The sequence below is a fragment of the Eubalaena glacialis genome, chromosome 8, assembly GCF_028564815.1.
Source record: "Eubalaena glacialis isolate mEubGla1 chromosome 8, mEubGla1.1.hap2.+ XY, whole genome shotgun sequence".
Classification (NCBI taxonomy): Eukaryota; Metazoa; Chordata; class Mammalia; order Artiodactyla; family Balaenidae; genus Eubalaena; species Eubalaena glacialis.
The window spans coordinates 57502212-57574300 of record NC_083723.1 but is presented as its reverse complement, the minus strand read 5'-3'; the positions used below and the strand labels follow the sequence as shown (position 1 = coordinate 57574300).

At 36.1% G+C, this 72089-nt stretch overlaps 1 protein-coding gene across 1 annotated transcript; it reads left to right on the top strand.

Annotated features, from left to right (window-relative positions):
• The first annotated feature begins 12279 nt into the window (after positions 1-12279).
• On the top strand, positions 12280-59695 carry AHR (aryl hydrocarbon receptor). The gene is made up of 11 exons (XM_061197715.1): positions 12280-12410; positions 22680-22867; positions 38902-39005; positions 46033-46122; positions 48692-48815; positions 49515-49645; positions 51085-51287; positions 52001-52110; positions 52730-52871; positions 55534-56794; positions 59178-59695. Exons 1-11 carry the CDS (start codon positions 12346-12348, stop codon positions 59310-59312), a joined length of 2553 nt encoding a protein of 850 aa, XP_061053698.1. The 5' UTR covers positions 12280-12345; the 3' UTR covers positions 59313-59695.
• The last annotated feature ends 12394 nt before the right edge of the window (positions 59696-72089 follow it).

The window sequence follows — 72089 nt, the reverse complement described above, 5'->3', positions numbered from 1 at the left end:
AAGATTCTTCAATATATGCAAATCAATCAACGTGATACACCATATTAACAAACTGAAGGATAAAAACCATGTGGTAATCTCAATAGATGCAGAAAAGCTTTCGACAAAATTCAACACCCATTTATGATAAAAACCCTCCAGAAAGTAGGCACAGAGGGAACTTACCTCAACATAATAAAGGCCATATATGACAAACCCACAGCCAACATCATTCTCAATGGTGAAACACTGAAACCATTTCCACTAAGATCAGGAACAAGACAAAGTTGCCCACTATCACCACTATTATTCAACATAGTTTTGGAAGTGTTAGCCACAGCAATCAGAGAAGAAAAAGAAATAAAAGGAATCCAAATCGGAAAAGAAGAAGTAAAGCTGTCACTGGTTGCAGATGACATGATGCTATACATAGAGAATCCTAATGATGCTACCAGAAAACTACTAGAGCTAATCAATGAATTTGGTAAAGTAGCAGGATACAAAATTAATGCACAGAAATCTCTTGCATTCCTATACACTAATACTGAAAAATCTGAAAGAGAAATTAAGGAAACACTTCCATTTACCACTGCAACAAAAAGAATAAAATACCTAGGAATAAACCTACCTAAGGAGACAAAAGACCTGTATGCAGAAAACTATAAGACACTGATGAAAGAAATTAAAGATGATATAAACAGATGGAGAGATATACCATGTTTTTGGATTGGAAGAATAAACATTGTGAAAATGACTATACTACCCAAAGCAATCTACAGATTCAGTGCAATCCCTATCAAACTACCAATGGCATTTTTCACAGAACGAGAACAAAAAATTTCACAATTTGTATGGAAACACAAAAGACCCCAAATAGCCAAAGCAATCTTGAGAAAGAAAAACGGAGCTGGAGGAATCAGGCTCCGTGACTGCAGACTATACTACAAAGCTACAGTAATCAAGACAGTATGGTACTGGCACAGAAACAGAAATACAGATCAATGGAACAGGATAGAAAGCCCAGAGATAAACCCACGCACATATGGTCACCTTTTTTTGATAAAGGAGGCAAGAATATAACATGGGGAAAAGGCAGTCTCTTCCATAAGTGGTGCTGTGAAAACTGGACAGCTACACGTAAAAGAATGAAATCAGAACACTCCTTAACACCATACACAAAAATAAACTCAAAATGGATTAAAGACCTAAATGTAAGGCCAGACAGTATAAAACTCTTAGAGGAAAACATAGGCAGAACACTCTATGACATAAATCACAGCAAGATCCTTTTTGACCCACCTCCTAGAGAAATGGAAATAAAAACAAAAATAAACAAATGGGACCTAATGAAACTTAAAAGCTTTTGCACAGCAAAGGAAACCATAAACAAGATGAAAACACAGCCCTCAGAATGGGAGAAAATATTTGCAAATGAAGCAACTGACAAAGGATTCATCTCCAAAATTGACAAGCAGCTCATGCAGCTCAATATCAAACAAACAAACAACCCAATCCAAAAATGGGCAGAAGGCCTAAACAGACATTTCTCCAAAGAAGATATACAGATTGCCAACAAACACATGAAAGAATGCTCAACATCACTAATCATTAGAGAAATGCAAATCAAAACTACAATGAGGTATCACCTCACACCATCATCAAAAAATCTATAAACAATAAATTCTGGAGAGGGTGTGGAGAAAAGGGAACCTTCTTGCACTGTTGGTGGGAATGTAAATTGATACAGCCACTATGGAGAACAGTATGGAGGTTCCTTAAAAAACTACAAATAGAACTACCATATGACCCAGCAATCCCACTACTGGGCATATACCCTGAGAAAACCATAATTCAAAAAGAGTCATGTACCACAATGTCCATTGCAGCTCTATTTACAATAGCCAGGACATGGAAGCAACCTAAGTGTCCATCAACAGATGAATGGATAAAGAAGATGTGGCACATATATAGGATGGAATATTACTCAGCCATAGAAAGAAACAAAATTGAGTTATTTGTAGTGAGGTGGATGGACCTAGAGTCTGTCATACAGAGTGAAGTAAGTCAGAAAGAGAAAAACAAATACCGTATGCTAACACATATATATGGAATCTAAAAAAAAAAAAAAAAAAAAAAAAAAAGTGGTTCTGAAGAACCTAGGGGCAGGACAGGAATAAAGATGAAGACAGAGAGAATGGACTTGAGGACACGGGGAGGGGGAAGGGTAAGCTAGGACAAAGTGAGAGAGTGGCATGGACTTATATACACTACCAAATGTAAAATTGATAGCTAGTGGGAAGCAGCCTCATAGCACAGGGAGACCAGCTTGGTGCTTTGTGACCACCTAGAGGCGTGGGATAGGGAGGGTGGGAGGGAGATGCAAGAGGGAGGCGATATGGGGATATATGTATATGTATAGCTGATTCACTTTGTTATAAAGCAAAAACTAACACACCATTGTAAAGCAATTATACTCCAATAAAGATGTTAAAAAAAAAAAAAAGGTATTACTTTTTTTTGGCTTCTGACTATGACATTGTGTAGCATATCCAAGCAAGGAAAGAGGGCGTTATGCATTTAGAAATAGTTCTTAGATACTTATGTCTGTTATTTTGTGTTAGAGGAAGCAACTCGTAAACTGATTATTTTTCAAGAAATGAATCAAACCAGTTCACAGTGAGATAAATTATATATTTTTGACTGGAATAGAAGTCACAAGACCTGAATTCTAGGCTCTGATTAGCAGGGTACTTTATCTCAGGTTTCTCATCTGTTAATGAAGGGTTTAGCTATGCCAAAGATTCCCAGACTTTCCCAGTTCATGGCTCTCTTATTGTCTCAGAAATGTTTTCATGGTGTGGAGGCTAAAAGAAATACCTAACAATTCCATTTATTAAGTAGCTAGGTCCAAACTTATTATGTATGTCTGTCCTAACAACTTTGTTGCTATTTAAAAAAAAAAATACACATACATTTTTAAAACTTTTTGTTCTTAATGGCATGTGCATGTTTATTGGGTACTTTACAAATTCTGAAACCTTGGAATTGGGCGGGAAACCAGTGTCCTCATTTCCTGTTCCACAGGCATTTTCCCATGGTTCTTGTGTTTTATAACAGCAACTTACAAAACCCTGCCTCAAAAGATGTCATCAAAAGGACTGAGTACAATTTCATGTTGAAGGTCTAATCTAATTGGAGGTGGTGTTTTGCATGGTGTCCAACTGATGTCACTGTGTTGGCCTTGAAAATTTTAAATATCCCGTGAATGTAAGCTCTAAGAGGTGCCCCTTTGAGTTTGTTGTGGTGCCCTTGGGGTGCCCCAGTACACAGTTTGTGAAGGATGAGCTATGCTCTCTAAAATATTTAATGTAAATGTAATATGTGATGTAAAATGTAGAAGCAGAGGATAAGTGAAATAGATCATTCTGAAGGCCTGGGGTAAGAAGCTGCAGGATTGAAAAGAAGGTAAAAATTGTAATAAATGTCTGTCTGCTTGGGGTGCACTTTCCCTCCCCATGTCACCTGCAAAATGCCTACCTGTGTCTCACAATTCGCCTCAGGGCAGCCTCCCTTAACCAAGGCAAATTCACCTATTACACATTCTCAGAGCACTCATCTCATTAGCACTTATCATAGTGGCAATTATATATTTATTTGTATAACTACTTGTATAAAACTTCTCTCTCTCATTAGATTGTAAGCTCTAAGAGGCTAGGAATATGTCTGGTACCAGTACCACATCCCAGGGTCTGGTATATTATAGAAGCTAAAACCTTGCTGGATGAAATGAATAAATGCACATACTCTGACAGTTAGCATTCATTTCAGTTAGCATTTCAGTTTGCAAATGAAATAACTGACAAGGAATTGCCAAAATATACAAACAGCTCGATATCAAAAAACAAACAAACAAAAAAACAAAAAAACCCAAAACAAAGAACCCAATTAGCATTTATTTCAGTTCTTTTTTATTGTAAAACAGCTGCTATTTATAGTACCATTCCTAAAACTTACTTCTTTTTCTCGTAACATTTAGCAGGAAAAAAGAACCCATAGATATAAAGCTGCATCGTAAACCTCAGAAAGTAATCTCACCTAAACTAAATAAAAGGATAATGTTGCTTTGGAAAAGGCAGTCAAATATTCATAAACTCTTAGAGGCAAATTAATTTTATAAGAAAAAGTCATTTTTTGGAAGGTGTGATTTTATTTTTGTCTTATTTTTAAATTAATTTTTATTGGAGTATATTTGATTTACAATGTTGTGTTAGTTTCTGCTGTACAGCAAAGTGAATCAGTTATACATATATCCACTCTTTTTTAGATTCTATTCCCATATAGGTCATTACAGAGTACTGAGTAGAGTTCCCTGTGCTATACAGTAGGTTCTTATTAGTTGTAGTGTGTATATGTCAATCCCAATCTCCCAATTTGTCCCTCCCCCCCCCATGGTAACCATAAGTTTGTTTCCTACATCTGTGACTCTATTTCTGTTTTGTAAATAAGTTCATTTGTACGATTTTTTTTAGATTCCACATATAAGCGATATCACATGATATTTGTCTTTCTCTGACTTACTTCACTCAGTATGACCATCTCTATGTCCATCCATGTTGCTGCAAATGGCATTATTTCACTTTTTTTTATGGCTAAGTAATATTCCATTGTATATATGTACCACATCTTCTTTATCCATTCCTATGTCAGTGGACATTTAGGTTGCTTCCATGCCCTGGCTATTGTAAATAGTGCTGCAATGAATATTGGGGTACATGTATCTGTTCGAATTATGGTTTTCTCCAAATATATGCCCAGGAGTGGGAATGCTGGATCATATGGTAGCTTTATTTTCAGTCTTTTAAGGAACCTCCATACTGTTCTCCATAGAGGCTCTACCAAGTTACATTCCCACCAAGAGTGCAGGAGGGTTCCCTTTTCTCCACACCCTCTCCAGAATTTATTGTTCATAGATTTTTTGATGAAGGCCATTCTGACCGGTGTGACTTAGTATCTCACTGTAGTTTTGATTTGCATTTCTCTAATAATTAGGGATGCTGAGCATATTTTCATGGGCCTTTTGGTCATCTGTATGTCGTCTTTGGAGAAATGTCTATTTAGATCTTCTGCCCATTTTATGATTGGGTTGTTTGTTTTGGGTTTTTTTGTTGTTTGTTTGTTTTTTGATATTGAGCTGCGTGAGCTGTTTGTATATTTTGGCAATTCCTTGTCAGTCATTTCATTTGCAAATATTTCTCCCATTCTGTGGGTTGTCTTTTCATTTTTTTTTAAACATTCCTTTTCATGATTTTTAAAAACTTTTACTTATTTATTTATTTAATTTATTTACTTTTGGCTGCATTGGGTCTTTGTTGCTGCACGCAGGCTTTCTCTAGTTGCAGGGAGCAGGGGCTACTCTTCATTGAGGTGTGCAGGCTTCTCGACGCAGTGGTTTCTCTTGTTGTGGAGCACAGGCTCTAGGTGCGTGGGCTTCAGTAGTTGAGGCTCATGGGCTCTAGAGCACAGGTTCAGTAGTTGTGGCACACAGCCTTAGTTGCTCTGCAGCATGTGGGATCTTCCTGGACCAGGGATCAAACCCGCGTCCCCTGCATTGGCAGGCAGATTCTTAACCACTGCGCCACCAGGGAAGTCCTGTCTTTTCATTTTGCTTATGGTTTCCTTTGCTGTGCAAAAGCTTTTACATTTAATTAGGTCCCATTTATTTATTTTCGTTTATTTTTATTTTTTTTTCACACACACACACACTGTGTTTTATTTTTACAAGAGATAAACTGACACCAAGCACTGTAAATGGATGACCACAACAAAAGCAACAATGATTGCAATTACCAAACATGAAACACACTCATACTATGTCATAATATTGACATTCAGTCCAGTAATCCTCCACTGTAATGTAACAGCTCCTTTACTTTGCAGTGAAAATTGATTTGTATATTTTTTGCCTCTGAGTCCTTGTGGGATTTTTTTTTTTTATTCAAACAGAAAGTCACAAAAATTATAATCATCCTCATCAGTTCACTCAGTCCCATGTAATTAATTTTTTTCATCTTGATCTTTTGTTAGCACTTTTAGGAATTCATCAGTTTTCCGTTAGAGTTCTGAAAATGCTTATTCATTCAGTTCAGCAGTATAGTCAGTTACCAGAAACCTGTACTTGTCAGAGTCTTTTCCATGAATTCCTTGAAGATGAAACCCTTTTATAGGAACATATTTGCAAAAGCATCAGAGTACACCCAGAACTGTCTGTAAATGACAGAAGACTTAAAAAGGACCACGGTTAAAGATTTGATGAAAGTTCATAATAATGCAATTGACAAGGAAATTTAGTTATTTCTAAGATATACATTTTAAAGTAATGACTAGAATTATTACTTATAACATTATACCAGAACATATAAGATTTTTAGAAATTTCATATAATGTCTGAAACATTTATATAACATATTTCCACACAAATAACCCAAAGAAAGTTTAGTATTAGTTGTTTTGTTTGTTTGTTTGTTTGTTTTTTTATACTGCAGGTTCTTATTAGTCATCAATTTTATACACATCAGTGTACACATGTCAAACCCAATCGCCCAATTCAGCACACCACCATCCCCACCCCACTGTGGTTTTCCCTCCTTGGTGTCCATACGTTTGTTCTCTACATCTGTGTCTCAACTTCTGCCCTGCAAACTGGTTCATCTGTACCATTTTTCTAGGTTCCACATACATGCGTTAATATATGATATTTGTTTTTCTCTTTCTGACTTACTTCACTCTGTATGACAGTCTCTAGATCCATCCACGTCTCAACAAATGACTCAATTTCGTTCCTTTTTATAGCTGAGTAATATTCCATTGTGTATATATCACAACTTCTTTATCCATTCGTCTGTTGATGGGCATTTAGGTTGCTTCCATGACCTGACTATTGTAAATAGTGCTGCAATGAACACTGAGGTGCATGTGTCTTTTTGATTCTTTTTTTTTTATAAATTTATTTATTTGTTTTTATTTCTGGCTGTGTTGGGTCTTTGTTACTACGTGCAGGCTTTCTCTAGTTGCGGCGAGTGGGGGCTACTCTGTTGCAGTGCACAGGCTTCTCATTGTCGTGGCTTCTCGTTTCAGAGCACGGGCTCTAGGTGCGTGGGCTTCAGTAGTTGTGGCACGTGGGCTTAGTTGCTCCGTGGCGTGTGGGATCTTCCTGGGCCAGGGCTAGAACCCATGTCCCCTGCGTTGGCAGGTGGATTCTTAACCACTGCGCCACCAGGGAAGACCTCATTTATATTTTCATTACTCTAGCAGGTGGATCAGAAAAGATCTTGCTGTGCTTTATGTCAGAGAGTGCTCTGCCTATGTTTTCCTCTAAGAGTTTTATAGTATCGGATCTTGCATTTAGGTCTTTAATCCATTTTGAGTTTATTTTTGTATATGGTGTTAGAGAACGTTCTAATTTCATTCCTTTACATGTAGCTGTCCAGTTTTCTCAGCACCACTTATTGAAGAGACTGTCTTTTCTCCATTGTATATCCTTGCCTCCTTTGTAATAGATTAGGTGCCCATAGGTGCGTGGGTTTGTCTCTGGACTTTCTATCCTGTTCCATTGATCTATATTTCTGTTTTTGTGCCAGTACCATACTGTTTTGATTACTGTAGTTTGTAGCAGAAAAAGCCATGTTATTACACAAAAATTGCTCATAGAAAATTTTAAAATCTTAGCAAAGGCCACAAACCACACTTTGAGAACCATGTTCTACAGTGGTGATAATAGAAGTAGAAGGTGATAGTTTCTAGAAAGTGGCAACTCATTCTTTTTTTTTTTAATGGCATTCTACTACAAAGGCAGATTTTATTGACACAGTAAGCACAAATTTTAAGGGAAGTGCATGATGTCACTATTAAAATGAAATGAATTCTGAAAATCTTATTGATATTCTATTTTAATCCTGGTATAAAGATCAATTAGTAAAATAAAGTCAAACAGAATCCTAAAGTCAAACAGGAAATAGGGATATGGAAGTAGGACAGAATAAGATAGCAAAGGATTGTACTAAATAACTAACAACCTTAAAAAGGGTGGACTTTTTTTAAAACAGTAGATTAAGATTGATTTATGGGATTTTGTACAGTTAGTATATCCCTTTTCTGAAAAAGCACTTTAAGGTACAGAATCGATAACTTATGTTTTGTTATGCATTTTTCACCCTTAAAGTTCCTATGCAAGGAGGAAATTATTTGTTTACACTTTATACATTTTAGACAGAATGGCTATGGATAAAAATACAGAGATGGGGAAATAAAAGAGAAGGTAAGATAAAGATGGTTGATTCTGTGTCCCTGGAATTGCTAATCCATAAACAGCAAACTGCCCTGCATGCACTGTTTTCTTTGTGAACTCATTCCACCTTTTGCCTTAAACTAAAAGCTAGCTCTCCCCAAGGCTATCAACTCCCAAATGGTGCCTAATTATTTTCTTTCATCACATATACAGGATATAGTGTTGATGTCCACCTAGTTCCCTATTGCCACGTCCTGGATCACTTTTACCTTACAGTCTTGTAAAATTAAAATAAAACAAAAACCACCACCCACAAAACACACCTGTCCCTTTGTAGGTCATGCTACCTCCTCATCACACCTTCTTCATCTTTCTGATCCAAAATTACCAGCCTACTCTATCTCACCCACCACTCTTCTGTCCCCCAGCTTCCGTAGAGTAATGTTCCTCAAACTTTATGTACCTTTGAATCACCTGGGCGATCTTATTAAATTCAGATTCTGAGTCAGTAAGGACACCCAGAGATTCTGCATTTCTCATAATTCTCATGAGAAGCTGTGGACCACTTCGAAGAGTAAAGCACTAAAGGAGCTGTTTCTGTTATTATCTAAACTACAGTTATCCTAACTCCCCCTTTCTGCTTTGGCACTCTTTCCCTCCTGCCTTTACTATTTTTAGTATCAGTTCTTCTTCTTAATGTTCTTTGTCTTTTTTACACAGTCCATTTCAATCTCTCTCTCACCTCTCTCTCATTTGCTTAAGTACCACCCACTTAAAAAAAAAAAAAATATATATATATATAGATCCCAATTTAACCCTTTACTCCCTCTAGCTGCCATCCTAGGTCTCTCACTTTCACAAACTTTTTTAAAAAAGACAATTGTCTGTGTTTGCCGATGTCACCTCCTCATCTCCAATTCAATTCTGTTCCCACTTCCATGTGATTTGTGGGTCCATTAGCCCACCAACGGTGTTCACTAAAGTTACAAATTACCCCATTTTGAGAAGCCAAAAAGGATATTTCCAGTTCTCATCTTATTTGAACCTCTCAACAGCATTCAATACTGTGAACCACTCTGACATTTTTCCACTTTGTCCTCCGTGACAAAAGTCTCCTTATTTTCCTGTTAGCATTCTAGCAACTCTTTTTCAGTTTTACAGCACCATAATCTTCTATCCAGCAATTAGATATTACATACTGAAGTTTTTTGGTGTCCAGTCCTCCTTTTCTAGCATATATTTGCACCCCACAACCTTCATAATCTCGTCTTTGTCACTTAAATGCAAATGATTTCTGAGATGATATTCTCCAGCTCACACATCTTTGAGTTACAAACCTATATATCCTACGGCCTACTTGACACCTTTGATGTCTCAGAGGTACCTCAAACATAAGAGATCCAAGCTAAATTAATAATTTCCCACCAGCACATGCCATTATTACATAGCCTGATACATAGTCCAAAAAGCTATTATTGTGTTTTTGACACATCCTCTTCCGTCACTTTCCATCTTTCAAGACCTCCTCAAATTCTATGGAACCTATTCACTTTTTTTCCATCTACACTATCACCTCCACCCTTGTATCGGTAATTGTCATCCCTTGGCTGGGCTACTGCTAATGGTTTCTTAAGGAGTATCATTTCCATTCCTTTCTGCTCCTCCCTCTTTTATCTGTTCTACACCCTGCAGATATGGTGATATTTTGAAACACAGATTTGATCATTTGTGCCCTTCTCCCCTGCTCATCCTGAACTTGTTTTCGTCCATCATACTACTTACCAGGCTCCTTCCCACTAAGCGATGTTGCTTGTACTATTTCATTGGCTTGGAATGCCCTTCCCCTCTTTTCTCCTAAGACTTTATCCTTCAGACTGCAACTCAACCGTCACGATTTTGGGAAAGCCTATCTTTGTCTCAATGACTGGGTCAAATTTCTCTACTAGGAGACCATACTGAATCGTGTACTTCTCCATTACAGTATTTCCTGAGAGTATGGTACTTTTCTGTTTTTGTTCACCATTGTCTTCTCAGTACTAGAACAATCTTGGCACACAGGCCTTACCCTCAAAATATCTCTTAATTGAATTAATGTGTGGAGGGGATAATTATCCACAATATTTGGGTAGGAATCGCAAATGATATGGCATTTGAGTTGGGCACTCGGTGTTATCATTGAAGAATAAGGTGGAGGAAGATGAATTAGGGATGTTGCTAAGCACAAAATTTAATAGTATTTGCTGGAATATTTAGATGTAAGTGGTAGGGGAGTTGAAGATGTTTCATAGGTTCATTGGAGAATGGTTGAGCCAATGACAAAGCAAGGTTTCAGCTAAAGAAAATGATGTTCAATTTATCAATGTTCTGAATTTGAGGTAACAGACTCACCAGGTGGAAATGGTTTGATGACATTTTGAAATGTAGGAATGGATATGGTGTGAGATTTCATCTAGACATCTTAGTCTGGTTGCCCTTCTGCTCCTGACAAGCAAAACATACTCCACTCGTCATCTATTTCCTTATTAGCTATTCTTTCTTTTTTTTCTCTATCCCACTGTCACTTCCCTGGACTTTTACCTGGACTACTTCAACAACTCCCTAACTACTCTCCCTGCATCCAGTCTTGCTCTCCTGTAATCCAGTTTGCACTTTCATTCCAGAGTGACTTTTCCAAGACATCAGAATGTCATTTTCCTGCTGTGGATCCTTAAAATGTTTCCATTGACTGCAGAATAAAATCTGGACTCTTGATCAAGGCTTTATGATTTGATCCTAGAATTCCTGAATTTCACTTCCAGCTCCTCTCTCCCACCATACCAGACTACTTATCCTCAAATGCCTCCTGCTGCCTTTCTTCCTTCCTTTCTACCTTACTGAAATCTGACTATAGATGAACAAAGTTATTCTGGCTGGGGAAAAAATACTATACTGTCCAGTATGGAGACAAAAACCAAATCCAAACAAAAAGACAAGTAAACGCATAGCCTTCAAGTTCAACTCAGATGTGGCCTCCTGAAGATTTCTTCTCTAGGAAAATTTATAGTTCCACTGGTTATCTGCCAGCTCACTGTAATTCTTAGCCCAAAGTTAGCTGCGTCACTGTCTCTTACATAGGTGAATTTAAGCTCACTATTTGGCATTTCTATCCTTGAGACTGTCTAATTACAAAGCGTTTGGCTACACATAATTTGTTGTCACACGTCTTTCTGGGCTGGAGACGTGTCCACAGATTCCTTCCCTTGACCTCAAGAACATGGATACCGGGGGTGGGGGAGGGGGTCATTACGCCTTGCGTCATCACGTGCTGGGAGGGTGGGGCCCTCAAGGGAACTGTAAGGAAGGGCGGAGTCAAGTAGAATGGGGCGGGGCTACGAGGGGCGGGGCTGCGAGGGCGGGGCCACGAGGGCGGGGCGGGGCCAGAGAAGAGTCGGGGGCGCTTCTGCCATTCAGCCGGTGCAAGCGGCGGTGGGAGGCAGTGCGTGGCGAGTCCCCTCGACGCTAGGTTCCGAGAGCGTCCCTGGGACCACCGGCTCAGACCAGAGGCAGACGCGTACTCGAGCGGAAGCTGGTGGCACCGAAAGCGGCGGCCGGAGTCCGAGCTCCAAAGGCGGGAAGTAGCCGGGATCGGGGAAGCCCCGAGAGCAGCGCGGCGGCGCCTCCCTTACCCAAGGGGCCGCGGCGACGGTCACGGGGCGCGGCGCCAGAGCGCGCGACCCAGGCTGGGATTCCAGACAGGCGGCCGAGGCTCCTCCTCCATTCGGGCCGCCTCACCTGCGGGCAGCGCGGCGCCGCCTCCGCTGGTATAGACGGCACCTGCGTCGCCCGGCTCACCGGTCTCCGCCCCTCGACCGCCGGCGCCAGGCCCGGGCGGCGCACCTGGACTCGGGGCTGCGGGAGCCGAGGCTCTTGGGGTGCGGCGTCTTCGCCACCGCCCGGGGAGGGTGCAGGTGGAGTGGGCGCGGCTGCGTGGAACCCGGCGCCGGCTGCCGCCGCCGCCGCCGCCGCCGCCGTCCCGGTCGCCGCCGGGTCCCGGGGACCGGGCTGTCCGCGCCCGCGCCAGGAGCCGCCGCCAGCCGGGCACCATGAACAGCAGCGGCGCCAACATCACCTACGCCAGTCGCAAGCGGCGGAAGCCGGTGCAGAAAACGTGAGTGTCTGGTGCGCGTCCTCGGCGCGGGGGTGGGCGCGCAGGTGCGGGAGGCCGCCCCACTCGCGCCCACATCCCCGCGGCCTGGGGATTAGGTCCCTTCCCCACGCCGTCCGTGGAATCGCGATTTGGAGGCCGGTCGAGAAACCTAGGCCTTGGGTTTTTCCGTGTTTAAAGATTGCATTTAAAAAATTGTGCCCCCCGTTCCCCAGTCTCCAGAGCACGCGCACCCTCGCACCCCCCCCCCCACCCATTTGTAGCACTGTTCACTGTGCTGTGGTCCTAATTTGTTGACAGCTCTGGTCTGCCCTGTGGGGCTGGTGGATTAGTTAACCTAAGCCCGTCTTGAAATCCCCTTTCACATTTAATAGCCTCCTCGGTTAGGTTAGAGGACGGTCACCATTCTCACTCCTGGTTGGGGGAGATGCTTTTAAGAGCTAAACACGTGCTGTCTGCAAGAAAGGGACTGAGTGCTTCTGAAGGTATTTTTTAGTCCGGTGCAGCTGGCTTTCTGTTGCCCTCTTATTTACTTATTTGGCAGTAATTTTGTAGCGCTCAGCGTGAACGCATCGGTAAAATGTATAGAGATGGTAGCAGTTTTGAGTGAGTGTAGTAGCCAGAATACAGTAGCGGATTTGTATTTTCAGTCACCTTTTGGGGGAGCTTTCTTATCACTTTGGAGGTGGTTTTAGGGTCTGTAAATGATTTGGAGCTGGAATTATTGAAACAGACGTTTTCATTCTTAGCATCTTTCTCTAATTCCCTTTTTCCTCTACTTCCAAGTTTAGTCAGTTCTGATAGATTACAAACTTAGATTTTTTGTTTGTTTGTTTTGGTGGGATATTTGTGTGAGATGGCAAATACTTTTTTTTTTTTTCAGAAAAAAGAAAAATCCGTGCTTGAGACAGATTTACTTTTGTGAATTGGCAGTATTCATGTGTTTATTCCTAATTATTATCCCTGAGTTATTTTACTTCACATTTTTCAAACTTGCATAAACAATTTTCAGAACACATTAAACAGTTACCCAGAACAAATCAGAAGTGTGTATTTGGCTTAAAACTTAATTTAGGTCACTAATCCAAACCAGAAAAATAACAGTTTAAGATTAATATTTAAGACCAGTTTAAAAGTTTCATTATTCTGGAGTTTTAATTTCCTTTTAGAATTTCAGTGATTATAGGTCTTCAGATCTAGACTTGGCATTAACAGAGGATATTCATCTATAAATAGACTGATTAAAATTTGGAAGACTTATCCTGCAGTGTGGCCGACATTAGGAATACTGCCGAGTCAGCAGTTTTTGTCTTGGCAGTTCTGTTGACATTGGTTTACAATACTTGCGTTTTATAGAGTGGGTTCTTATATAAAAATGTATTTGTCTAATTTGACTTTGTCCTTAGTGGTTATTTAAAATTGAGAGACGTCACAAACACTTCTATGTATTTATTAATACAATAGTATACGTGGCACTATATATAATAGAGATATCATAGGTTTTATGTATATGGTCAGATAACCTGAAGACGTCCCTGATGGATTTTTAAGTTACTGCATTTCAGTCAGTGTGTTACAGAAAGACCTAGATGACTTTAATAGAATGTTTTAATTTTTATTCATCATAAAGTTTAACATTTTTGGCTTCTCGTTAATGTTTTATTAAAGATTTTTCCTTTAAACATAGTACTGTACATTTTCTTTTATTTATGTAAGATGTACCTTTTATTATTTTAGCATTTTAATATACTTTCTAAGATGTTAGTATATTTGTATTTAATAATCTTCTCTAATACAATACAACTAAAGCGTTTCCACATTCACCCTTATTTTATTTAGTTAGTATAAATGTTTATCAGATCTTTATTGAGCATCATGCGTTGCTTTTAATCATATAAGTGCCTTAAAATGTCACTGCTCCATAAGAAAAGCCTAGTGCTGGCATTTACAGAATCACATGAAATTGTTTATAAATTGTTTTTACCAGAATGAAAAAATGGTTAACTTAAAATGCAGTTAATCAAAGTCCATTTTAAGAATGGGGCCATAAACCCAATATTAAGTTTAATGTGTTTTTTTAGTTAAATTACTAGTTTGTGGCTAATAGGCTCTATAATATGTTGGCACATTGTCAGAAAAATTCATCTTGTTTGAGCTGAAAATGTTATTGAGATCTATTTCACTTTGACCCCCGAAGTCAACCATTGTATCTTACTTAAAGAGAAATATGTTGTAGCATAATTATAGGACTGTTAATAAGATGGCCATTTAAATATACAATTCCATAAAATTTTGGAATCAAGTGGGTGACATAATTTTAACCTGAAGCTCTTCCAGTCAGTCTTCAATGGAATTTATTAAACGGGATAAACGCCCCCTAGTGGCAAAGTCCAACGTTGAAAATTATCTTAGTACGAAATATATTTTAAACGTGTTAAATTTCGTCCCACTAAAGTATCTTGTACATAGTAGACACTCAGTAAATGTTTCTTTTCTTTTCGGAGTAATGAAAGCTAGAAGATTAAAGGATATGAAGCAACCTTGCATCTGATCCATGTTCCTAAAGAAATTTTCAAAGATACCCTTAGGAATAGGTTCTACTGTTTCCTTACATGTTCCTTAAAATAACCCTGCTCAAAAAAAAAAAGAAAGAGAGAAAGAAAAAACAATTTGTTTTTACTTAAAGCCTTTTCTTGTTTTATTTTCTTTGGAGATGAAAGCCTTTTTGTACATTTCTTTAATTACTTTGCTGCATGAAGATAGGTGAAAAGCACACTATTGAATTAAATAGAGTCTGGGTTTTTTTTCCCCTAATGATAATAACTTTGGATGTATTTTTGTAGTTTTTAAGTTCTATTAATACATAAAAAGTTTTAGTGGTACTTCAATTTACCATATTTTTAGAAAATTAGTGCTGAATATTGGCAAATAATAGGTGTTGAGTAAATGAAATCTACACTTAAAAATGATATCAGCAGTGGTGGTGATCAAGCCAGCCATCATGAAGTGTCAGAGTTAGAAATAACTTCTCAGCCTTAGTTGACCCTTTTTACTTTGTTAACACACTAATAACATTAGTATAAAAGCAGTGTCTTCCTTGCTATGTTTGCTAAATTGCTATTCATTCTATTTAAACCTAATGAGCCTCACTTATACAATACCTACTTAGTTGAATAAAATTATGTTTTACTGAAAACGTTTGATATAAACGTACTATGATAAAATTTCCTAAATAGCTTCTAAAATAAAAATATAGGTATTTTTAGTTACATAATTGTTTCTCCACTGTTGTTTTTCTTTCAAATAAGCTTTGTTCAGATAGTTTATACATAGTGACTATAAAGGCTGTCACATATTGGACCTATGAAATAAGTAAGTGAAAGTGATTAGTTATTGGTAACATTTATAAAAATAAATGGTGTAAAGAGGAAACAGTGAACACTAGTTGAAAAAGCGCTAGTTCTAAACTAAAATTGAAAAAGCACTAGTTCTAAACTAAAAGATGAGGTCTAGTTTTCTCACTTGTGTAGGTCTGGGCAAGTGATTGACCAATAAGGCAGGCAGTCAACACCTACATTGCCACTCTCACAACTAAAATTAGCAGAAGAAGAGTATTTTATAAGCTGTAAAGACTTCTAACAGAAATATAGATTCTATTCTTAAATAATTTCAGCTTACATTATCACAGAGCAATCAATTCTCCTGTGAAACAATAAGAGGCAGTATATGATTGCATTCTCAATTGTGGGTAATGAAATGTGCTACTCCACTGGTGAGAAAACTTACACAGTACATGCTTATTGGTGCATATAATTTAGACACTTACTTAGAAATTAGTACCATGCAAATCTTTAACAACAGTACCTTTCTACTTCCACTCTTCTTTTAAAATTGATATTTTTGCATACTGGTTTTATATAACAAAAAACTACTGTTTGTTAGTACTTATTGTGACATAAGCATGCACAGTGCTTTACAGACATCATTTTATTTCATTTTTATAATAGTAGTATGAAAAGGTATTATTATTTCAGTTTTCCAGATAGGGACCTGAGGTTCAGATTCAAAATTGTTAGGTAGTAAATGAAAGGATGAGTTTCAATATCAGATTCCAGGTCTTTTGGCTCCAAAGCTTACGTTCAGTCCAACTTTGCAATGCTGTTCAGGTGAGTAAGTTCAGTGATGCGTATGGTACACCCATATACTAGGGATTTCCTTAACGCTCACTGTTTCTTCTCAGATAGTGTTCTGAAATAAATTATTTACCTTTGCCCATACATGATTTGTACTTGCTTGACTCCACACTTGCATTCATGCCCTTTCTTCTTAGAGTCTTTTCCTCCTATTTTCATTGATGTGGTAGCTACCTCCCCTCCTTTAAAACATTGTTTTCAGTGGCTGCATGGTACTCCCTTCTGTTAAAGTTCTGTAATTTATTTTGAGGCGGAAATTCTGTTATTTCCAATCTTTAAATATTTCAACTAGTACTTCAGAGAATACCCTTGAGATATGTGAATTTCTATGCAAATTTTTAGTTCATTCCTTAGGAAAAATTCCTGTAAGTGGAAATTTGGGTACAAATATATGATATACTTTTACGGTTGAGCCAAATATTATGCTCTGAAACATGCTGTCAAATTACTCTGCCAAAAATTTCCAATCCTATTGGTAGTCTGTAGGAGTGCCTATATCCTTGCATTTTTGCTTTAAAAATATTAATTGTCAACTTCATAAGCAAAAGAAAAAATGGGGTAGATAATTGAACTTCTATGTTGGGATTGTATGTGTGGAATAATAGTGAGTACGTTTGCAGATTTTTCTACTTGAGATGTCCTTTACATACTGATTTTCTTTGTCTTATGTTTTTTAGTTGTTTTTCAGTTTGCTCTTTTACCTTATTTTTAACGAAATAGTATTTTGAAAAGTATTCGTTTTAAATAACACATGCACATGAAAAAGTCAATAATGTGTATAATGTTATCTTAAGTTTAGCATACTAGGCATTATCTGTTGATGTTTCATTGTGATAGTTATGGTTATTAGTGCTATTTAATCTCTCCTCATCCTCCCAGTATAATTTTATCACAATTCTGGATTCAATTCACATGCAGTGTTTCCTTAACTGTAAGTATTGTTTATTGCTGAGTTAAGTAATATACTATGATTACGTTTTCCTTTCTGTTCTCCATTGTCATTGATTTCACTTTTTACCTAATTTTCATCTTCATATTATTTATATCTGGGTTTAGCTGTGTCTTAGGTTTATCCAAGACAGATTTTGTGTTTCTATCTCTGATTTCCTTGTTTGGCATGATCTTCCAGAGAGAAGGGTAGTTGCAGAAAGCCATGTACTCTGCCATCATGAAACTGGAAGCAATTTACCTATCTTTAAGACCTAATGTAGAAGCCACATTTCCATGAAACCTTCCCCCATTACTCTACCTGTACGTGAGCTCTTACCTTCCTGAACTCTCCAGCATCACTTTTATGGCATCTACATTATTGAGCAATACATTATGTTTGATTTTTGCCTTGTTATAGAATGTATCTCCTCCTAGTAAGAAAGACAAGCTCTGTAAAGATAGGTCTACCTTTTATTTGTCTTTATAGCAACCAGAGCTTCCTAGTACCATACACATAGTAGGTATTAGAGAATATTTACTAATTTAACAACTGGGCACCAGTTAAAATTTTTCATGTTTTAGTGATGTATTCTATGTGGGTTCCAAGGGAAATACAAAGAAAAAAGGTGTATATTTAAAAAAGAAGAGGAAAAAGGGAACATTCTTAATGATTTTTTTCCAGGATTTTGGAAGTAACAGTGATTTCTAGGGCATATTTCATGTTCCAGTTTTCATTGTTAAAGTCTTGTGCTCAAGATTATATGCTGTTTGTACCTCATCACCACTCCTTAAGCATAGCAAAAGAGGGAAAGGGAAGAACCCATCACAATTGTAGAGTGGCTGCAGGAGAGTGACTGAAGAATCCAGACTCCTTACAAGTAACTGCCAGCCAGAATTCTCAGAAGTTTTTGTAGACATTTTTTCCCTCACATAGGGAAGTAAAATATCCAGCTGTATTCAGAGTAACAGTGAAATTTGACTTAATTTGTGTCACAGATCCCCTCTCCAATATCACATTAAGTATATAATTTATGATGATAAACATTTAACATTTATATTCAGAGATAAATAAGTATGCACTGAAGCCATGGGGAGGAAATGAAGAATGAATGGGTTTAAGAGTTGGGCTTAATGGGGTGTACGTGGTATGGTAGAGAGATTTATCGAGAAATACTTCAATTTCCTAGCTGTTGGAATGAGAGTCATACCATAGTAGATGCAGAGAAGCCGGGCCCAACTTCTGAAAAATATGAATGTGAGGACATTCAGGTACAGGGGCTGGAAATAAACAAGTTATTGGTAAGTAGACTGAAGCAGTGAGAGTAGATTAAATCACCCACAGGAAAAAGCCGATAGAGCAAAAAACTCAGTACTGTGATAGGTAATCTTCGTTAGAAAATGCCACCTTAATCTCAGGATTACTGAAACTTTGTCTTTGCCTGTCATTTTGAGGTTTTATGGTAAATGTCATAAAAATATAAACATTTACAATTACAGTAATTTATGATTAAACTGGGTTGTTATGTTTTTCAACTTTGTTTCAAACCCTGAGCACAAGTGATGAGCCTACGAGACATTTTAGCCTGGGATATTAAAAAGGCATTAAAGAGAGCATGCAAGCTGGCACTGGACATGCTATTGGGCTTGTTACCGCCAGTACTTATGGCATGCAGGGCTTCTAAAACAGACGCATGGCATGCAGTCAGCTAAAGTCTTGCTTTCACAACAATTTTGATTTACAGGTTGGGACAAGATTTTTGAGGTTAAGGTTTAAAAAAATAATAAATTGCTCCTTTACCTGATCGACATCTACAGTCTATTTCAGGAGATGTCTGAATTCCAGATATCCCAAATCCAATCTTGCGGGGACACTTATTTACATTTCAGATGTAGCCTTTTATTTAAATAGATGGTTGGCAGTATGTCTTGGCATAGGTTTAAAAACAATACAAAAGTAAAAGTACCAGCATAACTCAAGTGTAATTGATGTAGAATTACTCTCTATTTTTAATTACTTGGTGCACTTTAATAGGTGTGGATAAGTATGAAGTATTCTCACAAAATCTGAATATTTCTCATAAAATCGGTGAAAAGGTGTCTCAAATCTATTACTTCAGCTTTAACAACAGTGGATTCGAAATGCCAAGTCCAGTGGGTACTTCTCAGCCCTGACTTTCCTTAATAACTTGGTGCATTTGACTTTGTTCTGTGACCTCCAAAATACTCTGCCCGGGTTCTTTTCCTATCTGCCTTATCATTCCTCCTCCATCCTCTTCGCCCGCGGCCCTTTCCTCAACATTATACCTAAATGTTGGCATCACTGAGGTCTGTCCTCAAGTCTCTTCTCTCTTCGTTTGGCATACCTTCCATTAGGAAATATAGTTGTGATCCTAAGCTACGAATCCCAGTCATTTGCAACCTTTCCTCACTCACCGTTTTTCTCTCCCTTACTTCCCATACCTAGGAAGTCAGCACGTCAGTTTAGTTGAGTGAACACTTGAGTCTGGCTATGTACCGAGCTTTGTGGTAGGTACAAAGTGCTGTGTTTAAAAATCTCAAGGCAGGGCTTACTTGTTATCATCCCACTATCACTCCCTGTGGTCAGGCTCCAATCATTTCCTTTCTGGACTCTTCTGATCAGCAGCCATTAATTGAGAGTCCACTCTGTGTCAAGTACTCTGCTGAGCACTGGAGATACAAAATGATTAAGTTGATATTGTAATAAGAGAACAAACAAGTATATGCAATATAGGTTGCATAACACTTAGGAAATTCAATCTCAAGCTAAATATTCCGTAATGTGCATAATAATACATTAGAGCTGTGGACAGTTTTGCACTGTGTATAGACATAGTCTCATCTAGTGCAGGGTTGACTACTGCAAAAAGCCAGCACAAGATAGGCAGCAATATCACATGGAGAAACACCTCTAAACCTCTTTATCCTACTGTTATTGTTATTTCTTTCTGTGTCCTAGCAGCGTGTCTTGCTTCAATGTTTGTGTTACTGTCTTCTCCCCAGTGTTCTATAATCGTTACTGGAAAGCTACCAAGAGTGCACGACTAGATTTTATTTTCAATTACGGGAAATGCTATCTGCACAGAATATTCCTTAATGGAATGGTGCTTGAGGCATTTACGTAAGATGCATAAAGTACAGTAGTCACCTGGGAGGAATCCAGTGGGAGTAGGTCAGGGAAGACTCTACAGTAAAGTGATCTAATTGAGCAGCGCTTTGAAGCTGGTTCACTCCTCAGTGTTCTGTGCTTGGCACGTGGTGGGTGGTCACTACTTACTGAAGGAAGGTGGCTCTAACTAGCTTCCCCTTCTCTCTCTTTACCCTGTGCTTCACAGATAGGCCCTCTCACGGTTCACCTTTCCTCAGTTACGCCGCCTCCTGAAATCCTGTTCACCTTTCAAGATGTAGCTCAGATACCACCTTTTCTATAAAAATCTTTTTTCAAGCAGTTGCTCACTGTACTCAGCTCGCGTCACACTTTTTGAGTATATAGGAGAAGAATGTTTTCCTGGACCACCCGGGACCACATAGGTGCAAATAAATATTTGTTTTAACAGGCGATTAGTCAGTAGACAATCATTCAGTGAGGTAGACATGCATTATAGGTAAAAGTTGAGATTCAGTTGATTAATTGGAGAGATGCAGTAATTAGGTGTGACTTGAATTTGATTATACACGTGACTAGGGAAAATAGAGAAATAGTCACCAATTTCTGTTAAGTATGTAGTTACACACATAGTCTAGAGAAAGTATCTACTGACTTATTTTGTATATATGCCACTTTACCAGTTTCTTACTCTTATTTATTGTAGAAATAACATGAACTGTAATAGAAAAAAATAGAAATAGACAAGTTCTGAAGAAATTACTGGGTAGGGACATTGAAAAAAGCCCGTTAAGTTTTCATATTACTTTCTATTATCTTTTTGCATAAACTATTACTTCTTCATGTTCATATAACACTGAAAACATGTTATCTAGAAATGTTTTGATTGAATCAAATTAACAGCATTATACTCAAGCCAATTTCCGCTTTTTCAGATGTAATTAATTTGGATTATCAAAAATGTCTTTGTCTTCTCAGTAAAACTGGAGGAAAAAAGTCTTTGTCGTAAGAATGCTCCGGCTAATTCTTTATTTTTCTGGCAAATGGAGGGGTACAGAGACATGATCTAAAAATTACTTTGTTTGGTTTTTTAATATCTTCTCTTTTCATATTTCAACATTAGGTGTCTGATGATCTGTAAATCCACTTTAATGAATTTCTGTTATGAAATCCTGGCTAAGGCTTTTGTGTGAAGTTCAGTTTCTCATTTCTGAACTCAAGTTATACTCCTAATCATATGTATCTTTTCTCTCAGATGAAAATCATGCTAAATGTTGGGATTTCATTGGATTTTCTAACTGAGACACAAACTATGATGGCTAATAATTAAGAAGGATTACTGACCAGTCATAAAAGCAAAATTTGCTGGCAATTGCTGGTAAACAGTTAACCTCTAATATTTGTCACAATCAACAAATATCAATAACTAAAGTCAAATTTTTTCTTGCCTTAATATTGGAGGACCCCATTAGATGGCTGGAGGACCCTGTGGAGATGCCACAATGGCTTTGAGAAGTTGTCACTGACAGGAAAGTGTTAAATATAGGAAGCTGAGGATGATGAAGAACAGCTTTTTATTTAGGGTCGCTCCTATTTATTTGCAACATAAATGATGCCAAGATGATTTTTGTGGAAGATAGCAAAGGAGGCATAATTTTCACATAACTTACTGCAGATTTCTTTCTTCTCCCTAACAATAGATGTGTCTGAAGGGGAAAAACTCCTAATAGAATTGTTAATTGGGAATCATGCACCACAAATGTATGAGGTATATAAGAGGTACTCAGCATTTTCCTGTGATGGGTTCATAAGTTTTTAATAAAACATTATGAAGGAGTTTACCCATTCCCTTGTTTTTCTTAATTAAGATATGAAGGGAGCATTTTGAAAGGATTTATGTAAACTTGGAAGTAGATTTTAGATGTTTGTTTTGTTAGAAAAATAGTTGAGGAGATGTTATAATGCGATCGAAATTTTTGCTTTATAGATTTTAATGCATTTTATGGAATTTTGTTTGTTTTTTAGTGTCAAGCCAGTCCCAGCTGAAGGAATCAAGTCGAATCCTTCAAAGCGGCATAGAGACCGACTTAATACGGAATTGGACCGTTTGGCCAGCCTGCTGCCTTTTCCACAAGATGTTATTAATAAGCTGGACAAACTTTCAGTTCTTAGGCTCAGTGTCAGTTATCTAAGAGCCAAGAGCTTCTTTGATGGTAAGACAGAAGGGTTTAATTTTTCTACAGTCGCTCACAAAATACTTACGTTGAATATGGCTGTTTCTGCTTCTGTGTTGAAAACTGCAAAAATTAGCCTTACGTGAAAAAGTTCTGTTTATTGCTGGATAGTAAAACTTAGGTAGCAAAGCCAAATTTTTAATATTTCTAAAATCAGTTTTCCAGATTGATTCATCAAACATATGCTGCCACTTAAATGATATGTGGTGTCGTTCTTTGAAAATCGTAACACTCATATTAAGGACACTTTCTGGTTCTTCTCCTTTCTACTCAATTTTTTAAGGTCTTTTTTTTAATGGAAAGAATAAAACACATATTAACTACTATGATATATTTTTGCTGGATTTCCTTCAATATGTTTCACAGATACATCATTTTATTTATCCTTTCAAAGTTATGTATACTTCTACTGCTTTATATTAACTATATGTTTGCTCCAGGAAAATGTAATTAAAAAATTGTTTTCCATTGGAAAGAGCATTTTGTCACTGGAGTCAGTAGAGTTGGATTTCAGTCTCCATTGTGCCACTGACACCTATTTGACTTTAACATGTTAGCATCAGTTTACTCTGCTTTAAGCTAGGGATTTGAACTAGGTGATGTTTGTTACACCTTAATTGCACAGTATATCATAGTCATAAATTATTTTAAATGGAAGTTTTTGTTTGAAAATAATGCTTCAGTGTGTCTTCTCATGTAAAATAATTCCTCGATTTCTCTTTTGGTCTGTTTATATGTCAGAAATAGATTTTTTAGGAACTGTTCCGTCTTTTAAATATACCATGTCATTTTACCCATAGTAGTGAAGAATTAATGATAAAATCTCAGTGACATGTCAGTGCTCTTAAACTTTAACGTGCTCATAAATCACATAGGGACCCTGATAAGATGAACATTCTTATTCAGTAGGTTTTGGTGTAGCCAGAGATTTTGCTTTTCTTACAAACTCTCAGATGCTGCTGATACTGCTGCCTTTGACATATTTACAGATACTTGAATTTGCGATTTGTGTGTAGAATATTGCAGAACAGTTACTTCCCTTTAGGTTTATGTTTAGATGGTTTGCTGTGTTTAGTCTGAGCATCTTTTTTATTTATTGGTTTATTTGCATGCTGTATGTTCTTCATTTTGGATTAAAAATTATATAGTTTTTTGTTTTAGGTGAGAAATTCTTTTATCATATTTAGAATTAAAATATTTGCATTATACAGTAAAAAGGATAGCAAAACACAAGATCATGTACGAGCTTAAGTATTCAAGTTTTTGAAGAGCGAAAAAGGAAAAGGAGAATAATGGACTACCACAAAGCTGTAGTACAGTAATAAACGCCTTCAGTGAGTGCAGACTAAAGCGATAAATGTACTCCTTGGGTTTCTGATTCTTGGTCAAAAACTGCTCGACTAAATGATTAATATAATCCAATTACGAAGTTGCTTGGCTTTTTGTTGCTCCTACCCTGAGAAAACCATAATTCAAAAAGAGTCATGTACCACAATGTTCATTGCAGCTCTATTTACAATAGCCGGGACGTGGAAGCAACCTAAGTGTCCATCGACAGATGAATGGATAAAGAAGATGTGGCACATATATACAATGGAATACTACTCAGCCATAAAAGAAACAAAATTGAGTTATTTGTAGTGGGGTGGATGGACCTAGAGTCTGTCATACAGAGTGGAGTAAGTCAGAAAGAGAACAACAAATACCGTATGCTAACACATATATATGGAATCTAAAAAAAAAAAAAAAAAGTTCTGAAGAACCTAGGGGCAGGACAGGAATAAAGACGCAGACGTAGAGAACGGACTTGACACAGGGAGGGGAAGGGTAAGCTGGGACGAAGTGAGAGAGTGGCATGGACGTATATACACTACCAAATGTAAAATAGATAGCTAGTGGGAAGCAGCCGCATAGCACAGGGAGATCAGCTCGGTGCTTTGTGACCACCTAGAGGGGTGGGATAGGGAAGGTGGGAGGGAGACACAAGAGGGAGGGGATATGGGGATATATGTATATGTATAGCTGATTCACTTTGTTATAAAGCAGAAACTAACACACCATTGTAAAGCAATTATACTCCAATAAAGATGTTAAAAAAGTATAGTTTAACCATTGTGATCTGGGCAGTATACACTGATTTGAGGATAATAATTTCAGGGAAGATTATATATTTAAGTGTTCATAGTAGACACTTATGTTTTCCCTGATCTATGTGAAAAGCCTTTGAATTTTCAGTCTTCATGTATACCAGACCCTTCATCTTCTAGGTGAGTCACGTGATGTTCAGTGGTGTGTGTGTGTGTGTGTGTGTGTGTGTGTGTGTGTGTGTGTGTGTGTGTGTGTGTATATGTATCAGCTGTATATTTATTTTGTGATCGAGCTAGAACTAGGTTTCCACATTCCCTCTGTTGTTTTTGCTGACCATATCTCAGTTACTTCTCTTTTCTGGGAACCATATATATAGCAAAATCCTGAGAACTTTTCCCTAGATCTGTGATTCTCAAAGTATAGACCCTAGAAGTCAGCATTAGTGTCACCTGGGCATTTGTTAGAAATACCAGATCTTGGGCCCTACCCTAGACCAATGGAATCATAAACTCTGGTGGTGTGGCAAGTTTGGGAGCCCCCGTTGTAGATTGTAACCCCGAGGTCAATCCCAGCTTCTTGGGATGCAGTCCTGATCTTCAGCACTTATTCACATGCTGTGCTGACTGTTTGACCTTATGATGGAGGGTTCCATGACACGTAAGATGTGGTCTCTGTCCTTAGAAGGTTTATAGTCGAGAAGCCAGGGAGGCACTATTCCTTGACTCTGGTCAAGATGTATTGACATGATCATTTTGCCTTTTTGTTTCCTGCTCCTCTATAATGAGAAATCAAATTATATGTTAAAAAGAGAAAAAAAATGTATGGGTTGTTCCCTGTTTAGAAGCAGTGGAGCAGAATTGAAGCTGCTTGGAGAATAGCCAGTGTGCCATTTCAGTATTAACATACTTACTGCTTTCTAGGCTGTCTCTATGTGTGTGAGTATGTGTATATGCTTACACACATGCATACACATACATATACATTATTATATGTATATTTAACGTAAAAAGCGGTCTCTCTCTCTCTCTCTCTCTCTATATATATATATATATATATATATAATTCATGATTAGATGTGTATCCTGTTCAATACCTTAAGTAAAAGCGATTCCCAAATCTACCTTATAAAGAATGTCATAGTGTAGCGGGGCTCATTGTGGAACTCTGACTTGTTAAAAAGTATTTTCTTGGCTTTTCATTAATAAGTTCATTTTTTATTCTGGCTCTGTATTCGACAGTAAGATCTTATTACCCTATTTGTGTCATTCCTTCATCAGTTATCTTTTTTTTTTTAAACATCTTTATTGGAGTATAATTGCTTTACAATGTTGTGTTAGTTACTGCTGTATAACAAAGTGAATCAGCTATATGTATACATATATCCCCATATCCCCTCCCTCTTGCGTCTCCCTCCCACCCTCCCTATCCCACCCCTCTAGGGGGACACAAAGCACTGAGCTGATCTCCCTGTGCTATGCAGCTGCTTCCCACTAGCTATCTGTTTTACATTTGGTAGTGTATATATGTCAGTGCTACTCTCTCACTTCGTCCCAGCTTACCCTTCCCCCTCCCCATGTCCTCAAGTCCATTCTCTACGTCTGCGTCCGTATTCCTGTCCTGCCCCTAGGTTCTTCAGAACCATTTTTTTTCTTTTTAGATTCCATATATATGTGTTAGCATATTGTATTTGTTTTTCTCTTTCTGACTTACTTCACTCTGTATGACAGACTCTAGGTCCACCTACCTCACTACAAATAACTCAGTTTCATTTCTTTTTATGGCTGAGTAATATTCCATTGTATATATGTGCCACATCTTCTTTATCCATTCATCTGTCGATGGACACTTAGGTTGCTTCCATGTCCCGGCTATTGTAAATAGGGCTGCAATGAACATTGTGGTACATGACTCTTTTTGAATTACGGTTTTCTCAGGGTATATGCCTAGTCGTGGGATTGCTGGGTCGTATCATCTCCAATTTTAGGTCCTTTGAATTACTGGTTTTTATACTTTCGTTTGCATCAGCATAACCTCGAAAGCCTGTTAAAATGCACATTCTAAGACATGCTCTTTTTATGCTGATTCTTTGTAGGTTTATGTAGAACCCAGGAATCTGTATTTTTTAAGCATTCTAGATAAGTCTGAGGCAGTGATTTAACCTGGTTTTGATTATATCCTGAATTATTAAAAAAATTTTTTTCTTTGCCTTTAGAAAGACAAATCCAAATGTACAAAGTTTTAGAAAGACTCTAAGTGTGATTACAGGGTAGTGTGTATATCTAAGCAGTTTTGTAGGGTTGTTCAGTACAGGAACAGAGTTTGATGGAAGGTGAGGGAAATAATGTGTGAAAAATCTCAAAGTCTTCCCCAGACCACCAGTTATCTAGGAAGACAATGCAATATTTTGAAAAAACACAGAGAATAAAATTTGCAAGTAATTCTTATGACCTGAACAAGTACTAAATGCAAACGAGGAGACTTGGAGCAGGCAGACAGTGATGAGGACTTATGTGTGCGGTTGAAACCACTCTCCCACTATTAGGGAAAGAGTAGAGCGAAGTGAAGGGAAGCTCTAAGTGAATAACAGGATGCAAACAGGGGGTGTGTGAATTCCTGCGGAAAGAACAATATAAACGAGTAATCATACAATCTTGTTAGAAAGGAAACTCAAGTTTTACTGTAACAATAGATATTTTTCCAAGAAAATACATCTATTTATTGTGAGTTTAAATAATCCAGCTTGGATGGGATCTTCTTAAACTTTGGAGCCATGACTATACTTCTAAGACTGTCCGAAAAGCAGCACTTAAGTTTCAAGTGCAACATTAATCTTTATCCATTTCTAATTAATCAAAACATTCTAAAATACAACTTTGAAGTACTTGAACAAGACGCAGTCATCATGGTAAAGTTAGAAGGTGTTTCTTTGACATAATTAAACTGAAATTATTTTTTAATACATTTTGTAATTCAAGATTGTGCTGTATTCTAAATAGTGTGCACTGTGCTGAATTCATGAAGAAGAGAAAGAGGGGAAAAAAGGCTTCTGCCCTCTAATAACTCAAGGTCGAGTATCTCAGAAACTGTGACAAATACTGTATGTGAAATCCTTTAAAAATGTGCACATTAAATATTTATAATGCAACATTTAGGGAGCATTTTCAAGGGAGGGAAAGGGATTAGAAGTTTCATTAGTTGTTAGTTTTGGTTTCAACTGAGGAACAGTGGGAACCTTTGAACGTTTAATCCTTGAAAATTCTTGAACTATATGTATCCTAGACAGTAAAGCTCAGAGAATTGTTTTTCAGTTTGTACACTCTTTATTTTACAGATGATGAAGCAATCATTATAAAATTTTCATTTTCATCATATGCTTTTTTTTTGGTGCACTTAAATATGCCATTTATTGCCTATTTTTCTCACTAGAATGGAGGGTCCTTGAGAATATTATCAATATGTTTACTGTTACACCTTAAACACTTAGGACAATGCCTGCCCCAGAGTGAGCACTCAATAATTATTTATTAACTTAATTGTATTAACATATCTGAAAAACAATGTGGAAATTCTAAATTATATATTTAGAAATATGGCTCTAGGGCTTAGTTTTTGGCATTAATATTTTGCTATTTCCAAATAAGCTTTCTGTTAAAAGCCAATTATAATTATTGGTTCTATCAGTTATATTCTTCTCTATTTCTAAATGTACAAATGCAAGGAATGTTTGTTTTAAGGAATCAGAGCAGTAAGAAACTTTGTACATGGTTTTTAATTAATTGATTGGCTGGATCATACAGTGAAACGTGTAGAAGTATTTAAGGATTCAGTCTTCTTTGAACTAACTGTATCACTGTGCCCTTTCTTGGTGCTTTCAGTACTGCCCCTTACGTTCTTGTGCCATCCTCTTTGCTCCTTTGCCTTCGCTTTGCGTTTATTATCTTGTTCCTGGGCCTATGGTCGTTTTCTTCTTTGCTGCATGTTCCTGTTGTATTAATACTTCCCAGTCGTCTGGCAATCTTGGTGTGTTTTTCAGTTTTGTCAGTGTAGATGGGATGGACAAATAGGTCTCTGGATTTAAAGGAAAAAAAATCACTCCCTTTGTAAATTTGATAGATTAAAAATTCCAGAATAAGGTGATACTTTATTTTTAATTTCTGCACAATGGACACATTTAAACATGTTTAAGGATTAATAACAATGATATATTAATAATAGATTAATTGAAATTGTAGAAGGTGTTTAAGTTCTATTCAGTTTCCTCAGTAACACTGTTCTTCTGTGTTACCTTCTATTCTTCCCTGCTTATGAAGTACTTCTGTAGTGTGTTTTGTATTTTAAGAAACAAATTTTAAAAATCCAAAATTGCTATTTTCTCATGTTGGTAATTAAACATAGTAAAGTGCAAATTTTGCATCTTGATAGATTAAATCAAAGTTGAGGGGAGCCTGAAGACAGAAAATTACCAAGTGGAGCTATGACCTGGCAAGTCAGTGTGGTCTTAGGTACTGGAAATACAGACTGAAAGCCTAAAATCTTTAACATCACGTTCACACTTTTTCATCGAATTTCAAATTGTTAAAATTAAACTATCCCCTTCTAATTTAAAAAGAAAAGTGGAGAATAAAAAGAAGACCCCAGTCATAAAATGAGTTTTAGACTCACATATCATGTTACCTTTGAGATGGAAAATATTTAATAAGTTTAAATTACTTAATGACTATGATCAATCATAGTTTATTAAGAGAGACTTGGATTTGGGTGGTTATACATAACCCAGTCTTTGAAATTGGTTGATGTGAAAGGAAAGGGTTGTTTCCTCCTATATTGTGTCTCTTAATGCCAGGATCAAACAGTAGACATTGTGCTTGTTAACCAGTCTGAATCAGTATGGTAATGTTTTATTCTTGGCAAGAGTAATTTCAACATGTAAAAATTTTGAATTAGATTTCATTATCAGTTTTAAAAATATTCATCATCATGTAAGGATTGTTTAAATTATTCTACTTTTCGACAGCAATCCCCAAAATTGATGAGAATGACTAATCCACGTTCTTTGTTGAGACACAAATACCTAATGAGGTAAAAAAGGCAGAAAAGTTTTCTTTCTTTGAGACAATAGTAAATGTCAAGGGCATGTAGTATTTGTTAATTCTGTAAAATATTCATGGTAGTTATTATACCATTAAAATATAGTCATTAACTGTGAAATCTTTTACATCCTTTATTAATCTCAGTCATGAGTTACTCTTTATGACATCTCTATAATTGAGATGTACAAATTTAATATGTGGGAAGGAAAACTTATAAACAAAAAGTGATTTTTGTGTAGGCTGCATTAAGCCTGACAGAGGTGAGCTTGAGGATCTGAGTTTCTAATTCCAAAGTTCTGCGTTTGAAACTGTCATAGGGAATAGTTTTCTGGTTATTTTTAAAACTAGGCAGTGTAGGGGCAATGAGTCATGAATCATTATAAAATGGTGATTATTTTAAGCATGTATTAAGTGTAAATATTTTACATATTGGAGTATTTTAAATTCACCAAGTCTAAAAATGCTGTGAGAAGAGAGGATGGTGAGAGTTAACTTACATTATGTGTTGATCTAAAATTTATTCAACCTCATTGTTACCATGGATCTTTTTTGACTTTATTTTACATTAAAAATTATATGTGCTGTTTTCTTGGTCTTCCTTTTGTAGATACTTTAACAGTTCATTTCCAGTTCATTAGGTTTTCAAAAAGAGCTATTGTGTTTATTCATCTTCAGCTTGTGTGTTTCTCTGGATTTCAGAACATTATCTTGAAAAACAAATATATATGCATGTATATATATGAAGAATGAGCTTGAAAGAGCAGTAAAAATGAATTAAATAAAAAGCCTTTTTAAGGGTTGATGTTTTAAAAAGTTTAAGGCGTTTGTATGTGCGCTTTTTTTTACATTCACAGGGTTTGGGTACTAACTTTATCTGTTTTTTTTTTTTTTTTTTTTTTTTAAATTACTGTGTGTCCAGTAATTTACAAAACTTTCAGTATCGCAGCAATTGTGATTTCTGAATTCTAGAAATGTCCAAAGTAGGTTTGTTTGCCTAAAAGATCAGCACATTTGAAATCATCAAATAGTGTTGAGTTTCATTAACCCATGGTGTTATCCATTTTAGATGGTAATTTAGCTATGTGTTTTTTTCCAGAATTTACATTCGAAAACATGAAACTCTAACATTCATGATACCTTCCGTAACTAAAACTGTAAGATTTAGAGACTCTTTTAAATTTTAATTTATGGACTTAATATAATCAAATCCATGCAAATTGAAACATGGATGGATGAAAAGAATGGTAGGACATTCTTATTGAGTCAGGGTATCGTGGTATTCAAATCCTGGCTCTTATAGTTAATAATATGGCCTCTTTGGATCAGGAATTTAATGTCTCTTTTCCTCAGATATCCTAACTTACAGCAGAAGAGTCAAATTCTATGAATAAGTAAAATGAAAAAATAATTTTATGATATTTTACATAGGATACTTTTATCTCTGAGTGTTTTCCTTTGCTTTGACAAGTATTTTTTTAAAAACAGTGACAAATATATAACAGAGTTTCAAACTGAACCTACACCCATTATATCCTTTATTATATGTTTTGCTTCTTTCTTGTCTCTCTTAAATTTACTGCTTTAGTAGGTTTTCTCTTTGATCATTTCCTAGTGTTATATGACTCTAGGATCCTTGATCCTTAATTGCTTGGCCATGAACAGTTCCAGTTGGTCATAAATTTATGGGCTTAGCTTTCTTTTTTAAACAGAGATTACCATTGCGGGAATATTAAAGCCAGCCAACTTTCAGCAATTTTCTCTTTTTTTTTTTCCCAGTACAGATTTTAAATGTCTGTAGTTAAATTGTTTGACTTTTTGTGAGTCTTTGCTGATCTGGCTAATGGAAATATACATCTGCCATGTTATAGTGTTTTAGAAACTATTTTCACATGTAATGTAAAATTAATCACTTGAGGGTCTGTAATAAAACACATTTATATTACCACTAATCATTTTTATTTAGTAATTATATTTATGTGTTATTTTTTAATCCCGCTCTTACGGCTTTTTGACTTTTTGATCAGTCATTTTTAATCAGTAGATCAAATTCATTTATTTGTTTGTAGCTGGAGATTTAGATTTTGGAGTCATCATAATGTCATTGGAATAGTATTTTAAACTATGAAAGTGAATAAAATATTCCTGGGGAAAGCATATAGAATAAGAGGGAAAATACCAAAGATGAAATGTTTTAAGGATGGGCAGAGATAGAGGAAAGCACATCTCTGTGTGTGGAATATGAAACTGTGCTATGGTGATAATGAGTTTGCTCAAAGATGACTTCATCTGGTGTTTCAAGTTCTTAAAGGGGCAAAGAGAAAGTTGCACGTGAAAGTGTAAACTAAAGTGAAATTAAAGTCTACAGAAAAATAATAATACTAGAGGAGGTAATTTCTGATTCTTGGTTGTCCATAGAAGACATAAAGCCATTCAGGTGTCAGCAGTGGGAGGTTGAGAGAAGAGACAGTCAAATTGGATCAACTTAATGAACCTAGAATTGTCTGTATTGAATTCTTCTAGCCTTAAATTTGCCCACATGATGTGGGAGTGCCTTTATGGTCAGTTTTACAGAATATTCTGTTGCCTCCTGCATTTTTGATAGTGTCTAGGTTCAAGTGTCTAGTCTCTGTGTTACAGAGGCAGCTTCCCTCTCTTTGTCCTGGCCCAGTAGATGGAGACTGTGTCATGTAAGGGGAGCACCAGCAGGCAGGGGACATGGGGGTAGTTCGGTTACTAACCTTGTGGCTTTAGATTAGACCTTTGTCATCACTGGTCCACAGAGTCTTCATCTTCTCAACATGGACAGTAAGAATGCTTGCCTGCCTGATGTTTTAAGTGTGTAGTGGGTTTATCCTAAAAAGTAAGATCTTTGTGAACCACAGTTATAAAATTAAAATTGTGTACAGTTGACCCTTGAACAACACGAGGGTTAGTCGAAAATTGGCATATAACTTTACAGTCGGCTTTCCATATCCATGGTTCCTCCATCTCCAAAATTCTGCATCTGTGGATTCAACCAATCACGATCGTGTAGTGCTATATTATTTACTGGAAAAAACCCACATGTAAGTGGACCTGCCCAGTTCAAACCCCATGTTTTTCACAGGTCAAGTGTACATACAGAATTTTTTGTTATTGCCCTGTGTTGCAGTAGTAAATTATGTGGTTCTACTTTCATCTTTATAAAATTGGGATTAGAACTACCTCCTGAAGACATATTAATAATGAACTCTTTAAGCAGAGGAAAGGTAATTTTAGAAAGTACGAAGGAATGAGATCCAGAACATTTGTGAGTTATTTCCTAAATCCTGATTTTCTAAGTCACTAGTTCTCAAAATGTGATACCTGCTCCTCAGCATCACTTGGGAACTTGTTAGTAATGCAGACTGTGGGGCCCCATCCTAGACCTCCTGAATCAGAAATTCTAGAGGGTGGAGTCCAGCAATGTGTTTCAATAGCCTTCCAGATGATTCTAATGTCTATGAAAGTTTGAGAATCACTGCTCTGGCTGATTAAATTTTCCTACTTAGAATGCAGTTTTAATTCCACTCTTGTTTATGTGGAAAGCTAAATGCAACTCATTCCCTACTGGAAAGGTAAATTAATTGCTCTAGTTGGTTTCATTAATTCAGAGACCTAACATATCGTTACAGTAGGATTGTATGTAACTAAATGTAAAACTGGAAAAATGTTGAGTAACATCTTTGGAAGTTAGTTTCCACTTAATCGAGAGTGAGAATAGATCTAACTTTTAAGGATTTTTGCAGCTTTAGAATGATGTGTTTTTTTAGATTTGCTAAAAAGACAGTAACCGCCAGTTATGCAACCTACATTCATTCATAAAGATATAAACTAACATGTGCATTTTTAAAAACTGAATTTACTTTTATTCTGCCTTGGTGAGTAGAAACTTCTAGGCAGAAAAAAATCTGTGAATATCATCAGAAAGCACTGAACTGTGTACACCTAATCTTTGTCTCCTGAAAACTTAGAATATAACATAGTTTTTTAAAAAAATTTTCAGTTTCTTCCTTCTTTCCCTCAAAAGGACAATGCTTCATTTACCAAACAAACAAACAAACAAACTTGATGTTACTGAAGTGAAATATCTATCTATTACCTCAAAGGAGCTAGAAGGAACTCTTTTTAGGTACACTTATATATGATTGGAAATTATTTGTAAATACTCATCCATACTAGGGATGTTTTCCTTATATTCAAGAAATACTACATTACTTAACCCTTTCTAATTTATAGATGTAGTTGGTTGAATTTCATAATAGGTGATAGCTTTGCTCTCTTTTATGCTTATATGAATGTGGGAATGGAATTTAACTTTTCCTACCAGAAGTAATAAAGGGGGATGATAAACATTATTGTAAAATAAATTGAATTTATATCAACAATTAGAGATTAAAAAGGCTTATGCTTTTTCCTGGCAAGACATTTACCATGTCATCTTTCTGTTTAAATGCCAACTACAGTAACAAAATACAAAGTATAGTTTACCACATGCCAATATTTGTTCCCCATGAATTTCTCTCTTGAAAAATTCAGAACATGTTTTTTGAAGAGGAAATAGTTGGCTTGTAGGGAGAAATGGAAATCTGAGCTTAGATGTATAAGGAAGGAAAGTGCCATATTAGGAAACATGGATATGATTAAATGCATGTGGGAATAAGACTTGAATATGGGAAAAAGACTTGAATCAGTTGGTAATAATTATATGGATAATATTACAATCTGATAATGCTGTGATATATTTACTCTAAATTCCATTATCAATTAAATTCTTGTTTAATTGCATCATTGATCTCTCAAAAGAGCAAACAGTTGAAATATTTTGATGGTTTATTATCTTAATATTCTGCTGAATGCTGAAAGTCAGAGCCTTACACTTTGGAAGGTGTGCCGTTCCTGCACATGTGGGGAGGATTTTAACAAATGTCTCTTCAGTACGGCCAGCGTTTCCCAAGTAGCAGAATTGGCTCATGACTTATTTTCAGATATTATATTTTGTTTCTATGAACTGCCATGTATTTAATTCCAGGGGTGTAATGATTAAAGTGTCTTCTGCATCTGATGATGCATATAATTTTTATAACAATTTACAAGTTTGAAGTACCTTCAAATTTATGTTGCATAGTCATCATAGCAGTCCTGTTAGACACTCATTAATGCTCCCTGTTTAGAGAGGAGAAAACAATTATCCCTAGTTTGCAACTTTTAGTGTCAGCTTCCATAATGGTTTGAGGGTGTGTAAACTCAGCATATAGCCCATTTTCTCCATCCTTGACTGTCAGTTATAGATTCAGGCATTACCCAGGTACTCTACATGTTATTTTAGCTCTCACAAGAATTTGTCTCCAGAGGTATCACTGTCCTAATTTAAAGATGAGGAAACTAAAGGTCAAAGGTGGTTAGCATGGGAGAGGAGTCTGGTAGGTGGTTAATAATAGCTCACGCACTTAGGATTAGGCTACCTGGGTTCTCATCTAGGCTCTACCACTTAAAGCTAGAACCTTGGGAAAGTTTCCTAACCTCCTTAACTCTCAGTTTCCTAATCTACTGAAAGGACAGTAAGGCCAGTCCCATAAAACTCTTGTGAAGATTAAATAAATAAGACATAATACATGGAGACTGCCTGGCATACAGTGTGGGCTCTAAGTATCACATATTATTATGAAGGAAATTATTTAAGGCCACTCAGATGGTAGGAAGTCATATCCCCACATCATCTTCTTACTCTTCTATTGCTTTCTGATCAAGGCAAGAAATGTATATGTGAAAGTGAGTAGTATTAATTAATACATCTTCCAGTAACTTTAAGAAGGGAGAGGTGGTAGGTATGAGATCAAGAAATAGAGGACAAACTTCATGGAAAGGCAAAAATTACATAGTTTGGGTCAGGTGGCTAGGACATAAAATAAGTTTTCTAAAAAGTCATATTAGTATTTTTTAGATGAGAATGGGAAGGGAGTACACCCTTCCTGGACTCATCTTTGCACAATATTTACTTAAATTCTTAACTGATTAATTATTAGCCTTAAACAAGAGAGCAACAGAAATACTTGTTTGCTTGTTTTTGGAAGAACCCTCCAGTGATCCTTCCCCCAAATGCACTTACCACTTTTCCTACTTAAGCAGTAGTTATACATACGTATTAAATATTGTCCCTCTAACATTTAGAGTTGTAAGCATTGTTGTTTAGAAAGAATTGATTCTTTTTCAAGTTCCTCTAATACTTTAATTAAATTCCATCCTGGTACTTAATATTTTTGACATTCTTTTCTGGTTCTTCATTTCCATAGCTTATATGCCCTACTTAAAGGCAGAGTCTGTCTAATGTCTAATTACATTGGCTAATATCCCCAATACAAGACCAGAAACAAATTGTAAGTTACTGAGATGAATGGCCTCTTTCATTTCTTATTCAGCTTCTCAGTGGTCCAATAACTCTAGTGGGAACTGACATCATTCCACTGATTAAAAGTTAACTTTAAAAGATTCCTAATAAGAAAATTTAGACATTGTAAATTTGACATAATTAATATCTATCCATTTTTAGGATGACTTTGCTTCTTTCATAATGTCAGGGTTTGGGTTTTGTTGTTTTCTTTCTAATAGCAAATCTTATTGATATTTGGTATAACTCTTAAATTGTGCCTCGTACTGGAGCTTTTGGAAAAGTAGGAGAGTGTAGTTAACCCTTACATTGTGAGGTTTTAATGCGTTCAAGCACATGTGAAAAGCACTGGAAAGCAAGGAACAACAAAGCTTACAGGACAGAAAGGGAGGAAAGGCCTCTCTGTCCTTTACCTTTCAACGAGAAAAGATTAAGCCTTTCCTTTGGTCTTGGTTAACGGTTACATCAGTTAATTTACCTCAAACTATATTTTGGCCTAAGGAAATCTGTTCTGTGGCCTTTTAGAGTTGTTATATTCAGAGGCCAGGTTTTTGGCTTCTTCTTTCAAAGAGATATGCTTCAAGTTCTGCAAAGGCAAGGACTTGGCATAAGAGTCCAGTGTGACACATGCACTGATGGTTTACCAGAAAATATGCTTCACACATGAAAATGTTTTATATGTGATGCTTTGCTCAAACTGAGAGAAAAATCTGGTTATTAATATATCTCCAGCTTATCACTGAGCCAGATTATCCTTAGCACATAAAAATCTAATGAAATAAGAAATCTTAAAAGGAACGTCACAGTTGGTTTGGCTTAATGGTTTCTCTTATTTTAAATATCACAGGTTTAAAAAAGATCACAAAAATAGAAAGGTGGTGTAATAGTGTCTAAAAGTATAAACTTTATAACAGGGCAATCTATAAGCTTTGGGAAATACTGCTAATAATTAAAGCTACCAACTAATATTGAGCTGCTCTATGCCAGGAACTTCACATATATTCTAATTATTCTTCACAACGGCCCTGCAGGGTGTTTTGTTGTTGTTGTTTGCTTTTTCAATTACCACTTTACATATTAGGAGACAGGCTCAGAAAGCTCGCACATTTAGGAAATCGCAGAGCTGAGATTTGAACTCAGTTCTGTCAGATACCAATGTCCCTCCACATGTTTTAACTGAGAAAACATTTGAGAGTGCTTGGAAAAATGCTAAATAAGTAAATGGTAGCAATTATTATTTCTATTCAGCTGTGCTGCCTCCCAGACTATAAATGCGTGCACACACACACGATGCGGAGAGAGATGGGAAGGTGGGGAGATGCAGCGTTACAGCATGCTACCCTCTATAGTAAGCATCCCACCATCCCGTCAGACTCCCATTCACATATGCAATCCATAAGCAACTAGAAGATGATAATGAAAGAGAAGCCACATTACAAGGTGTAATACCTAGGAATAGACATAAAAATACTTTTTTGTGGAGAACTTCAAAACATTCTAGTGGGACAAAAAATACAGACTTGAACAAATGGGAAAACAAACATGTACTCAGATTGATTCAACATCATAAAGACATTAATTCTCCATGAACTGATCTATAAATTTAATATGAACTTAATACTACTAACAGTTTTTTTACCTTAAAACTAGACAAGAGGATCCTAACCTCAGTGGACATATATTTCTTAATAAGGCATTTGGTTGATTCTTCTTCTCACCACCCAGTAGTTCACAGATGTTAAGATAAATATGTAGAGACATATTAAAAATATTTTTATAGGTTAGGTTGTGAGGAACCTTATTCTTCTAAATAGATAAGAACCGGAGGAGTGTTTATAGTAATGTCATGGCAATTCTTTGAAACTCCTTAAGTAATATGCCAAAAAGCATATAGTGAACTCATCAAAAATTATCTTTAAGAATCTGTCAGGGACTTCCCTGGTGGCGCAGTGGTTAAGAATCTGCCTGCCAACGCAGGGGACACGGGTTCCATCTCTGGTCCGGGAAGATCCCACATGCCGCAGAGCAGCTAAGCCTGTGCGCCACAACTACTGAGCCTGCGCCATAGAGCCCGCGAGCCACAACTGCTGAAGCCCGCGCTTAGATCCCGTGCTCAGCAACAAGAGAAGCCGCCACGATGAGAAGCCCGCACACCAACGAAGAGTAGCCCCCGCTCGCCGCAACTAGAGAAAGCCAGCGCAGCAATGAAGACCCAGTGCAGCCAAAAAAAAATACCAGCATCTGTCAGCTGACTGGAAACCACCCATTGGCAAAGGATTGTTCACTTAGTTACTGTAGTACCAGTAGATACCAATTTTTCAAATTCTCTCTGTGTTTGGTGTACAGAGGTTTTTTATTATAGCTCTTTGAAACTGCTTATTTTAAAAACCACCTACACTATATCATTGTTTTTCCCCTTTTTTTCATAGTTGCATTACAGTCTACTCCAGCTGACCGAAATGGAGTCCAGGACAACTGTAGAACAAAATTCAGAGAAGGCCTGAACTTGCAGGAAGGAGAATTCTTACTGCAGGTAAATGGTAGTAAATATAGTTCGTTTTCATTAGGACAATTATAAATGGAAAATTAATTACCAGCCTTTTAATTATCCCCAGTTTATTTAGGACTCACCCAGCGTTTCATACCACTTTCATCTGAACTGCAATAGTGGTATAATGTTAGTATTGTACATGAAAAAATGGAATTTTATGAAGCATATGTATTAGAAGTCTAGTTACCACTTTCTGTGTTGCATTTCTTTAAATAGCAAGAACTCCTAGATTATTTTAAAGGTTCTCATTTAAGACATTGGATTTACGTATATGTTTTGAGGACTATAGCTCCATTAAAATAATTTTATTTGTTAAATAGTTTGAAATTGTTCTTAACCTGAACTTTATTTTTTTCAATGTGTTCATATAACTGTATTTTCTTTTAGCAGCTGTGTGTGACTTATCAACTTGCTACAGATTTTTTTCAACAGCCGGCAGCCCTATTGTCATGCGCTAGAACTTGGAGAGTTTCTAGTAGATTTGTCTATAAAAGTATTTTAAATCTTTTCCATTTTTCTTCCTTTTGGATCTGATACGATGCTCGATTCTCAGTTAAAATTCTCAGGTATTTATCTTGCTAAAGAAAGATAGAATGAAGATGTGTGCTATAAAGTATATATATGTATGTATAACTGCATCACTTTGCTGTACACCTGAAACTAACTCAACACTGTAAATTAACTATACTTCAATTAAAAAAATGGTAAAAAAAAAAAAGAAGAAACTAGTTAAATAAAATAAAACAAAACAGAAAAGATGTGTGCTATAATCTGCGTTATTACTATTACATAATTTTCAATTCTACCCAGTGAACTGAGTGGAGAACTTAATTTGCCTTTGTGACAAAAAGTAGCCGTAAGTTTCAGTAACTCCATTTACTCACTAAACGCTTAAGTGTAACCTAACAATTTATAAGATTTTATTATAATTTTGTAATTGTGTTCAAATCCCTGATAGCGGAAATTAACTTTTGCTTCCATTATGTTAGAAAAAATTAAATATATTCAACCGTGAGTCGTCCTCCTCCTGCCTTTAGCTGAGGATTTTTATGTATATTAGCTGAAACGTAAAGACCCCTTATTCAGGTCACGGGAAGCATTCTAATAATTGCTGCTTAATGTGATTAAACACGCATCTTAGTTTATGTAGTAAAGTAATGAGGAAGTTCTTTATCTCAAGTGAAAATAGACAAATGTGGCATGCTTAACACTTGTTGAACTGCTTTAAATTATGGGCCAGTGATTATTTTTTTAACATCTTTATTGGAGTATAATTGCTTTACAATGGTGTGTTAGTTTCCACTGTATAACAAAGTGAATCAGCCATATGTATACATATATCCCCATATCCCCTCCCCCTTGCGTCTCCCTCCCACCCTCCCTATTCCACCCCTCTAGATGGACACAAAGCACCGAGCTGATCTCCCTGTGCTACGCAGCTGCTTCCCACTAGCTATCTATTTGACATTTGGTAGTGTATATATGTCCATGCCACTCTCTCACTTCATCCCAGCTTACCCTTCCCCCTTCCTGTGTCCTCAAGTCCATTCTCTACGTCTCCGTCTTTATTCCTGTCCTGCCCCTGCATTCTTCAGAACCATTTTTTTTTCTTTTTAGATTCCATATATGTGTTGGCATACGATACTTGTTTTTCTCTTTCTGACTTACTTCATTCTGTATGACAGTCTCCAGGTCCATCCACCTCACTGCAAATAACTCAATTTCATTTCTTTTTATGGCTGAGTAATATTCCATGGTACATATATGCCACATGTTCTTTATCCATTCATCTGTTGATGGACACTTCGGTTGCTTCCATGTCCTGGCTATTGAAAGTAGTGCTGCAGTGAACATTGTAGTACATGACTCTTTTTGAATTATGGTTTTCTCAGGGTATATGCCCAGTAGTGGGATGGCTGGGTCGTATGATAGTTCTATTTTTAGTTTTCTAAGGAACCTCCATAGTGTTCTCCATAGTGGCTGTGTCCATTTACATTCCCACCAACAGTGCAAGAGGGTTCCCTTTTCTCCACACCCTCTCCAGCATTTATTATTTGTAGGTTTTTTGATGATGGCCATTCTGACTGGTGTGAGGTGATACCTCATTGTAGTTTTGATTTGCATTTCTCTAATGATTAGTGATGTTGAGCATCCTTTCATGTGTTTGTTGGCAATCTGTATATATTCTTTGGACAAATGTCTATTTAGGTCTTCTGCCCATTTTTGGATTGGGTTGTTTGTTTTTTTTGATATTGAGCTGCATGAGCTGCTTGTAAATTTTGGTGATTAATCCTTTGTCAGTTGCTTTGTTTGCAAGTATTTTCTCCCATTCTGAGGGGTGTCTTTTCGTCTTGTTTATGGTTTCCTTTGCTGTGCAAAAGCTTTAAGTTTCATTAGGTCCCATTTGTTTATTTGTGTTTTTATTTCCATTTCTCTAGCAGGTGGGTCAAAAAGGATCTTGCTGTGATTTATGTCATAGAGTGTTCTGCCTATGTTTTCCTCTAAGAGTTTTATAGTGTCTGGCCTTACACTTAGGCCTTTAATCCATTTTGAGTTTATTTTTGTGTGTGGTGTTAGGGAGTGTTCTAATTTCATTCTTTTACATGTAGCTGTCCAGTTTTCCCAGCACCACTTATTGAAGAGGGTGTCTTTTCTCTATTGTATATTCTTGCCTCCTTTATCAAAAATAAGGTGACCATATGTGCGTGGGTTTATCTCTGGGCTTTCTATCCTGTTCCATTGATCTATATTTCTGTTTTTGTGCCAGTACCATACTGTCTTGATGACTGTAGCTTTGTAGTATAGTCTGAAGTCCGGGAGCCTAATTCCTCCAGCTCCATTTTTCTTTCTCAAGATTGCTTTGGCTATTTGGGGTCTTTTGTGTTTCCATACAAATTGTGAAATTTTTTGTTCTAGTTCTGTGAAAAATGCCAGTGGTAGTTTGATAGGGATTGCATTGAATCTGTAGATTGCTTTGGGTAGTATAGTCATTTTCACAATGTTGATTCTTCCAATCCAAGAACATGGTATATCTCTCCATCTGTTTGTATCATTTTCAATTTCTTTCATCAGTATCTTATAGTTTTCTGCATACAGGTCTTTTGTCTCCTTAGGTAGGTTCATTCCTAGGTATTCTTTTTGTTGCAGTGGTAAATAGGAGTGTTTCCTTAATTTCTCTTTCAGATTTTTCATCATTAGTGTATAGGAATGCAAGAGATTTCTGTGCATTAATTTTGTATCCTGCAACTTTACCAAATTCATTGATTAGCTCTAGTAGTTTTTTGGTAGCATCTTTAGGATTCTCTATGTATAGTATCATGTCATCTGCAAACAGTGACAGTTTTACTTTTTCTTTTCCGATTGGAATTCCTTTTATTTCTTTTTCTTCTCTGATTGCTGTGGCTAAAACTTCCAAAACTATGTTGAATAATATTGGTGAGAGTGGGCAACCTTGTCTTGTTCCTGATCTTAGTGGAAATGGTTTCAGCTTTTCTGCATTGAGAACGATGTTGGCTGTGGGTTTGTCATATATGGCCTTTAGTATGTTGAGGTAAGTTCCTTCTATGCCTACTTTCTGGAGGGTTTTTATCGTAAATGGGTGTTGAATTTTGTCGAAAGCTTTTTTCTGCATCTATTGAGATGATCATATGGTTTTTCTTCTTCAGTTTGTTAATATGGTTTATCACATTGATTGATTTGCATATACTGAAGAATCCTTGCATTCCTGGGATAAATCCCACTTGATCATAGTGTATGACCCTTTTAATGTGCTGTTGGATTCTGTTTGCTAGTATTTTGTTGAGGATTTTCACATCTATGTTCATCAGTGATATCTGGGCCTGTGATTTTTATTTTTCCCCTAGAATGTTTAGACAAATTGTAAACATATCCTATGTCAAGGACCCAGAATAAAAATATACTGTTGCAAAACTAGTGTTAACTTTTTAATTTTCTGAAAATTGGAAACATTTAGGTATTAAAAATAAATGGTCTTGTCATTAATTCTGTTGGATGCCATTTGTATAGTATGTGATGCTTCCTCTCTAGTAGGAAGCATCACACACTATACAATTTGCTTAGGGCCATACCTCTTATCTCTTATGAAGCAGATGAGCACATTGTAGACATGTGAAAATGGCATATTTCATTATACACAGTTGCCATAATGGCATGTTACTTTATATTTCCAACGTGCGGTTATCACCTAGTTACCACTTAGATGCAGAGGATGTTTCCAGAGGTACAGTATATCATTTGGCTTGAAACTTTTGAAACGAAATCTTTTCCTTTGGTTTTAACAAAGGAGGCACATGAAGAAAATGTTACAAGATGTTTAATGAAAGTTTAAAATATTTATTTTCTTGATTAGCTTAAATTTGTTACTGTTTTATGAGGAATAAAAATAAAACAATAAAATAACTTTTTGTATCTTTTCATTATCTGTTATTTGCTTTAGTTGTTTATTTTCATATATTTAAATATGTTCTATCCATTGCTACTTAATACTGTGCTTATTAAAATCTGTAGCTTCATTTTTGAGATAACAGCAGTCGAAATTATAAATAACAGTATTAATTGCAGTTTATTTCTCTTATCAAATAGTAAGTGAAGCTCAACATGATTTTCAGATAGAGAGATAGTTGTGACTTAGACCAAAGAATAATAATCTCTTTTATTAATATATAATTACCAAATTAATTCCTTCTTTTAATTTACTAAGATAATAATTCAGTTCAAGTAATAACCTTGCTCCACATGGTATTTAAGATCATTTAATATCCATATAATTGGTATGTATATATTCTTTTAAGAGGCTTTTTGTTTTATTTCTGACAATTAACATGTGTCTAAAAGTGTTTATCTGTCATACCCTAAATTATCTTTGTGTCACCTGGCATGCACTAATGAGCTTATTGTACAGTACTAAATTCATTCCACTGTTCGAAAAACATGATATTCTACAAATTAATATGCATATGATCAATGGATACTATTTTCTAGAAGGAAGACATTTGCAAGACAAAAAAATGCGGTAATGGATATATACTATTACTGCCAGCTAAAACTTAAGAATACTCAATTTTGGGGGTGTTGATCATTAAACATTTAAGTTCTTGGTGTGTGCCATCGCCATTTTTCATCCTGGGGAAATTGCCAGGTTTTATAAGGCATAATATCTAAAGTCAAGGATCTTAGATCCCAGTTGTGATTACATGAGTTATAGGCATGCAACAGTTGGTGATCAGTAACACATAAAAGCAGTAGATCATGATATAACGTTAAGTGTGCAGGCTTTAGAGTTAGACAAAGTTTACCTTCTAGCTCAGCTTTTTCCTAGCTGTGTGGCCGTGGGCAAGTTACTGTGCAGCTCTTTACCTCAGTTTCCTCGATTTAAAAACTGGAATATGACACCTACTTCAGTGGATTGCTGAGGGAATTAAAGTACTTGAATACATTAAAAAAAGCATTTAGAAAAGTGGCTGTTAAATAGTAGGTGCTGTTTGTTGTCTGCATAATCAAGTTCTCAGAAGTGTAATATAGACCAGGGATCTTGAAGGTGAAAGGACTTTGAGGGAAAAGGAAGACAGTCACCATATTTCTTTTACCTCATCTAACAGTGAGGGTATCTACAAGACTGTGTGAGCATCATAAGCACAGGCGCAGTAGCTTCTTCAGTTTTGAATCTCAGTACTTAGCACGCATCCTCTTTGGCATGCAGTATTTCATTAAGTGTTGAATGAACTACTTGCTCTCGTTTATATATCTCTCTATAGTTCACAAAGCCTGATCATGTAAATCTTTATCTGCTCATTTCCACAACCTCATGTTATAGTAATGGTGCCTCACATGAATTGAGTGCCAGCTCTGTACCAGGCACTGTACAGTGCCTGTTTTTCAAACAATGACACTAAAGCTTGAAGGGGTAAATAACTTAATAAAACCACACAGTTAGTAAGAAACAGAAGAATCCAGTCCAAATTCTGACTCCAAACTATGTGGTTCTTAAACTAAACCATTCCACCTCTCATTTTACATGAAGAAGAGTGTCTCAGGAGGGTTTAACAATGATCACATAGCATAGAGTAAAACAAGTACTGAATTAAACTCAAGCAGGAAATAATGAGGGCTTTAGAATTAAAATATGTGATCACAATTAATGTTTAAGTTGATCTAAATACTTTTATTACCTTAGAGTATAGAGATATTAACATTGGACTTGAACCACCACTGAAAGAATAGGAAAAGAGAGGATAACTTCTAAACTAAAAGAAAGAAGAAGGAGTAATAAAAAATAATTGGCCCAAAGCAGGCAAAATAGAAAGAAAAAGCAGCATAGTATAAGTGGAACAGATAAAAATAACACCTATAAAATGATAGCTTTGAACCTAAATATATTAGTAATTATATTAAATTTAAATGGACTATATTTGCTGTGTACTTATCTTACATGTATTTGTTCTACATGTGTATTTTATGTAGAGTCCATTTGTGTATTCCTTTTCTAATAAAAAGTTTTTATAAGTTTTATAATACTTTGAGAGCATCCACATTTCAAACTGTCTCAGTGCTTAAACTATCTTTGCACAGAGCTTTTCTTCTATCAAATTTTTTTACGGTCCTAATAAACATCTTTACACATTATCTTCCTTTAAAAGCAATGTGACAGATTACAGTAAATGATGTGTATACAGTTACATTTAAAAAACATGTACAGTATATTTAAAACAAAATCTAAAGCATGAGGAAGAAGAAGAAATAAATATTAAAGTTATTGTGATTGAGTATTAAATTAGCTCTAAGCTTTTCTTTGGCAGAATCAAAAGGTGTGAATAGATTCTTCTCACTACTGGGGTGTGTGGTGTTTCTGCATTTGTGGAGTGTAATAATATTAACCATTTTAAAGATTTGTTCATCAATAAAAGTAACAGCCTTAATTGAAGTCAATATTTATGGATGATAATATTTTTATTTAGTCACATTACTAATTTTGTAACTTTTTTCCTTGTAGGCACTGAATGGCTTTGTATTGGTTGTCACTACAGATGCTTTGGTCTTTTATGCTTCTTCTACTATACAAGATTACCTGGGGTTTCAGCAGGTAAATATATTTTTCTTAGGTCATTAAAAAAAATTTTTTGGAAAATTAATTTTCTACTTTTAATTTATCTTATACTTAGGGACACAAGTGATAGTTTGTATATATAAAATGTAATTAAAATACATATGCTATAGAATAAAAAAGTATATGTTTGCAGCTAGTATATTTTTATACTTTTAAAAATCTACTGCATTATAATTTCGTTAAGGGTATATGTGATTCATGGATTTTGTGTTTCTTCTTTCACTTATAAAGAACTCTTACGTATACGAAACTTTAGGGTAAGGGGCAGATAGGGTTTGGACAGGGGCAGACAAGAGAATATTTACCATCAAATTAGTTATGGATACTGGAAGGTATATGACAACTATGAAATGAATGAGGTGATATGTAAAGGTATGAGCAAAATACTATGTCTTCTCCCTTTAATTCCGACTTGTATGGATTATGGAAGCTTTCCTGAAGGAAATGGTATTTAAGCTAACCTAAAGAAAGTGTAGGATCCGGATGGGTGGACAATTGTGGAGGGAACACAGAGAAGAAAAGCTAGACGTACTGTAGACAGTAGGTTGGAAGGCCTTGAAGGAGGCAAGCGTGTTTGGTTTAATGTTACTGAGTGTATAGTGAATAAATGGAGTAATAAGGTGTTCGGCATATTTGAGAGGCAGGAACATCCAATATGATTTGAGAAGTTTGTAAGTACACTTGAATGCTAACTACTCTTATATATCAGTAGTTCTTAAATTCTAATGTGCATAAGAATCACCTGAAGAACTTCATAAGATGTCATAAAATTGATGGGCCTCATTCCCATATAATCTGATTCAGTACGTCAGAGTGGGGCCCATGTATTTTATTTCTAACAAGCTGGCAGGTGATGCCAAGACTGATGGTTGAACGGCACCGTCTGCACCGTTATATAGACTGAAGTTTAAATTATGTCATACACACTATAGAAGCCACTAAATGTTTTTGTTAAAGGGAACGTGTATGCTCCAATCTATATTTCAGAAGATAACTCTGGCATTGTGTAATGGATAGCATAGAGATGACTTCATGCTAGAAGATAAAGTTCGTAGGAAGATTTAAGTCCAGATAGCTAAAGTGGTGGAATCTGGCTACTGACACAAAGCCTAACTTAAGTATTTTTGAATTTTAAAGAAAATGTACTAATGTCCATGGAAAAGCCTGTTTGCAACTTAATTACATAACTAGTTTAATTATTATTTGATGTGATTCATAACAGTTAAGAAATCAGAAAGATTAGCTGTTTCCCAATCTGTTTTTTCCTTCATATATACATATAACCTGGATATTCTTTAAGAAAACATTCATATCTGACATTGGTGGTGGTTTATGGCACCATTTTTAAAACTGCATCTTGTGACTCATTAGTGGGTTATGAAATTGATGTAGTGGATCACCATCAATCATTCCTTTTAGTTGCTTAAAATGAAATAAAATAGAAAACACAATATTGCCACACATATGTGGAATCTAGAAAAATGGTAGAGATGACCTTATTTGCCAAGCAGAAATAGAGACACAGACGTAGAGAACAAATGTATGGACACCAAGGGGGAAAGGGGTCGGGCGGGAGGAATTGGGAGATTGCGATTGACACATATACACTATTGATACTATGTATAAAATAGACAACTGATGGGAACATACTGTATAGCACAGAGAACTCTACTTAATGCACTGTGGTGTCCTAAATGGGAGGGAAATACAAAAGAGAGGGTATACATACATATATATATAGATAGATAGATAGATAGATAGATAGATAGATAGATAGATAGATGGCTGATTCATTTTGCTGTACAGTAGAAGCTAACAGGACATTGTAAAGCAACTATACACCAGTAAAAATTAATTTAAAAAATATTGTCACACATAAAAGAAGTGTTCTGTGAAACTTTTTTCCACGTGTGTATACACACACACACACACACACGATGGATAGGAAATGTATTTCTTGCCATGAGTTGCAATAAAAAAAGTTAGAGCAATTCTGGTGGTGGAAGGGCTAAGGGCTCAGCACTGTAGTAAATGCTGAGAAGCAAGAGGTGAAGGAGGGATTCTGACCTGGTAATGGCATAATCCCTTACTCTTATGGAATCTACTAGAAGTAAAAATTTCGTATAAGGAAAATGATTAGAGAGCAGTGAAGGAAATACGTAATACTATGAAGCTTAGAGAAGTCAAATGCAGCTGGATGTTCAGACAAGGTTTTGTGGAAGAAGGAGGATTTTTAAAGATCAGTAAATAGATGAAAATCAGCAGAACTTAATGTGCTGCAATTAAGGAGTGGGAAGGTGACTTATTTGACTGAAAAGCATTCACACAGGGAAGTGATGGCAAATAACTTTTGACTTGTCAATTACAGTGCTAGTCTCTTTCTAGCTTTTCCTATATTGGATTCCTGGAGAGCTTTGCAATCATTTCATTTGCGTTCATCACCACTAACAAGCACCCACTAATCTAGCAAGGTTTTGAAATTAGTAAGCCACATTTTGAAAAAATCAGTACTTCTTGTTAATTTCCTTGTGCTTTTTTTCTTTAGTCTGATGTCATCCATCAGAGTGTGTATGAACTGATCCATACTGAAGACCGAGCTGAATTTCAGCGCCAGCTACACTGGGCATTAAACCCTTCACAGTGTCCAGACTCTGGACAAAAAATTAATGGTAAGAATGTTTACCAAAAGATAGTGTTGGGGATTTTTTGATATAATTCTGTGAAAGAAGGCAGAGAACCTTTAGGGGCATAGAACTCCATGGTGAAGGTTGGGAAGAAGGGGAAGGACATGAATCTCTGGCTGTGGGCCAGAGCCAGGTCACAGGGAGCCTGGTGACCTAAGGAGGATTTTGACAGATGACAGCCATTGATGAATTTCACGTGACAAAGTATAGCCATATACTCACTAATATATTGTATAAAAAGAACTCTTACACTATTGTGAAAAGGGAGAAGGAATGTACAAACAAGGTTGATTCTGGAGTGTGTATAAATTGTTCTGTGTTTAACATGCACCAAATATAAAAGCAGACTAGTATATGCAAGGATAAAAAACCTTGTTTCAATGCAAACAGTGTTTTCACACATCTGTGAAAATGTTAAAAAGAAAAAAAGGCTTAGAAAATACAGAAATTGTTGACAGGATAGCCCAATAGAAATAAAAACAGCCGAATAGGTAAAGTTCTGTGTAGTGAAAATGTTATTCAATAAGTTTTAATTTCTTTTCACTAGCTCCCCTTCTGAAAGCGATTTTTTTTTGTAATCCAAATACAGACTTTGGTTTAGAAATTAACAAAAATTTCAGCTATTCAAACACTTAATTTTACAGCAAAATGGAAAGTAACTTTGTGTTGCTATTATTTCTACAGAAGCTAATGGCCTCTCACAGCCAGCAGTCTATTATAACCCAGACCAGCTTCCTCCAGAGAACTCCTCGTCTATGGAAAGGTGCTTCGTTTGCCGACTAAGGTGTTTGCTGGATAATTCATCTGGTTTTCTGGTAAGGTGCAAAATCTTTTACTGACATTTACTATTAAGTTTTAGAAAATTAAAAAGAAAAGTGAAACCAATTTAATTTGAATGTATTTGAGTTTGGGTTATAAAAATCTACTTTATTAAATAATTTTATAAAGGACAGTAACTTTTTAAAATCTTTTTAAAGTTTTAAAAATATCTTCCATAACTCAAAATCTCTGTCCTTTAGGATGCAGTAACAAAGACAGTGGAATAACGGGGAACTCTATATTTTTCCCCTTTTTTTGGACTTTTTAGGTATAAGATAGAGAATTATATAGCACTTCTTTGGCAGCAGACTGCTTACCCTCCTTGGATTTAATGCCTGCCAAATGGAAAAATGATCACGGCCTTTTCCGCATGGCTGGAATAACTGCCGTGTAAAAAAGTGGCTGTGTCTTCATGATTGCAGGATCCTCCTCTAGTATGAGATGCTCTTGAGCAGTGTGAACTCCTGAGTAGGATGGCCAGGGAGCAGCGTAGGCAGGATGCTAGGAGTAGAGACGGCCCGGCCTCTCAGGTGCCTGTGTCCTGAAGACGGTGCACTCCACCAGGTACAGAAGAAGAGACAAAGCATGTTGCGTATTACTTTTGTGACTTCTCAGGAATTGGAAACAGATAATCAAATCTATTAGCAAACGATGATTCTTGTTGGTGTGTTTATTCCTGAAGATAGTTTTGCTGACCCAGAATTAGAACTGTGCTTTGAGCTAGTTTCCTAGTACTGATGATCAGTTAGTATGTATGTCTAGGTGGAATTTCTCTGTGTAATTGGGCCTTTTCTCCCTTGTGCTGCTCTCATATTGATGTCAGAATCATCCTTTGGCCTGGTACTGTTTTAAGCAACCAGATTGATCATGGTCATGATTAAATTGTCTCTGTTTCCTCTGTCTTCTAAAATTATTCTCTAATAGAGTTCTGTGTTCTTTGTATGGTTTTATGATTCATTTCAGTGTTTTTAAACAGTTGTGTTTTATCTCTCTATAAAAGATTCCCATGAATTTTGAAATATACTCTGAGCTGTGGACTAATCCACAGACTATATCTGAAAATTAATATGTACTTGATGACTGTATCACTATTCATTCGTTCAGGAAATAGAGTTTGAGTGTGCGGTGTGCATGGACCCGTGCTAGGCGTGGATGGTAGGGCAGCCGCAAGGTCAGAAAACCATTAGGTCTTCCTTTTGTGACCTATTAAAGCACCGAGTGGTTCACTTACCAATCCCTTGAGGATTGTCCTCATACTACCTTTTAGGATATTTTTAATGGGCTTCCTGGGGAGAAAGGAATTAAAGTCACATTTGATAGCCTCATGAACTTTTATGGAATTATCAAGAACTCTGGAAATGGCCTTGATGGAGCCTTTTAAAAAGGAACCATTTTAAAGTGTTAATCTTAATGAACTGTTTTTTGGTTTTTTAAGGCAATGAATTTCCAAGGGAGGTTGAAGTATCTTCATGGACAGAACAAGAAAGGGAAAGATGGATCAATACTTCCACCTCAGTTGGCTTTGTTTGCAATAGCTACTCCACTGCAGCCACCATCCATACTTGAAATCCGAACCAAAAATTTCATCTTTAGAACCAAACACAAGCTAGACTTTACACCTACTGGTTGTGATGCCAAGTAAGTGAAACCTTTTCAGGTTTATTTTACTAAATGTATATTTTGTTGCAGTAAGTGTGTCTTAGCATGTATATATTTTCCATATGGTGTTGATTATAGTATTATTATTATAGTAGCTATTATTATTTCATACTTTACAGCATAGCCTTTTAAAATAAAATTTCATCACGTTCACAAATCATTTTATTATTTTACAATATTTGACATAATTTCTATATTGTACAGATGATGTGTTTATATAAGATTCAGTATCCTGCTGACATTTATTGTTGGCTTGTTTTACATTTTTAAATTATACAAACTTTGACTTTTAGCCCTAGAAGTTTAGTAACCAAAACATGTTGCTACTTTTCTCCTTCCTAATACGGGAATGCAGACAGGTTGGAGAAACCCTGCCCCTCAAAATGTAGTATAAGTATTCTAGAATTTAATTAGAGATTTTGTGTTTCACCTATATAATCTACTCTGTTAGACTCATCTTTAGCAATAATTTTCATGGTCTTTCTTCAGGAGAAGAAAGTAGTCTAAAAGTGAAATTTGCAACCATAAGCAAAAGAGAGCAGTTACAGAATTGTGTGTGTTGCTGCCTGCTAGTGTGAAATTCTGAATGTCAACATAGTACAGAAACTAGCATATAACTAATGAATTTATGTTGGCTACTTCATTTATGTTAAATTTTAATTTCATTCTTATTTTGCCTTTTTTTTAAACAGAGGAAGAATTGTTTTAGGCTATACTGAAGCAGAGCTATGCATGAGAGGATCAGGATATCAATTTATTCATGCTGCTGATATGCTTTATTGTGCTGAGTACCATATCCGGAGTAAGTTGTAGTTTCTTCTGAGCTTGGCTGTGAAAGCAGCTTATGCTCTAGTACGTGTTTCAAATTATTACTAATGTAATGTGTTTAAGGAAACTATTTGGATAAACTTCTCCTTAGTATCACACAATTATGATTAAGCCTGAGTTACACTCTCTATTCATTAGCTGCCACACAGGAATTAAGTAGTTTAATTACTCTGAAAATGACCATTTGGCCCATGTTTTTGCTCAGGAGTTGTTTTAATAGCATCATTTTTAATTCTAAAATTTATGTTAATACAGATTATGCTTTAAAATTGTATAGTAAAATATTAGGCTGTAGGAAATATTCCCTTTTTTTTTGCAACAAAAACAATTTTCCCTCCAAACTCTATACTCTTTTCACATGTTACGAGAATTGTCTGACTTAATCTTTCCTTGAACCACTTAAATAATAAATTTAGTATGAAATAGGAAAAAACAGCAATGCTGAAGAAGTATTTTGATACATTTTAATATACTGTGCTTAAAAGTCGTCAATATATTTATCATCTTTGGTGATATGTGAATTACATCTAGAAATATTACAGAGATTATTGTGTTGATTTTGGATTTGATAATTTAATTCTTTTTTGTTTTAGTGATTAAGACTGGAGAGAGTGGCATGATAGTGTTCAGGCTTCTTACGAAAGACAATCGATGGACTTGGGTGCAGTCAAATGCACGCTTAGTTTATAAGAATGGAAGACCAGATTATATCATTGCAACTCAGAGACCTCTAACGTAAGCACAAAGACCTAGAACATTTCATGTTTTGGTTTTTTATTTTAATAACACTTTGGTTTATAAATTCTCCTACATGAAAACCTAAAAATAAATTTTAAGAGAATTTACACTGGAAATAAAAATTGAAAGGTAATATGTATAGAAAGAAGAAGGCATAGGGTAAGGACATTGAGAAAACAGAGTTAACAAACTTTCTTGAAAAACTGTGTATGTAGAGCTACAGAAAGAGAATAATCAAAGAAAACTCCAAGGGTTTATCCTGGGTATATGAAGGAAAGATGAAAAGCCAGTGCCATCTGTCAAATAAAATAAAAACGTAACAGTGCTTTGTTTAGCATGTTTGCTAATAAGCAGGCAGTGATTTTTAAGCTTCTCATATATTCTCGAAGTGAGTAGTTTGTCAAATATTTGTATTGCAAATATTTTCTTCAGTCTGGAGAATTGATTTTTGTATGTGGTTTTGAGGGCAAGGATCAAGATTATTCTTTTCCCTTATATGGATATCTAGCTGACTAGTAACATTTATTAAAGATGGTTTTTTGAAAAGACCATCTTTTCCTCACTGCACTGCATTTCAATCAGGGGATTGTATCTGGGGTTCTGTTTCTGGGTTCCATTGGTCTGGTTGTCTATTTTTAGACCAAAGCACATTGTCTTAACTATTCTGTACCTTAATATGCCTTGATATCTTGATGTATGCCCACCATCTCGTTTGTTCAGAATTTTTGTTCTCCTTCAAGAGAATCTTGTCTCTTTACATTTCTATATAAGTAGTTTAGGAATCAGTTGTCAATTCCCATGGGAAAATTTGTTGAGATTTTGAATGGGACTGCATTGAAATTACAGTTTCTTTTGTGAGAATTAACATCTTCTATAATATTGAATCTTCCAACCCATGAACATGGTGAATGTATATATGTGCATATGGGTACATGTGTACACATGTACCCATGTCTTTATCTCAATAATGGTTGTATTTTTCTTAGTTTTACACATCTTTTAATTTTATTCCAAAATATTTTATGTTCTGTGATGTTGTTTTAAATGGTATATATATATTATATATAATTTTTAATATATAGAAATAGTTGATTTTTTAATATCGGTTTATTATATCCAGTGACCTTAGTAAAAATTCACTTGTTAATTCTAATAAGGTGTCTGTAGATGTTTTTAAGGTTTTCTACTATATATACCATGTTGTTTGTTTGCAAATAATTTTTTTCCTTTCATCCTTTAGACTTAGTTTTGTTATTGTTAATTCTCTTATTGCACTGGCTAAGCCCTCAGTAAAATGTAATGGAAATAATGATTCATTTTTGTCTTATTCCCAGCCTTAAGGGTGAAAGCCTTTAGTATTTTACCATACCATTATGAATCATTGTTGAATTTTACCGAATACTTCCTCTGCATTCATTGACATCGTGATTTTTCTCCTTTATGCTCTTCTTTTCTTTTTACTGTAGAAAGTCTGTAGGGGTATAATTTTAAGAAGCATTTCCTGGTATTGGGAATTTGTGCCCTCTTTTAATCACTATTACTAGGACGTTAATTTTATTCTTCTTCTCAAGGAGCCAGCTTTTGGTTTGTTGATTTTTCCTGTTGTACATTTGTTAATCCATTTCATTTATGTCTGCTCATTATTATTTCCTTCCTTCTACTCTTTTGGGTATAATTTGAATTTCTTCCCAACTTTTTTAATATACATGGTTAAGCTAAGCTATCATCACTTTTCCTTTAAGTATGAGTATCTACAACCCTTATGTTTTGGTATGTCTTATTTTTATCATTCAATTGAAAATATTTGTTAGTATTTATTTTGACTTTTTTAATTCATGATTTAGAAATAATATAGTGTTGTTATTATATCCTTTGTGCTATTTGTTAGGAGATTTTCTAGTTGTCTTTTTGTTACTTTAAGCTTAATTCCGCTGAAGTTAAGAGAATAGTCTCTATATATATGATTTCAGTCCTTTGAAATTTGTGGTGGCTTACTTTATGATCTAGTATATGGTCAATGTTAAAATATCCCATGTGCTCTTATCAATACATGTTCTGTTGTATGTATAGTGTTCTTTATATATCAGTGGTCTGGTTTGTGGTGTTCATTTAATATTTTTGTTTGCTTGTTCTATTAGTTATTAAGAGGTTATGAGCTCCATTGGAGCGCTTTACCTAATATGGATATTAAATTTTACATATATACACTCTGTGTAGTACATATGAACCTATAACTGTGCCATTTTCTCCGTGCCTTGATTTATGAATTCCTTTCCCATGCAAAAATTTTTAATTTTCATGTGTCAATCTTCCTTTAGAGCTTCTGGGTTTTGTATTTCAACAAGCCTCATTTTTATATTGGGATCTTTATTCCATTTGTAATCCATTTTTTCAGGTAGGGATGGAACCTGAGTGTGAAATTAATGACTGTATTAAGTTTTTTGACAAATTCTAAATGATTTAAATTTGTCTGAAAAACAATTTTAAGTACTTACCATCAGAAAGATTTCTCTCAAAGTTCATGTTCCCTGCTATGGAACTCAACTCCAGTGTATTTTGCTTGCTATTATTTTTTCTTTTCTAAAATTTCTTATTTTGAAATGTTGTTTATGATGTGACTCTTCTTAACATATGCCAACTTTCTTGTGCACAATTTTAGAGATGAAGAAGGAACAGAGCATCTACGAAAACGAAATATGAAGTTGCCTTTTATGTTTACCACTGGCGAAGCTGTTTTATATGAGGTAACCAACCCTTTTCCTCCCATAATGGATCCCTTACCAATAAGGACTAAAACTGGTGCTGGTGGAAAAGGTTCTGCTACCAAATCAACTCTAAATAAGGATTCCCTCAATCCCAGTTCCCTCCTGAATGCCATGATGCAACAAGATGAATCTATTTATCTCTATCCTGCTTCAAGTAGTACACCTTTTGAAAGAAACTTTTTCACTGACTCTCAGAATGAGTGCAGTAGTTGGCAAAGCAATGTTGCACCAATGGGAAGTGACAATATCCTGAAACATGAGCAGATTGGCCAGTCTCAGGAAATGAACCCCACAGTCTCCGGAGATCACGCGGGGCTCTTTCCAGATAATAGAAATAGTGACTTGTACAGCATTATGAAACACCTAGGCATTGATTTTGAAGATATCAAACACATGCAACAGAATGAGGAATTTTTCAGAACTGACTTTTCTGGTGAAGATGACTTCAGAGATATTGACTTAACAGACGAAATTCTGACCTATGTCGAAGACTCTTTAAATAAGTCTGCCTTTGGCTGTTCAGGTTGCCATCAGCAACAGTCCATGGCTCTGAACCCCAGCTGCATGGTACAGGAGCACCTCCGGTTAGAACAGCAAGAGCAGCTACAGCACCATCAGCAGCACACAGCAGCAGAGCAGCAACAGCTGTGTCAGAAAATGAAGCACATGCAAGTTAACGGCATGTTTGCAAACTGGAACTCCGACCAATCCGTGCCTTTTAACTGTCCTCAGCAAGACTTACAGCAGTACAGCGTCTTTTCAGACTTACCTGGGACCAGTCAAGAGTTTCCCTACAAAGCCGAGTTTGATCCTATGCCTTACGCACAGAACTTTATCCCCTGTAGTCAGTCTGTGTTGCCGCCACATTCTAAGGGTACACAGTTAGACTTTCCCATTGGGGATTTCGAACCAGCCCCATACCCTACAACTTCTTCTCATTTAGAAGATTTTGTCACATGTTTACAAGTTCCTCAAAACCAAAAGCACGGACTCAATCCACAGTCAGCCCTACTAACTCCTCAGACATGTTATGCGGGGGCTGTGTCAATGTACCAGTGCCAGCCGGAAGCTCAGCACAGCCATGTGGCTCAGATGCAGTACAACCCGACGATGCCAGGCCCGACGATGCCAGGCCCGCAGGCATTTTTAAACAAGGTAAGGGTTTTATCAAACGGAATAAGCCCTTTAGATGATTCTTCGTACATTATAAATCGAACCAAGTTATAAATTTTCTCTGTCAGTGACTGATTGTAATCTATTATCTGTAGCATTCATGTGAGAGAGCATTTTTAATTTTATCTGTGACTACTATTTTTTTTTTATAAGCCAGTACTTTTTTAATATGTTAGTAATACAAGTATATCATAGTTACCTGAAAGGAGAAAGAAATCAAGGAAAAAAGCAACGTGTCCTTAAGTGACGACCAGGTGAAATTAGTTAAAAGTATATTATTTAGAATAATCTTGATTTTTAAAAATACAGCCTTTTAAAAATTCGGACTTCAAAAAGATTTAAATTTTTAAAAATGTTTTCTTCAAAGCTCAGTTTTTTTGCTGACATATAATTTATTTACAATTACTTTCAGGTGTACAACATAGTGATTTAATATTTTTATAGATTATTGGCTCTATTTCTGTTGAAATTGGATTAAAATCAATATAGTTGTGCTTCCTTCAAATGCTTTTGTCCTAGATGATCTCTGGAATTCAGTGCTCGGTTCCTTGGTGTTCTCTGGCAGTCCCTCCATGTGACCTGCCAGATGCTCATGTTTTCCTTTAAGATAGAATAGTTTTTTTTCCTGGCATTCTTTCTTTAAAAAAAAAAAAAAAAAAAAAAATGGGTAACTCAGCTGGCTTTCTATCAGGGGACTCAAACTGGATGTTTTATCTTTGTTTAAATGTGTCATTCGAGCCCTTCTAGCATCACGGTAACTTTAAAAAAAAAAGTGCTTGCTGATGAGTGCTGCTCTCTGTGGCCACCCAGGAATATATCATGTTTGCATTTATGCTTTTCCATTAGAAAATATTTAGTTCATTTTATAGTATATTTAAGTTTAGTTTTGAAGCAAATCCTGGTTATAAGAGTACGTATTATAATAGTGTATAAATGTTACTTGAATCTTTTTCACCAATTGTTTTTGCTGGCCGTTTTTATACACGTGGTTTTTGTCTGATTATATATGAGGTTTGTCTGATTATATGAGCTTATTAATAGAAAATGGCTGTGAAAGTTTTTCTTATCCTCATTCCTGACTTCCTTCAGTTATTTAACAGTTGGTTACAGTCTATCTCACAACATTGCTGTGAAGTAAGCCTGGGTAGGTAACTTCGGTCCATTTACTGTACAAGTTAATTACGTAAAATTACATTTTGAACAGGGCCTGCATTAGCATGAGTTCCTTACAGTATTTTCTTCCCCCACTGTTTTGTATTACTTCTTTATGAATGATAAGAATTCTAGACCTATATATTCCCCCTAGGAGTTACTAAAACTAATTAAAATTCCATCTGTGGCTCACATTATATTCTGGTGGACAGCACTGCTGTAGACAATATATTTAAAGAGGACTGCTGATGTGCATTGTATTATGACTGATGAGAGTAATTTATTCAAAACCTACCATTCTCTGGGCAATTACTATATTCCCTTTGAAAGCTCCACGAAGTTTAGAAGCAGTCTGTTTTGATTGCTGAAACCTAATGTTACATAGGCTTTAGAAAGGTAGCTTTCATTCGAAGCAATTAAGGGTATGATTATAATGTTACTTTCACTAACTATATTCTAAAATACAAAAGGCTCTCTAATCTATAAAAATCCTACAGAACTAGGTATCTCTGTCCTCCCTCCTCCTCTTTTTCAGTAGCAGTTATGGAAATCAGCCTAATTTCATTGTTACACAGCAAGAGCAAGTATTCTACTTTGGTAACTTATTTCCATAATTAGGACAGTCATTTTAGTAGTAAAGCATGTTATGAATTAAAAAACTTGCTTCTAGCAATCATGTACCCATGGTGTAATATGTTAGGAATGTTAAGAAACCTCTTGCAAATCAAAACTTACCTCCTTTGAGAAGGTTCTAGGTTCTCTGTAGTCCAGTGTAGTGATCTTCAATGTAATTAATTCATTGGTACCTAGAACTTAGATAAAATCTGGTCAAAACAAACTTACTTACGACAGAGAGTACAGTAACTGTGATGCACGATTGGTACTCTCTGATCCATCAGTTCCTTTCCAAACCAAAGGCAGTTCGCTGATCAAGTACTCTCTCAGTGTATGGAATGCCAAATCTGAAGTGAGACAATGCTATTATTCATCCGTACCATGTAACAGAGAAACCAAAAGGCTGTAAACGCAACTAATACAGAATATATGTTCAGTATGTCTTCACTGAATGATTTAAAATTTAACAGCACGAGAGGAATTTGAAGTTTAACAACGTGCAGGACAAAGATTTTAAAAATACATTTTCCTACATCTAATGGCTTAAGATATACGAAGGATCTGTTCTAATAAGTTGCATTGCAATTTTTGTTTTCAGTTTCAGAACGGAGGAGTCTTAAATGAAACCTATCCAGCTGAATTAAATAGCATAAATAACACTCAGCCTACCGCCCATCTTCACCCGTCAGAAGCCAGACCTTTCCCTGACTTGACATCCAGTGGATTCCTGTAATTCCAAGCCCACTTTTCATCTTGGTTTTTTGATTAAATTCGTTTGTGAAACATCATGACGGAGTAATAAAACTGTCGTTGTTGGATGTTAGCAAGTTCACGTGGAGGCATTGATGTATGTAGTTCTGTTATTCCAAACCAAATTTTGTTTTTCTAAGAGGAGTTAGTTAATTACATATATTACCATCATTAAAATAGAAAAAGTATGCTGCCACAGAGGAGTGAAATAATCTACACTTTATAGTATTCTGAGATACCACAGAATATACAAAACTTATTCAGGGGGACATCATGACACTTTTAAATACGAAAATTTTCTCTGTTGGAATTATTTCTGTCAGAATAAAATGAAATACTTTGAGTTTTGAACTTCAACATTCTTATTAGTGTACCAAATATGAACTCTTTCCTTTTATTTGTAGCTTCTGCTTTTATCTCAGATGTTAAAACGAGTGGTTTGGTGCTTTTATAAAAAGATAATCTCAGTGCTCTCCTCCTTCCTTGGTAATGTAAGTAAGTAAGTGCCTCACTATTTTTTCTACCTATAACACTGTAGGAGTATGTTTTATATAAAATATACTTTCTCTTTTTAAAATTAATAACATTCTGCACACAAATATTATCGGTGTTTTCTTAAATTCAGTCATTTTTATTAATCCAGGCATGTTTTAACTGCACTACTCACCCACTTTCTTCAGGTAAAGGGCAAAAAATGGTTGAAAAGATAATTAATTATTTAATCTAGTTGTTTCTAGACTTTAATGTTGCCGTGTGCCTTATGTTGAAAAATTTTGAAAGTGAAGATGTCTTTCCAAATTATTTTTTAATTATCATATAAATAAGACAGCAGCACTAAAATTTCAACAGTTTTCAGAAGTAAGAGATATACCACCATTTAGCTTTACTAAAATCGCCACCTTAATAGTTGAATGTTGCAGTGTAAAGAATCTGCTGTTAAATGCAACAGCATTTAACTTAAAATGTATATTAACTTAAAATGAAGAGAAGCAGCTTTATTTTTAGCTCTTTAATAAGTAAAGCACCCATTTCAATATGTATAAATTCTTTAAAAACTGTTTTAGATCTATGATCCTTTAAGATGTTGGAATATGTTGACTTTATAAATTTCACTTCTTAGTACAGTGGAAACTGTTTTTCTCATATTTGAGGAGTGTTAAGATTGAATATAGCAATGTTTGGTGCAAAGTATTGGTATGAGTGAAAAGAATGGTGCGTTGTGTAGTTTATAATGAACAAAATTATTTGTAAAATATTTTCAGTCTTTCATTTAAAGATAGTGCACACCTTATATATGCACGTAAATAATTTGTTTTGGTCTTCACATATTTTATCAGTGTGTCTTTTTAAGATAGCAAATAATGAATCCAACTTCTTTCAAAATTTGGTATTAAGAAAAAGACAATCATGCAGTTCTCTTAACTTCAAATATTAGGTTGTTTCTATGATATAATGACCTCTATTATCAATAAGGCAAATTAATCAGGCTACTAATTTAACCATCCTCAGGTGACTTAAAAGTGCCACCATCTGCCTTTCTTTTATTTAACTATGACATCTGAAAGGCATAGACACATTTTGCATGTATTATGTAAAAACATGATGGAATCCCACACTGAAATGTAGTATTAAAGTACATTTTTTATTTGTATTTTTTTAGTAAATTAATGTATATAAAAGTGACTTCAGACAAAATATCTACATCAGTTTTATGCATTTTCAGACAAAAGTTTGAACCTGTAGAATCAATTTAAGTGTTGAAAATAATAAATTTGTCTAAAACATTTCATAATTTGTTTCTGGCATGAGGTATCACTAAAGGTTTAGACCAGTGATCCAGATTAATTTTCCATTTTCACATTTAAACCTTTCATTAAAAGTCTTCATATAAACCATTGTTGTTAGTCTCTTCCACATGTTACTGAATGGTTTAGTGTAGTGGGGGAAAAAAGTAGACTTTTTAAATTGTGAATATGATGACAATCAAGTATACACTTATAAAATTTAAGAAACTTAAAGCAATATTGTATATTTTTAAAGTAACTAAAATTTATCTAAGAATAATAAAATCACATTAAACCAAATACACCTTTGTCTGTACTGCTAAGTGCCAAACAAACAAAGGAAGAATGGTTTGTGTACTGCTGTATTGAGGGATTTATTTTTAGATGATGTGCACTTCTGAGGATGTGGATATGCCTCATTTGATCTTTTTCCTATGCCAGGTTGTTCTTACTGTACCTGAAGATTTACCAGTGTTCCATTGTATTATATAGCTTTCAATCATTGCTATGCACAAACTAGTGTTTTTCAGTATTACTAAATTTGAGGTAAATGTTTTCACGGGTATTCTCTCCTTCAAGATGTTAATGCTTACATATGCCGTGAATACATTTTTGTTTAAAATATGATTTATAATAAATATCCTTCCTTATTATCAAAAAATTGTATACAATAATATATATGGTAATAAAGTAATCACCAAGTATGAATAATATGTTTTAATGCAGATTCTTCTTTCTGGTCCATATAAAGGAAGTGAGTATTTATAGTACAGTGTTTTATACTAGATGAAAGCAGTCTTCAATATTTAAGGATAGGTTAAGTCAATAATTCATAAACTTCTTATAAAGTTCTGCCCCTGGATATTTTGGCCTTGACAGGAATATAAAAAAAACACACTTCAAGTAACTTCATAGGTTAAAATGCTTCTGAAATGGATGTTCTTTTAAACCTTGTCTTATCAGTGTTATAGTCTAATGGTGTTTTTTAGTATCTCAGATTAAAATCCAACATTCCATTTTAATAGACGATATTTTAAGAATATTTATGACAAAAATGTAAACAACCCATGTTCTATTTTATGCTTAGATTAGAAAAGTTATTGCCCAAACTTACACCTCTAACAAATATAAATGGCATGTTAAGCCTTTGGTGTTAAATTCATAACTATTAAACACTCACCAAGAATTCTGCAGTTAGAATTGAAGAAAAATTCCTGGGAAAAAGTTTTCATTCTAGTAACAATTTTTTACATTAATTTTACATTTATTCTTAATCATTAGGTATTTTTCTCAACAAGTCGATAAAAACATAGCAAATTAGCATCATACTTAATTCTGAATATTTGCGAAAGACTAACACTGTCTTTCTTTTGCCTACGTGCATAATATATTCAGTTTTAACTGTTGGATCTGAAAGAATCAAGAAAAATCCAGATAATATTTCTGATCCCTACTTTCAGTCAAATGACTTCATCAGCATGAATGACTTCAACTTGCCCCCTTGTCACCAAGCCTGTCAGACACTGACCAGGGATGTTAGCTACTCACAAGACTAGGGAATGTCTCTCTTAAGTTCCTTCCCAGTGTCCGCAGAGGACCATGCTTCCAGTTCCACTAATACGACTGAAACCATCAAAACCCCACAGCACATCCTAAGTGTGTCTGTACTTTTACCTCAGCAATACCACTGTCCTCTGCTCTTAGGCCAACCTCCAACATGGGAGGAGGAGAAGCTCCCCGGCCTCCAAGATGGACACTCTCCCTAACCACAACCTGCCCCTCCATACCTCCCCCAGCCCCTCCCCCTGGGCAACCACAAGTCTGTTCTCTACATCCAGAGGTTGGGGGTAGCAGATGTAAGCTAATGTATTTGGAATGGATAAACAACAAGGCCCTACTATACAGCACAGAGAACTGTATTCAGTACCCTATGATAAAGCATAATGAATAAGAATGTAAAAAAGAACGTGTGTATATATGTTTAACTGAATGACTTTGCTGTACAGCAGAAATTAACACAACACTGTAAATCAACTCTACTTCAATAAAAAAAAACAAACACCCTTCCTTTCCATTTTTCATACACTCAGCTACTCCATCTCCCTCTTCCAGAGTCTTTTCTCTCTCCTATGGGCACCCCTGTGTACAGGTTATCCTTTATCCCAGGAAAAAGAAAAATTACTTGATTCTGCATCCCTTTTCTTATTAAATTACTTCTTTGCCTCCTTTCTCTAAAATAATGTGGGTCTCCTGAAATCTTGTTTTCTTCCCATTACGCTGCTTTGTTGATGTTCACTTAACTTCCTTCTTACCATAGGCTGATTCTCTATGGCCCTGCATCCTCAATGAACTTTCTTCCTCCCTTAGGTTCTGTGACATGAGTTGTCCTGCATCCTGTTTATTCCCTCATTTGCCTTTGTTAGCTACTCTCCTCTCCTCCCACCTGGCAACAGGCTTAGTTCTGACAGCCATGTGTGGTTCTTTTTCTACATACTGACCCTTTGGAAGCTCATCCATTCTGCAGCTACTACCTTTATGATGAATCCCCTGTGATCTCACCTCTGAAAAAGGGTGAAATAAAAAGACACCTTATCTCTGATTGACTTTCGTTGAGCATCCTTTCCCTCTAAGAGCAGCATAGCAAAGGTAAGCACACAGACTTTGAAGACTCCTGGACTCAACACACACATGACGTGAATCATTGGGAAGGTTTCTTACTCTCTCTGAGCCCGAGTTTCCGTTTCTACAAAATAAGGATAACAGTAATAGGCGCCTCACAGGATTGTTGGAGAATTCGATAAATAATTTATGTAAAAACAGTTCCCAATTGCCAGAACTGGAACAATTTGAGCAAAAAAATAACAGCATTGGATTATAACCCAAAGAATAAAATATCCATGAGTCCATCCTGATACAAATAAATGATTGAAGAAATAAATAAATGGGGAAGAAGGGGCAAATCTTCCTTACAGGAAAATCACAAATATAGATAACTATGCCTTCCAATAGATGGAGTTTAATACCCCTCCCCTTGAGTGTGGGCTAAACTTAGCCTCTTGCTTCTAAAGAATACAGTACAGAAAGGGGAAAAAAATGTTTATATTGTAGAAATCTGGCAAGCACCACTTTAACCAAGAGATCGAGTTTGACATCAATTATGTCGTGGTGTTCTCACAGATATGATGCTATATGATCAGCACACTTCTGCCCTGTGGTATTTTCTCAAACACACATAGCCCTAGTCTAATCATCAGAAAATGTCAGAGAAACCAAACTGAGAGACATTCCACAAGATTCCTGGGAGTATTCTTTAAAGTGTTAAGGTCAAGAAAAACACGTTGAGACGTCACAGGTCGGAGGAGACTAAGGAGGCATGACAACGAAATACAAAGTACAGTAGGGTATCTTGGATTGCATTCTGCAATAAAAAAGAGGCATTAGTGGAACAACTGCAGAAAGCCAAATAACGTTGAGTTAATAGTATTGTACCCCTGTCATTTCCTAGCTTTACCAATGTACCACGGTTATGTAAGAGTTTAAGTTCAGAGGAAAACGGATGAAGGGAAGAAAGAAAGTCTGTATCTTCACAACTTTTATGTAAATCGAAAATTATTCCTAAGTAGTTAATTTAAAAATCATTTTTATATTAAAAACACAGTTTCTTGTTTGTCACATAGCAAGTACTCAATAAATGTCTGCCATTACTAATATTTCCCTGCGATTTCCAGTCAGCCTCTCCTCAGTTGTAGGTGAATCTCTACATTGACCCTACTCCTCCTCATTCTGTTTACTTCGGATCTCATGAATATTTAGGTTTTTAGTCTCTAGTTCAGTGTTGCTTTCTACTTTAAAGTCCTGATATCATCCTTATCAATGATCCTTCTAGCCTTGTTTCCATAACTACTACACATCAATATAATAACCTATTTTTCCATTCCAGCCAAGAATAATCACATCTCATACTTGGAGCATTTGTAACTGCCTTATTTTTGCCAACTTGAAATTTCCTCTTCTCAGCACACCATCTTTCTTCCACTTTCCCATTCCTTTCTTCTTTATTCAACTAGCTCTCTGCGCTCCTTGTGATCTCTAGCCCCGTGAGTACCCATTGTTCTTTTTCAGTCCATCCGCCTGGACCTCAGTATCAGGGTTTCAGCAGTATGTTTGCTTGTACCCTAGAATTGCTCACTTCCTTATTGGAAACTGCCACTCCAATCCATAGCCCTGGCCAAAACATTTCTTTTCCTGATAACCAGTTTTGCTAGAAAAAGTGACAAAACTGGAATAATGGCCTCATCACAAATGTTTCACCATGTCTATGGCAGAAACTGACAATTACCGAACACCACCATCATCTTCCCTTCCTTCTTTGTAAGAGAACCCTGACATTTCTCTGGTCACAATGAGAGAACAGAACTATATTTTCCAGCCTCCTTTGCGAATAGGTGTAGCTGATAAAAGTTCTGGCCAAATATATGAAAGCAAAACTTTTGTGATACTTCCAAAAAGGCTGCTGAAAGAGACCTAATGCAGCTGCAAGGAGCCGTTTTTGCTTTTCTGCTTTTCCTTTCTAGCCAGCACACGTGGGTGTGATCAATGGAGATCCAGCACCTCTCTTGAACCATGAAGACAGAAGCTATAAACTAGGATGGTGAATTGAAAACAGCATGAGCCAGGGTCCCTCATGACTTGGAGCCACATGTTTGGAACCACCAAATAAACCCTGTCTGTGTACCTTGTGACTTCTTTTACATGAGATAAAGAGAATTCTGCCTTGGTTAACCCATCATTCTATTATCTATCCCACCCTCACTGCCAGCCACCCACGGTATCTTCATCTTCTCAGTCTCTCCAGTGATGTTATCTCCAACTTGACTCAAAAAAGTCTGATATAATTTTCAGTTTCCTCCTTTTTTACTTTTATGTTGCTATCTATCAATTATCCTCTCAGATTTTCCTTAACTCCTTTTTCTTGCATTTTCAGTCATTGAATGTGTTGGTTTCTCCAGCAAGCATCATCCATTTTCTTCTAAGGACAATAAATCAAACTGCTACTTCATTCTTTTTTCTTTTTCCAGGCATCCATTCACTCATTCATTTTTATTGTTTTACGTCTGAATAGAGCAGCTTGCTACGATTTGCTTTCTTCATTACTGACTTCTTATTTCTTAAATCTTCAGTGTGAACTTACTACCAATTTGTATGTACAAATGTTCTATTAAGTCAAGAAATCTTCTTTCCTTGATACTTTCTTACCTTGGCTTCTGTAACATTGTACTCTAATTAGTTTCCTGATTTGATTACTCGTGGTCCCTCTCTCTCCTTCTATATTGCTACAGATAGGCTTTTTTTTTTTTTTTTTTTTTTTTTTACAGTTCGATCTGTGTCCTTTTTCCTACCCTCCCTATACCTCTCTCTCTTTATAATCTCACCTACTCAAATCACTGTGTATAACTCAATATGTAACCTAGACCTCTTTTCTGAGTTCCTGGCCCAGATTTCCAATGGTGTATTTTGTACAATATGTAATATAGTATAGTTTTCTTTTAAATATCCTGCCAGCACCTTAAATTGTCTTTGAACAAAACTGAATGACTCATTTTCCCTCCCGAGTCTAGGGATTCTCCTACCATTTTTGTTAACACCGCCATTTCCATCTTCTAGGAGCTCAAACCCAGTCCTCGCATCTGGCCCTCTCTATTACCACAGTAGTCAGTCCCACTGGACAACGGAATTCGTTGCTTCTGTGCTTATAATCTGAGACACTTTAGAATGAAACTATAGTTAGGAACTCAGCAAGAGTGATCTGCCGACATGCAGTAAGAAAAGACAGAATGGGAAGAAAAAAAACTTCTACCGAAGATCTGACAGGAACGTGTAGGGAGAGACTGGTTGTAGGGATTGAGAGAAGTTTCAAAATTAAAAACAAACATGGTTTCAACAAACAAGGATTTGGGAGTGGTTAGAGAGGAGGAGCAGGGAGTCATTCATTCATTCAACAAACATTTAGCCATCCAGGCCTACAGGGAGCCATTCTAGGTTGACCGTAAAACATCCAGCTGAATAGTTCTCTATTTTACTCCATCACGGTGGGACCTATGGTGGGGTCCTCAGGATTTGGTGTCTCTGATGTCAAAAGAACCAGAAACAGTGTATTTTACTGAGTGTCCATGGGCCATCTGCATATCTATGGAGAGAGCTATTGAAAATTAGATTTGTGGACACCCCATGCTCACTGAATCCAATTTGTAGGCCTGAGAATCTTATTTTTAACAAGTTACTCTGATGATATGATATGAAAACCACCAGGATAGTCTTACAATTTAAGTATTAGACTAAGGAGGCCTGCCCAGGCTACACTGTTCCTTGCGTGATCCCAGTTGATCCTCTGGCTCCCAACTGAGGAGTAAAATCACGTTTATTACGTGAACTGCCCTTCTCTCGTGGTATGTGATCTTTAGGATATCACCATGTGCTTGGATAGAATTTAAGCCTGCCCCATCAGCTTTCCTGTGCTGATGAGCTTAGACTTTTAAAACTCCAGGAGGCAGAACCAGCCCTGGCTTCCTTTCCCCATCTCCAACCCCACTGCCACCATCTTGGACAGGATCCACAGCCCCTGGAGATCAGTTTCTGATACTAGTTCTTCCACCTCTAGCAAAATTTTTCAGGAAGAGCAATGGACAGAACTCTATTTGTGCTGTCTAAAGTACACAGGCCTGCATGAAACAGCTTACAATTTAAGACGAACCAGAATTAGGAAGGAACACAAACTCATATACAGAAGAATTTATAGGAATCAGGGATTAATAGATTAGAAAAGAGTGATCTCTGATGTGATTACCTACTTCAAATAACTAATATGCTGGCAAGGGTGAGGGAGAAGAGATTATTCTTGTCATTTATGGTCCAGAAGTTAATCCAGGATCAATGATAAAAGTTACAAAAGTTAACACATTTTACCTCAATATAAAGAAGACTCTATTATTGAAAGATGTCTGGAGATGAAATAGGCTGATTTGAAATGTAATGATCTTCCTCTCTCTAGAAACGCCACTTAGAATTTATGCTGAGAAAATAATTCACTACTGTTTCCTTCTATTTCAGAGAGTCTATGATTCCATTAACTTCCATGTTAGATGTGAGCTTTGAGATGTATTTCATACCCCCTGTTTTATGCTTGAAGAAAAAACAAGGCCCAGATACTATCCTGTGCAAGTCTCACAATTAGTTGATAAAATGATCTCACCTATCTTGAGTTCTGGTGCAGTATTCTTTCCCCAACACAAGAAGTTGGCTTTATTCCCCACTTAGGGAAATCAAAATATTCAAGTAACTTTATTTTTTAATCTTTATGTATGAAATTTTTGTTTTCCTTCTATTCAGAATTATAGTTTCACCCTCCTTTCCAACAGAGCTGGATATCCTAATGCTTGTGGAAAGTCTGAAAATTTATCTCAACTCCATTTCCCCATCAGGTTGTATCTTCAAAAAATTTTAAACTACATATTTGTTGACATTTTAGGGTACTGAAATCTAATTTGGGGACTTTGCCATAAACATTTAGAACTGAGACTGAACTCTGTGTTTCAGAATTAGGTTGACATGAATTCTGACTAAATGAATATCTATTTCAAGGATGTTAATTTCCATTGTCTGGGAAGACACTTCCCTTCCTCCTTATTCAATCAACTGACATGTAGAAAATCCAGACCAGCTGCCTTTGAATATTGAGTGTTTCATAGCACTCAAAAGGGGATAGAAAAATTTACCTTATTGTCAAGGTAAACTGTGAATGGTCTGAGATTCTACCCTACATTCAAGCCAACAGGTTAACCAGCTGCAGAAAGACATGTGATTCCTGGGTCAGAGTCAAAGGGCACTTGATAACTTAACAACAGTAGCAGCAACCAGTGACAGCATTTGTGTTGGTTCCCCACAAGGCAAGACAAACATCCCCACATGCAGTTACAGGAAAGGAACCCTGACCTTAGGGAACCCAAATCTTTCATGACAGCAGTACACATGCCTGACCCTTTACTCTGAAGGGAGACACTGTCACTATCTTCTAAGGCTGCTCACTATACAAACATCCTTGGAAAGATGGTTCATAACAAAAGCAGTCAGTGCCTCTGCTTGCAACACATGCAGAAACACAAGAGACCCTCGGAGAATGGTCTCCAGCACTTACCCTGATGGGTTCTGCTTGCCCTTTCAAGTAAAATGTTCATCCTTCCTCTGTTGACTGCCTCCTGTTTTGACTACAGAGACGATTGTTATTTGAGAGGGGGAGCATGGCAAACCTGAAGCATTTTCTATCCTCAAGTTACATTATTCTGACTTTCCATGGAAATAGCTCTGAAACCCTGCCTTTAAGTCTCTGTTCCAAGTCCTTGTAAAGGGCAAAGACACCATGATGTTTAAGATTCAGGGCAGGGGGCACTGGGTTTGAACTCTGACTCTCTCCCTTGCTAGATGTGTAGTATAAATTGCTCATTTAACCTTCTTTGCCTTCATTCCTTCCTTTGTAAAAAGAAGATGTAATGACTTTACCTTAAAGGATCTTCATGAGACCCAAATGACATAATACATGCAAAGTGCTCAGCACAGACACTGGCACATGACAATAAGTGTTAAAGAGGACCAATCACAAGTACGGAAATTGAAACTGTGATTTTAAAACTCCCAACAAACAAAATTCCAGGACCAGATAGCTTCACAGGCGAATTCTATCAAACATTTAGAGAAGAGTTAACACCTATCCTTCTGAAACTCTTCCAAAAATTGCAGAGGAAGGAATTCTCCCAAACTCATTCTATGAGGCCACCATTACCCTGATACCAAAACCAGACAACGATACCACAAAAAAGAAAATTAGTGACCAATATCACTGATGAATATAGATGCAAAAATCCTCAATAAAATACTAGTAATCCAAATCCAACAATACATTAAAAGGATCATACACCATGATCAAGTGGGATTTATCCCAGGGATGCAAGGATTTTCCAATATCCACAAATCAATCAATGTGATACACCACAGCAACAGATTGAAGAATAAAAACTGTATGATCATCTCAATAGATGCAGAAAAAGCTTTTGACTTTGGCAAAATTTGACACCCATTTATGATAAAAACTCTCCAGAAAGTGGGCACAGAGGGAACATACCTCAACATAATAAAGGCCATATATGACAAACATCATACTCAATGGTGAAAAGCTGGAAGCATTTCCTTTAAGATCAGGAACAAGACAAGGATGTCCACTCTTGCCACTTTTATTCATCATAGTTTTGGAAGTCCTAGCCATGTCAATCAGAGAAGAAAAAGAAATAAAAGGAATCCAAATTGGAAAAGAAGAAGTAAAACTATCACTGTTTGCAGATGACATGATACTATACATAGAAAATCCTAAAGATGCTACCAGAAAACTACTAGAGCTCATCAATGAATTCAGTAAAGTTGCAGGACACAAAATTAACACACAGAAATCCATTGCACTTCTATACACTAACAATGAAAGATCAGAAAGAGAAATTAAAGAAACAATCCCATTTACCATAGCAGCAAAAAGAATAAAATATCTAGGAATAAACCTACCTAAGGAGACAAAAGACCTGTACTCCAAAAACTATAAGATGCTGATGAAAGAAATTGAAGATGACACAAACAGTTGGAAAAATATACCATATTCTTGGATAGGAAGAATCAAATTGTCAAAATGACTATACTACCCAAGGCAATCTACAGATTCAGTGCAATCCCTATCAAATTACCAATGACATTTTTCTCAGAACTAGAACAAAAACTCTTAAAATGTGTATGGGAACACAAAAGTCCCCGAATAGCCAAAGCAAACTTGAGAAAGAAAATCAGAGCCAGGAATCAGACTCCCTGACTTCAGACTATACTATACTTCAGACTATACTAAAGTCACCAAAACAGTATGGTACTGGCACAAAAACAGAAATATAGATCAATGGACCAGGATAGAAAGCCCAGAAATAAACCCATGCACCTACTGTCAATTAATGTATAACAAAGGAGGCAAGACTATTCAATGGAGGAAAGACAGTCTCTTCAATATTTGGTGCTGGAAAAAGTGGTTAGCTACATGTAAAAAATGAAATGAGAACATTTTTTAACATCATACACAAAAACAAACTCAAAATGGATTAAAGGCCTAAATGTATGACTGAATAATATAAAACTCTTAGAGGAAAACATAGGCAGAGCACTCTTGGACGTGAGTCGCAGCAGTATCTTTTTTGAGCCATCTCCTAAAGTAAAGGAAATAAAAACAAAATAAACAAATGGGACCTAATTAAACTCAAAATCTTTTGGACAGCAAAGGAAACCATAGACAAAACAAAAAGACAACCCACAGAATGGGAGAAAATAATTGCAAACGATGCGACCAACAAGGGATTAGTCTACAAAATTTACAAACAGCTCATGCAGCTCAATATCAAAACACAAACAACCCAATCAAAAAATGGGCAGAAGACCTAAAAAGACATTTCTCCAAAGAAGACATACAGATGGCCAAGAGGCACATGAAAAGATGCTCAACATCACTAATTATTAGAGAAATGCAAATCAAAACTAAAATGAGATATCACCTCACACCAGTCAGAATGGCCATCATCAAAAAGTCTACAGACAACAAATGCTGGAGAGGGTGTGGAGAAATGGGAATCCTCCTACACTGTATGTGGGAATGTAAATTGGTACAGCCACTATGGAAAACAGTGTGGAGGTTCCTTAAAGAACTAAAAATAGAGCTATACCATATGATCCAGCAATTCCCACACCTGGGCTTATATCCCTAGAAAAACATAGGTCAAAAGGATATATGCACCCCAATGTTCATTGCAGCGCTGTTTACAATAGCCAAGACATGGATGCAACCTAAATGTTCATTGACAAATGAATGGATAAAGAAGATGTGGTACATATATACAGTGGAATAC

Bases quoted from the DNA above. Each gene is read 5' to 3' on its own strand.
- AHR (XM_061197715.1), top strand. From the start codon at position 12,346: ATGAACAGCAGCGGCGCCAACATCACCTACGCCAGTCGCAAGCGGCGG. The intron at 22,868-38,901 runs GTAAGACAGAAG...TTTTTTTCATAG, and splicing joins AGCCAAGAGCTTCTTTGATG to TTGCATTACAGTCTACTCCA. The intron at 39,006-46,032 runs GTAAATGGTAGT...TTTTCCTTGTAG, and splicing joins AAGGAGAATTCTTACTGCAG to GCACTGAATGGCTTTGTATT.